The 72089-nt window shown below is 36.8% G+C and overlaps 5 protein-coding genes and 1 long non-coding RNA gene across 7 annotated transcripts; 4 read left to right on the top strand and 2 right to left on the bottom strand.

The window, feature by feature from the left end:
- Positions 1 to 13690: 13690 nt before the first annotated feature.
- On the top strand, positions 13691 to 14910 carry LOC142235608 (uncharacterized). The gene is made up of 2 exons (XM_075306870.1): positions 13691 to 13923; positions 14070 to 14910. Exons 1-2 carry the CDS (start codon positions 13691 to 13693, stop codon positions 14908 to 14910), a joined length of 1074 nt encoding a protein of 357 aa, XP_075162985.1.
- An 8937-nt stretch (positions 14911 to 23847) lies between these two features.
- Positions 23848 to 24204, bottom strand: LOC142236850 (uncharacterized). The gene is made up of 2 exons (XR_012722230.1): positions 24018 to 24204; positions 23848 to 23953 (listed from the first exon to the last, which is right to left on the bottom strand). It is a non-coding gene; the product is annotated as an uncharacterized LOC142236850 (long non-coding RNA).
- Positions 24205 to 26840: 2636 nt separating this feature from the next.
- LOC142235607 (uncharacterized) lies at positions 26841 to 27770 on the top strand. Its single transcript, XM_075306869.1, has one exon. It carries the CDS (start codon positions 26841 to 26843, stop codon positions 27768 to 27770), a length of 930 nt encoding a protein of 309 aa, XP_075162984.1.
- Positions 27771 to 27778: 8 nt separating this feature from the next.
- LOC142235606 (uncharacterized) lies at positions 27779 to 28672 on the top strand. The gene has a single exon (XM_075306868.1). It carries the CDS (start codon positions 27779 to 27781, stop codon positions 28670 to 28672), a length of 894 nt encoding a protein of 297 aa, XP_075162983.1.
- Positions 28673 to 29830: 1158 nt separating this feature from the next.
- On the top strand, positions 29831 to 30526 carry LOC142235605 (uncharacterized). The gene has a single exon (XM_075306867.1). It carries the CDS (start codon positions 29831 to 29833, stop codon positions 30524 to 30526), a length of 696 nt encoding a protein of 231 aa, XP_075162982.1.
- A 1361-nt stretch (positions 30527 to 31887) lies between these two features.
- On the bottom strand, positions 31888 to 69887 carry Spase22-23 (Signal peptidase complex subunit Spase22-23). 2 transcript variants are annotated; one of them, XR_012721475.1, is made up of 4 exons: positions 69636 to 69887; positions 69311 to 69577; positions 69098 to 69222; positions 31888 to 32127 (listed from the first exon to the last, which is right to left on the bottom strand). XR_012721475.1 is itself a non-coding variant. In XM_075304714.1 (3 exons), the coding sequence occupies exons 1-3, from the start codon at positions 69776 to 69778 to the stop codon at positions 31998 to 32000; spliced, it is 540 nt and encodes a 179-aa protein (XP_075160829.1). In that variant the 5' UTR covers positions 69779 to 69882; the 3' UTR covers positions 31888 to 31997. The 2 variants fall into 2 exon arrangements, 1 of the variants encoding a protein (XP_075160829.1); XM_075304714.1 differs by lacking the exon at positions 69098 to 69222 and having other exon boundaries at positions 69636 to 69882.
- Between the last annotated feature and the right edge of the window lie 2202 nt (positions 69888 to 72089).

Genomic DNA, 72089 nt, shown 5'->3' with positions numbered 1-72089 from the left:
AGAGAAATTAAGCATAAGCATTAGCGGAAAGCAAACAGTGGAACCAACACACTTCAGAAAGTGTGCTGCAATACCATCAGCATCAGACTTCCTAGAGTCTTTCAATTTCTCCAACGAAGATAAAATATCAAGCTCTGATACCTTAAAGAAATTAATATTACTCAAGGTATCAACATTATCAATACTACAATAGGAATTCAAACTACTAGTATGGAAAATTGACTTAAAAAAATCAGCAAAAAGATTAACCTGTTCATTGGACAGATTAGCTCTCCTATCTCCTAGAAACATAACCGATGGATAATCACTATTGGATTTCTTCGACTTGATGTAATGCCAAAAAGCCTTAGGATTAGAACCAATTCTGTTCGCATATTACCCCGACAATAAGGAAGAAAATAACACTTCTCAACATTCAACGGCAAATGATTCTCACTACACCAAACAGCAAGCCTATTCAAGTCATCCTGAAGCAGTAACGTGTCCTCTAAACATGATACATTCAAAAATATCTTAATATCATCTGCGTAGATCAAATACTTAGCAAAACGAAAACATTTACCTATGTCATTAATAAATAAAATAAAAAGTAAAGGCCCTAAAATACTACCTTGGGGAACACCCGAAGTAGCAACATATAAATAAGAGCTTACTCCATTGAATGATAAAGGGTGATTCTTTTGAGGTTAGGATTTTCATGCATTAGTATTTGACAGATCACGTGGGATTTCAGACATGGTGTCAAAGAGAAAGATGCTCAGTATGCTTTGACATTTCATCATGAATAGACTTACGATCTGCCACAACGTCGAATTTTCAGTGAATGGGCCCTAGAAAAGTTGGCAGAAAATCCGCTTTTTTATCGACAAATTTTGTTCAGCGATGAGGCTCATTTCTGGTTGAATGGCTACGTAAATAAGCAAAATTGCCGCATTTGGAGTGAAGAGCAACCAGAAGCCGTTCAAGAACTGCCCATGCATCCCGAAAAATGCACTGTTTGGTGTGGTTTGTACGCTGGTGGAATCATTGGACCGTATTTTTTCAAAGATGCTGTTGGACGCAACGTTACGGTGAATGGCGATCGCTATCGTTCGATGCTAACAAACTTTTTGTTGCCAAAAATGGAAGAACTGAACTTGGTTGACATGTGGTTTCAACAAGATGGCGCTACATGCCACACAGCTCGCGATTCTATGGCCATTTTGAGGGAAAACTTCGGAGAACAATTCATCTCAAGAAATGGACCGGTAAGTTGGCCACCAAGATCATGCGATTTGACGCCTTTAGACTATTTTTTGTGGGGCTACGTCAAGTCTAAAGTCTACAGAAATAAGCCAGCAACTATTCCAGCTTTGACAACAACATTTCCGAAGAAATTCGGGCTATTCCGGCCGAAATGCTCGAAAAAGTTGCCCAAAATTGGACTTTCCGAATGGACCACCTAAGACGCAGCCGCGGTCAACATTTAAATGAAATTATCTTCAAAAAGTAAATGTCATGGACCAATCTAACGTTTCAAATAAAGAACCGATGAGATTTTGCAAATTTTATGCGTTTTTTTTTTTAAAAAAGTTATCAAGCTCTTAACAAATCACCCTTTACATAACATCGCCTTCCATTCAAATATGACTTAAACCACCTTACAATCAATGGATGAAAACCAAACTTTGCTAATTTCAATAACAGAAGTTCATGGCATACTTTATCAAACGCCTTACAAAAGTCCAAGTATAATGCATCCACCTGGTAACCATCCTCAAAGTACGAAATACAAGTTCTCGTAAACGAAACTAGATTAGTTACAGTCGAGCGATTCGTCATGAAACCATGCTGAGCAACGCTAATGTACGGATTAATAAAATGGTATATATGATCGTGAATAACATATTCAAATAATTTTGAAATATTCGACAATTTAGAAATAGGTCTATAATTACAAACATTATTCCTATGTCCCGACTTATAAATAGGTGTAATAGAAGTTAACTTCCAACAATCCAAAAACAATCCACACTCCAAAGAGAAATTAAGCATAAGCATTAGCGGAAAGCAAACAGTGGAACCAACACACTTCAGAAAGTGTGCTGCAATACCATCAGCATCAGACTTCCTAGAGTCTTTCAATTTCTCCAACGAAGATAAAATATCAAGCTCTGATACCTTAAAGAAATTAATATTACTCAAGGTATCAACATTATCAATACTACAATAGGAATTCAAACTACTAGTATGGAAATTTGACTTAAAAAAATCAGCAAAAAGATTAACCTGTTCACTGGACAGATTAGCTCTCCTATCTCCTAGAAACATAACCGATGGATAATCACTATTGGATTTCTTCGACTTGATGTAATGCCAAAAAGCCTTAGGATTAGAACCAATTCTGTTCTCAAAATCCAAAATATACTGACGGTATAGAAATTTATTTAGAAAAGCGAACTCTCTTGAATAATATTCAAACATTCGTTTACTTTCGGCCGAATTAGAAGAAATGAACATCTTTCTATATTTATTTCTCAGATTTCTAAGCTTCTTTAATCCTGGTGTATACCACGGGTGTCTCGGCGAAATTGGCTTCATCTTAGGAATATTATTGCTACAAATTGTGTGCATTACATCCAGAAATATATTATAACATTCATGCAGTAATCTATCTTTAAACATAGCTATCCAATCAATATCAGCAATTAACTTATTGATTAAAATAAAATCACATCTATTGAAATCATAGTTAATCATATCATGGCATCGAACAGATTCGAAAACAAGGAAATCTAACTTTAATATTAATGGTACATGATGCATTCCCTTAGGACTAAATGGGTTGAGACATTCCTCAATAGAAAAATTTAAATTCTTAGAAATAAAGACTAAATCTAAGATTTTAAGAAGGGAGCCACCGTGGTGCAATGGTTAGCATGCCCGCCTTGCATACACAAGGTCGTGGGTTCGATTCCTGCTACGACCGAACACCAAAAAGTTTTTCAGCGGTGGATTATCCCACCTCAGTAATGCTGGTGACATTTCTGAGGGTTTCAAAGCTTCTCTAAGTGGTTTCACTCCAATGTGGAACGCCGTTCGGACTCGGCTATAAAAAGGAGGTCCCTTGTCATTGAGCTTAACATGGAATCGGGCAGCACTCAGTGATAAGAGAGAAGTTCACCACTGTGGTATCACAATGGACTGAATAGTCTAAGTGAGCCTGATACATCGGGCTGCCACATAACCTAACCTAACCTAAGATTTTAAGAAGACTATTATTATAACAATTAATTTGTTCCAAATCAAGATTATACATAGCATCTATAAAGTTAATCTCATGCTCAGCATTAACATTAGTAGCATAAAGAACTTTAGATTCATCCAGAACTGACCAGACTAATTTATTTAAATTAAAATCGCCCAGAATTACACAACCATCCATACCATTCTTTGGAACTATCTCATTAATATTACACAAATGCGAATCATACAAATTGCAATCACTGTTAGGCGGAATATATGACGCAAATATAAAGAAAGCGCCATTCAAACCATCAACGCGTACACATAATTGATCCAAAATAGTATCATTATTAGGAAGGTCTACTAGAACAGACTTAAACCTTTTAGAAATCGCAATTAAAACACCTCCCCCACGCGTAAAACCAGTTCTGGATGCATCACGATCCTTACGGAAAATACTATAGGGATTTAAATCAAAAAATTCACCATCACTGAAGTCAGAGTTGAGCCACGTGTCAACCAATACAAAAACGTTATAAGATGATTGCGATGAGAACATAATACAAGAATCAGCTTTCGTTCGCATTCCAGATACATTTTGAAAATAAATGCTAATTGAGTTAGAGTAAGTATTTACTTTGCTAGATTTATGTTTGGGACATTTTGAAAAAAATCAAATGGTCTAATTCGTACATTTGCTGGCCATAACGCAGGTTCTTTAATACTCTCATAATATTCCGGGGAAATACCAAGTTTAAAATTAATACTCCTCAATTCAGAAACATTTACGTCTTTTTTAACTAATTTGTAACAAGCAATATGAGAGACTTCAATCTTAAGATTCTTCTGCACATAATTAATAATATCTTGCTCAGTAGTCGATGACTTAAAAGATGACTTTGTGAAGCAACTTTTGTTATTGTGAAAAAAATGGAAAAAGGAATTTCGTGTTTTGATAAAATACTGTTTTCTGAAGGGAAAAAATACGGTGGAAGCAAAAACTTGGCTTGATAATGAGTTTCCGGACTCTGCCCCAGGGAAATCAACAATAATTGATTGGTATGCAAAATTCAAGCGTGGTGAAATGAGCACGGAAAATGAAGTTGATCGAGATAGCAGAGGCCTTAAAGATATCAAAGGAACGTGTTGGTCATATCATTTATCAATATTTGGATATGCGGAATCTCTGTGCAAAATGGGTGCCGCGCGAACTCACATTTGACCAAAAACAACAACGTGTTGATAATTCTGAGCGGTGTTTGCAGCTGTTAACTCGTAATACACCCGAGTTTTTCCGTCGATATGTGACAATGGATGAAACATGGCTCCACCACTACACTCCTGAGTCCAATCGACAGTCGACTGAGTGGACAGCGACCGGTGAACCGTCTCCGAAGCGTGGAAAGACTCAAAAGTCCGCTGGTAAAGTAATGGCCTCTGTTTTTTGGGATGCGCATGGAATAATTTTTATCGATTATCTTGAGAAGGGAAAAATCATCAGCAGTGACTATTATATGACGTTATTGGGGCGTTTGAAGGTCGAAATCGCGGCAAAACGGCCCCATATGAAGAAGAAAAAAGTGTTGTTCCACCAAGACAACGCACCGTCCCACAAGTCATTGAGAACGATGGCAAAAATTCATGAATTGGGCTTCGAATTGCTTCCCCACACACCGTATTCTCCAAATCTGGCCCCCAGCGACTTTTTCTTGTTCTCAGACCTCAAAAGGATGCTCGCAGGGAAAAAAATTGGCTGCAATGAAGAGGTGAGGCAAAACCGAAGGAGTACTACCAAAATGGTATCAAAAAATTGGAAGGTCGTTATAATCATTGTATCGCTCTTGAAGGGAACTATGTTGAATAATAAAAACGAATTTTGAAAAAAAAAATGTGTTTTTCTTTATTAGACCGGGGACTTATCAGCCAACTTGTTATTTTAATGTTAGAAAATAATATTAAGTTATTATTTCGGGATTATCCCGAATATGCCATTTCTAGGAATGATGGACACAATTCTCTCTGAAGAAGACACTGATGATCAGGAAGACTTGAGAAATAATGACAATGTTCAAATCCATTTTTATTAATTTATCAATATAATTTAATAGATCAATATGAACCCAAACAACCTTAAACTGCAGTTGGTTTGTAAGAAAACGAAGTTTCGTACACTCAAACGTCCTACGGCACAAAAAATGCTACATTTCAATGATAACCCTTCAGTAAATCGCCAAGATTAGCCATGCTTTGAACAATTTTGTAAAGTAAAGCCGCTATTTCAAACCATTCCCATAACCAAATTAAGAAATAATAGGTACAGTAGTTTTGCTTATAGTTGACACCCATAGTTGTACAATTTTTGTGGACAATATGTGAAATTCTTTTATATGCCACATTGGTACAACTGTTTTCACACATTTCCAGCAAATAGAAAAGGAAAAATAATTATAAGACGATTTATTGTTTTTTTAATATATTTAAATAAATGAGATATATTTTCAAGAAAGCAAAATTGTAATATATATCTGGTTAAACCCCAGACCTGACGCTTATTTCATGATATTGCCCACTGTTCAGGTTGGCACCCTGTTAGTTTTAAGGTACAATGAATTGTAAAATACACCCCTGAAATTTATAACGAAATATGAAAAAATTGAAATGACATATAATTGAACGAAAGGTGCTCACTTACTTACTCTCTCTCTCAAATACCCGAAGGTACGAATACCCCCGCCAATAAATTGAATTTTAATTTATTCTTTAAAAACCAACATTTAATTGCGTTTTTATTTGTTTTCCCCCTCACTGATAAATTATTTAATTCCCCACCTTTTCATTGGTCCTTCGAGCCGGAGTAAACCGCCCGAGATTCAAAATAAAATAATTTATCATTAAGCTTCTCTTTTTAGAGCCCGAAAATCCATTGGATATATTTGGTATTTTTACCCCCTAAACTATTGGCCATTACCTTTGTTTTCCCCTAAAATATCCATCACACCAAGGTAAGGGTGTTGATATTTATTAGTGGTGAAAATAAAGTAAACAAAAGTACAAGAATAACAATAAAATAAAAGAAATAATAAATACAAAGTCATTCTTTCGTTTGCCTGTGTGTTGTTGTTGTATTTTCATTTGTCCATAAGCTTTGGTTTCTAACAACCAAACGAAAACAACAGCTTGTATTATTACCCCCACTCCCGTCTATCTTATCCAGTAGTGTGGTTCAAAGATTATAGATTTGAGGAAGATGGGAGATTGGCTTGCGTCATACCAAATGTTGCATTTACCAGATTAGTTTAATACATGTTTGCAATCTTTTTGTTGTTTTTAGTTTTTATTGTTTAAATGAAAAATTTTATTTTCTTAATGAAACAATGTTAAGAAACAAAAAAAATTACAATTTCCCTTTTATGGAAATTTATTTCGTGCTCTTAATTTCTGTTTACTTGCATTTTAATGCTATGTCAATACTTGTCGTAAACGCGTTTGTTCGAGTATTAAACTAATGTGGTAAATGGTTTGATGTGCTCAGTAGCCAATCTTCCTCTTCTATAATCTTTGGTGTGGTTGACTGTTATACGTACATACGTGTGTGTGTTGCATTCAATTGTACTACATGTTGCATTGCTTGTTCGAGTGAGTTGTAACTGAACATTGCACAGTGGGCCCGATAGGAACAAAAGATGTTCATTAAATAATTATTTTTCATTGAAAATTAAATATTCAAATTAATTATTTTAATTGATTGATTATTGAAAAATATTGCAAGTAAAAGGCAATTGTGTCTGTTTCGTATAATAAATAATAGTAATAACGAACTAACCCCGTAGTTGCGCCCGTTTGAAATATTTTTGATTCTTGCACATTGTACACCCTCACAAAAAATCGCTTCTGTAACATATACTCCCAAACATATTTTGCTTCAAGCATATACATTTTTGGGTATTGCCCAAACATGTATATGTTTGATCTCTACCAATATATAATATGTTTGAAAGCATATTGGTCTAAACAATATATGTTTGGGTAGTCTAAGTTCCAAACATTTTGTATTTTTGCATCCAAATTCAATAATGTTGTCTTCCAAAAAACAATATTTATTTATTTATTTATTCAGTCTTTGGATAATTCACAATATAATCCTTACAGACTCGCTAATTTCTAATTTGTATATATACTTCTAAAATGTTCTACTTAAAAATGTACTAATTTCTAAAATAAAATACATCCAGAATTTGATCAAAATCTTTTAAAGGAACGGATAGATCAATATTACAATTTAAATTTATTGAATTAAATTCTCTCAAAGCTCTTGTAATAGGCTCATTGCAAGCATAATTATTCCTATGCATAGGTACATGAAAGTATTGGAAAAATCTTAAACTCCTAGCAGGAACATTGAAGCCAATTTCACGAAGCAAAAGCGGGCAATCAATATAACCATTAATTAACTTATACAAAAATAATAACGAATCTTTCTTTCTCCTATTGGCCAAAGTCTCCAAATGTATGAGCCTACATCTGGATTCATACTCAGGAAGAGGTTCAGTAAAACGAAGACTTATTAGTGCAAATTTTATGAATTTCTTTTGCAATCTCTCAACTCTATCAGAAATACCAACAGTATACGGGTTCCAGACCATTGACGCATATTCCAACTTTGATCTGACAAACGAAGTATATAAAATCTTGCAGGTATATGGACTGATGAAATCCTTACTATTCCTTTTAATAAATGCAAAAGTAGAATATGCCTTAGGCAAGATATAATCAATATGGGATTTGAAATTTAGCTTACTATCAAAATAAACACCTAGATCTAAGATCCTATCAATCACTTTCAAAGACTGATCATGAATGCAATAATTCGAAGAAACGCGCATATTACCCCGACAATAAGGAAGAAAATAACACTTCTCAACATTCAACGGCAAATGATTCTCACTACACCAAACAGCAAGCCTATTCAAGTCATCCTGAAGCAGTAACGTGTCCTCTAAACATGATACATTCAAAAATATCTTAATATCATCTGCGTAGATCAAATACTTAGCAAAACGAAAACATTTACCTATGTCATTAATAAATAAAATAAAAAGTAAAGGCCCTAAAATACTACCTTGGGGAACACCCGAAGTAGCAACATATAAATAAGAGCTTACTCCATTGAATGATACATAACATCGCCTTCCATTCAAATATGACTTAAACCACCTTACAATCAATGGATGAAAACCAAACTTTGCTAATTTCAATAACAGAAGTTCATGGCATACTTTATCAAACGCCTTACAAAAGTCCAAGTATAATGCATCCACCTGGTAACCATCCTCAAAGTACGAAATACAAGTTCTCGTAAACGAAACTAGATTAGTTACAGTCGAGCGATTCGTCATGAAACCATGCTGAGCAACGCTAATGTACGGATTAATAAAATGGTATATATGATCGTGAATAACATATTCAAATAATTTTGAAATATTCGACAATTTAGAAATAGGTCTATAATTACAAACATTATTCCTATGTCCCGACTTATAAATAGGTGTAATAGAAGTTAACTTCCAACAATCCAAAAACAATCCACACTCCAAAGAGAAATTAAGCATAAGCATTAGCGGAAAGCAAACAGTGGAACCAACACACTTCAGAAAGTGTGCTGCAATACCATCAGCATCAGACTTCCTAGAGTCTTTCAATTTCTCCAACGAAGATAAAATATCAAGCTCTGATACCTTAAAGAAATTAATATTACTCAAGGTATCAACATTATCAATACTACAATAGGAATTCAAACTACTAGTATGGAAATTTGACTTAAAAAAATCAGCAAAAAGATTAACCTGTTCACTGGACAGATTAGCTCTCCTATCTCCTAGAAACATAACCGATGGATAATCACTATTGGATTTCTTCGACTTGATGTAATGCCAAAAAGCCTTAGGATTAGAACCAATTCTGTTCTCAAAATCCAAAATATACTGACGGTATAGAAATTTATTTAGAAAAGCGAACTCTCTTGAATAATATTCAAACATTCGTTTACTTTCGGCCGAATTAGAAGAAATGAACATCTTTCTATATTTATTTCTCAGATTTCTAAGCTTCTTTAATCCTGGTGTATACCACGGGTGTCTCGGCGAAATTGGCTTCATCTTAGGAATATTATTGCTACAAATTGTGTGCATTACATCCAGAAATATATTATAACATTCATGCAGTAATCTATCTTTAAACATAGCTATCCAATCAATATCAGCAATTAACTTATTGATTAAAATAAAATCACATCTATTGAAATCATAGTTAATCATATCATGGCATCGAACAGATTCGAAAACAAGGAAATCTAACTTTAATATTAATGGTACATGATGCATTCCCTTAGGACTAAATGGGTTGAGACATTCCTCAATAGAAAAATTTAAATTCTTAGAAATAAAGACTAAATCTAAGATTTTAAGAAGGGAGCCACCGTGGTGCAATGGTTAGCATGCCCGCCTTGCATACACAAGGTCGTGGGTTCGATTCCTGCTACGACCGAACACCAAAAAGTTTTTCAGCGGTGGATTATCCCACCTCAGTAATGCTGGTGACATTTCTGAGGGTTTCAAAGCTTCTCTAAGTGGTTTCACTCCAATGTGGAACGCCGTTCGGACTCGGCTATAAAAAGGAGGTCCCTTGTCATTGAGCTTAACATGGAATCGGGCAGCACTCAGTGATAAGAGAGAAGTTCACCACTGTGGTATCACAATGGACTGAATAGTCTAAGTGAGCCTGATACATCGGGCTGCCACATAACCTAACCTAACCTAAGATTTTAAGAAGACTATTATTATAACAATTAATTTGTTCCAAATCAAGATTATACATAGCATCTATAAAGTTAATCTCATGCTCAGCATTAACATTAGTAGCATAAAGAACTTTAGATTCATCCAGAACTGACCAGACTAATTTATTTAAATTAAAATCGCCCAGAATTACACAACCATCCATATCATTCTTTGGAACTATCTCATTAATATTACACAAATGCGAATCATACAAATTGCAATCACTGTTAGGCGGAATATATGACGCAAATATAAAGAAAGCGCCATTCAAACCATCAACGCGTACACATAATTGATCCAAAATAGTATCATTATTAGGAAGGTCTACTAGAACAGACTTAAACCTTTTAGAAATCGCAATTAAAACACCTCCCCCACGCGTAAAACCAGTTCTGGATGCATCACGATGCTTACGGAAAATACTATAGAGATTTAAATCAAAAAATTCACCACCACTGAAGTCAGAGTTGAGCCACGTGTCAACCAATACAAAAACGTTATAAGATGATTGCGATGAGAACATAATACAAGAATCAGCTTTCGTTCGCATTCCAGATACATTTTGAAAATAAATGCTAATTGAGTTAGAGTAAGTATTTACTTTGCTAGATTTATGTTTGGGACATTTTGAAAAAAATCAAATGGTCTAATTCGTACATTTGCTGGCCATAACGCAGGTTCTTTAATACTCTCATAATATTCCGGGGAAATACCAAGTTTAAAATTAATACTCCTCAATTCAGAAACATTTACGTCTTTTTTAACTAATTTGTAACAAGCAATATGAGAGACTTCAATCTTAAGATTCTTCTGCACATAATTAATAATATCTTGCTCAGTAGTCGATGACTTAAAAGATGATAAATGGACCCATTTTTTACGTACGATAACTTGTAAATCGCTACTATCACGCTCACCAATTACAGCATTGTTAACACGCTTTTTATTACGATTTGTATTTGTCAACTTGATTATCTGTAGGATTTAATGTTGCTGATGAATATGTAGCTATGTTATCTACATCATCTCTTGATACTTGGATAGCAGTGGGTTTACCAACGCGAGAGGTGGAAGGCAAAGAGTTATTAGATAAATGAGTAGCATTCAAAACCAAACGATTCTCTTTAGCAGGCATCACAACAGCATCATCAACAGCAGCAGCAGCATCAACGAAAACTTCGTTCTCATTAACGTGAGAATTCTGTACACTAACAATTCCATCATTCAACTCAAGTGTATTCGAAGAGATATATGATTGCATTTGGACAACGGTCTCAGAAGCATCCACACACGACGATGTAGTCAAACCAGTATTTGGACAGACATGAGATGTATTACTTGCATTATTAGCGTTTTTATATACATTAGAACTTATGAGAGAGCCAATTATGCTCTTGAGCTCTCTAATCTCAGCCGAAAGTAAAGACACAGCACTAACAATATCAGAAGCAGCAACAATGCATCCATTACAATTAAAAACGACATTTTTTAGCTTTTCAGTTGCATCTAGTGCAGAACAATCTTCCACGTCAGAGCAAAAATAATGATATTTTAATTTACAAATATTACATGTAACGAATTTTTTAGATTGTACCGAATTAAAGCACTTAGCGCAGAGAGTTTTTGGCGGCGCCGTTCACATAATGCACGTCAATAGAGAACAACAGTCAGAGACAAACTGTGACCATATAATATGTTTGGAAGCATTTTGCACCCAAAAATATTATATGCTTAAAAAAAATTCTCCCAAAGAATATTGTGCTCAAAATTTTATTTATTTATTTATATATTTACAATCATAATAAATTATGAAAATAAACAGGTAATATAGGTGCTAACAATATAGGTTTTCGACCTGAATGCTCAAAATTTTGTTTCTGCCCAATTGTATATTCCGCGACATCTTTCTCACTTCCACGAGATTTTTTAGTTCTTAGCACCTTTTTCTGTAATACAAACATTGTAGAAGAAATTATTCAATTTTATGATTTTTTTTATTTTAATTTTACCTTTTGCGGGACCACACAGTTTGTAAGTATCAAAGAAGTAGCTGATGAATTGCCCAAGGAAAAATAAAATGTTAATTTTGTAATAACAAGCAACAACCACCAACTTAATTCAATATCGCTCCCTGTTAAATAGCGCTCCAAGCTACTAAACACATATATGTTTATAGGCTATTTCTAAATTAATATATGTTTGCATCCAAGCATATTATATTTACAAACATTTTATGTCCCAAACGTAATATGTTCTAACATATTAACATATATGTCGCAAACATGTTATGCTAGTTTATGAACATTATATGCTTGCACTCAAAAATATTGTGTTTAAAAATTTGTGTTCCAAACATATAATGTTTATAGCCAAACATATGAAAAACAGTCATTTTCATCCCTGTATCATATACTAATACGTAGTTTTGTTGCACAGTGGTGTTTGTAAGACCAAAATTGGAATATTGTTTAACCCTTGTGTATGTGATAACACCGGATGCGATACCAGCGTGATAAGGTCCCGTGGGACCTATAATAAAAAACGAATGGTAGAGAGGTTATCCCTACGATATTTTTCGATTATTTACTATGGGTGGAGTCTTCTATGACTCACAAATTGCATATATAGATATTTGTTAGTAAATATAAAATTTTTTTTTTTTTAATTTTTAATAGAATAAAGATAATGTATAAATTTTTGATTTGTATTCTAGAGGCCCTGATGTTTGTCAAAGGCGTGATACCTATAAGTATCCTTATACGTACCAAGCAACAATATATTGTTTTAGAAGTTGAATGTTCTGAACAAACTGGATTTTTAAAGGAAAAACAAAACGATTTTTTGTAGTGACGTTCGTTTTGTTCGCAGTATTATGTGCAGTGGTTGCTTCAAACTTGGTCAAAATTGAGGAACATTGTGCCAAATTCCAGGATCCTATGGGTCTGGAATATGTATAGAAATATAAAAACTTTGATCGACCATGATTTCTATGAAGTTCAAATAACTTTTTTTCCACTTGTAGTTTCGCTATAGTGGATATATCCTCGGAACATATAAAATTATGTACTATGAAGCAATGAAACCAATGGAAACTTCAAAAATGACAAGTTCTTCTAAATAACGGTATTTTCTGAAAGGATGCTATTGTTATTAATTGTTCCAAATACAAAAATCGCATTATCTTTATGCAACTTTTTAAACTGCGCTAAAACCACTGATGCAATTAGTGGTAGGTCCCAATGGACCTCATCACGCAGAAACGCACTAAACTTTTTAAAATACCTATAAAAACCGATTTAATGATTCAATCACATAAAAATGTACAGTTTTCAACTTAAAACACTTTTATACAAGAAGTCATAAACCATCACGCTGCAAATCATGCAAAAGATAAAGTTATGTAGGAATAAAAATCAAAAAAGTCCAGCGGGACCACATCACGCACAGAAGGGTTAATTTATGAAAAATATTCAAAAACATTAAATATTTGTTTATTGCCAATAAAAAATAAATTTCGTCACTTTTTTGAATCCCATTTACGTTTGTTGTTGGAATTGTGTTCTACAACCCCGTTTTTTATTCCGAATTAATTATTTTTACTCGAAATTTGAATTTTATTGAAATTAATAATGTCTGATATCAAGAATTTGATTAAAAGCGCAGACCGCTTAATTGATTTGGATATGTTCGTGACTTCTCTCAAAGAGGAGGATCATACCGTCCACAGCCTCAATATTCATAAGCAGGAAATTATTCGACTTTGGGAGAATTTCCGTGAGATTTATGAGGAATTGTGTGACACAATGGGTTCTAGTGACGATATTGCCAAAGTTAAGGCAAAATATATCGCAACATATAAGACGTATGTGCGTGGACTAGCCCTTATTGAGTCTTTAATTGAAAATGCGAAGAAGAAGTCTTCTAGTTCATACCTTCCAATTCACCTTCTCCCTTGTGATACTGAGATTTTTTCTTATTTCTTGATTATAAATCTTGGCCCACGTTCAGAGATATGTTCTCTGCCCTATATAAAGATAGTGAACACATCAGTAACATTCAGAAAATGTATTATCTGATGCAAAAGACGGAAGGTGAAGCCCGTGATATTACAAAGACATGTCCGATTACTAATGAGGGTTTTCAGATGGCTTGGCAAAATTTAGTCGACCGTTATGAGAACAATAGGGTTCTTGTAAACGCCCAACTCAAGATTTTATTCAATCTTGCACCCGTTTTAAAAGAATCTGGTCCCTCTATTAAGCAATTGCAGCGTACTATGAGCGACTGCATAACTAATTTGTCTCTTTTGGGCATTGATACGAAGAATTGGGACGTTATATTTGTTTTCATATGTTCCACCCGTCTTCCTGAAGTTACCCTAGGACATTGGGAGCAATCTCAAGGGTCGAGTTCTGACCTACCTAAATGGGAAACCATGGATAAGTTTTTGACTGTTCGGTATCAGACCCTTGAGTCAGTCTTTGACATTAAAGGCGCCCATAATATTTCGACATCTGGTCCGAGTTATGTTAAAAAACCTACTAGCCCAAAGCGAAAGTCAAGTACTAATAGTAATGGTAACAGAAGTTTTAAGAGCTTCGCTACGACTGTACCATCTAATCCTCAGCAGAAATGTCCTCTTTGTTCCGAATCGCATCCCCTTCGATTGTGCGAGGAATTTCTTCGAATGTCGGTTAACAATCGATTGGAAACCGTCAAACGACTCAAAAGTTGCACAAATTGTCTAGCATCGTCGCACACTTTTAGCAATTGTAAGAGCTCGAATATATGTTTCTTCTGCAAACAAAGACATCATTATCACTTGCATAGAAGGGAATCTTCAACATAAGTAAGTCGAGATTCGGGCTCACGACCTGGAATGATCCGCGATATGGGAAATCCAGCCCGATCAGCTTCTGACGATGTTCCTTCTACATCAGAGGCTGCCCGTTCGTTGCAAACTTTTGCAACTGCTATGGAAACATCACAGTTTTTTTTATTATTCTTTATTTCAAAAAATTTATCATACAATAAAATTTGGCCTCAGCGCCACGTTGGGCTTAAATGAGGCAAGCTGGCAAATTACAACATGTTTCTAAGAAATCGAAAAATCAAGACAAATATAGATTTATAATAAAAACAAATATTCAACAATTAACATTTGAGGCATCCATCAATTTTCTTGAAAATTATTCTTTAATCTTATTTTGAAATTCGATATACAATTTTCAAGCTTTAAATAACTCGGCAAGTGATTATATTCAAACGCTCCAATAAATTCAATTCGTTGCTTGGTTAACTCCAATCTGCACCTCACGACCCTGAGGTCAAATTGATTCCTGGTCTGAAAAGCCATTTGATTTCGATTAAACTGAATCGTGTGAAATCCTATCGAATGAAGTACTTTAAACATGTATAGCAATAGTTTATATTTATATAGCGTCTTTACCGGTAAAATAATGCCACTTGCTACGCTCGAATATAAAAGTTGTGTAGAAAACCTAATAGGCAAATTAAATACAGCCCTTACGGCTCGATTTTACATTATTTGCAAACTCTTAAGTGTTGTCGAATTCCTGTAACCATATACAAGTGTCAAATAATCAAGATGACTTTGAATAAGAGAACGATAAATACACATTTTTGTATTTGTGTCCAACACATACCTCATCTTGTTCAAGATCCCAATTACCGGTGCACGGTAATTGAAACGATGCAATCCAGATCTTCCAACAGCTGATTGGAAGGTTGGCCGTTTGGATGAAGTGGATGGACCAAGACGGCATGCAGTGTTTATATTGAACACTCAGTCTTTGCCACATCTGGCAAAGTCCCAGGGCCGTGTATGTTATGGCTTTCATTATATCCAAATGAAGGTGTATAAAAACGATCAGCTAAAGGATTCAGAAATGGACAAGCCCCTGTCTGAATCAGAAGTAAGCGGATCCTCTTGCGAAGTCGAGGGAGATACCAAAGTTGAAGACATGGATAGATACCGTATGCGTGAGGAGGCTTCTATTGCCTCAGAACTCACCAAAGTCGAACCTATGGTTATTGCGAGAGTCACCGATATCTCTGAAGAGGACATTCTTGATGACTCGATTGAAGCGGCTGATGTGACGGTTGTTGAAAATCTCGATGGTCCTACGGATCCTCCAGATAAATCTTCATCATTGTAAGGCTGCATGTGCTGCCTTAAAAGTTCTCCTGATGAAAGGGGACATAGACATAGTTCTTATTCAAGAACCATATGTTTATAGAAACAAAATATGTGAATTAAGTACTCCGGGGTTCAAACTATTGCAGTATACTGGTAATGATGTAATTCGAGCCTGTATAATTGCTAAAAACGAGCTTAACTTGTTTCTGCTTCCTTCAATGTGCAATGCAGACACTGTCGTTGCCAATTTAGAAATAGCCAAATGCAAATATTGGGTATCTTCGGTCTATATGGGACATGACAGGGAGATGCCTCCATGTGCCGTTAAGACCTTAGTTGAGGAGTCACTGAAAACAAAGACGAAACTCATTATGGGATGCGATGCGAATGCGCATCATAGTATTTGGGGAAGTAGTGATACTAATGCAAGGGGAGAGTCGCTAATAGAGTTTATTTTGCGTACTAATCTGGTAGTTTGCAACAAGGGAGATGCCCCAACCTTTGTCACTAAAAACAGGCAAGAGGTTTTGGACATCACCTTGGCCTCGCAAGAACTGAATGAAATGATATCTGAGTGGCAGGTTTTAAATGAACACAGCTTCTCAGATCATCGCTACATCAGTTTCAAATTTGATGTTCATATCACCAAGACCACATTTTCGCCAAATGTTAGGAAAGCTGACTGGAATAGGTATAGGGAATCGTTCAATATGATGATACCGGAAATAACAGAGACAAATATGAGAAATGTGCAAGATATCGAACACGCAGTGGAGCGGATTACTAAGGCCTTCAACATCTCACTGAAAGCTGCATGCCCTAGAGGAAAGCCAAGGGGGAAACATCGACCACCATGGTGGTCTACGGAATTAAGTAATATGAGGAAATCCTGCAAGAAACTCTTTAACAAGGCAAAGTCCACCAGAGCCCCTGAGGACTGGGACGCTTACAAGAGGAATCTGAGAGGATACAAGCGAGAACTGAGAAAGGCTCAGCATAACTCTTGGAATGACTATTGCAGCAGTATTGAGAATACGTCCGAGGCTTCCAGACTACGGAAAGTTCTAGCATCCACCAACTCCGCTCCAGGTTTCATTAAAACATCGGAGGGAAATTGGACAACGTCCAGTGAGGAGACGCTGGAGGTACTATTGGACACACATTTTCCTGGAAATCAGACGGTTGAACCATGTACTGGCGGTGCCACAGTTGCTCAGCGGTCGTTTCCTGTCGAGGAAATTGTATCGGAAACTAGAATAAGATGGGCGCTAAATAGCTTTGGACCATTCAAATCCCCCGGACCTGATGGAATTACTCCGGCGGAGTTACAAGCTGTAACTGACAAAATTATCCCCTGGTTGTCGGTGATATATAAAGGATGTATCAACTTATCATATATCCCAGGAAAGTGGAGGGAAACAAAAGTCGTCTTCATACCTAAAGCGGGAAAAGCCTCTCACTCGAGGGCGAAGGATTTCCGACCAATCAGCTTATCCTCATTCCTACTTAAGACTCTGGAGAGGATGATAGACATTTATCTTAGAACTAGCATCGATTCAAGTTTGTTCTCGAAACGACAGCATGCATACTCGAAGGGCAGGTCTACTGAGACCGCACTACATGAACTAGTCAGCTTTATTGAAAGCTCACTATCTGTCAAAGAATACACAATCGTGGCGTTTCTAGACATCGAAGGGGCGTTCAATAATGTCCATCCGAGCTCGATATTAAATGGACTGACAACTCTGAATGTTGATCCATGTATACTCAGGCTGTTAGACGAACTGCTAATGAAGAGACGTATTTCAGCCACACTGGGACAAGCAAACATACAAAAGTATGTGAACAGAGGCACTCCCCAAGGAGGAGTTCTATCACCTCTTCTTTGGAATGTTGCTATAAATAGCCTTCTGGTTACTCTAGAAAAAGAAAGGATAAAAGTGGTGGCATACGCAGATGATGTAGCTCTGGCAGTCAGGGGAAAATTCCCATCCACAATCAGAGATATTATTCAGAGGGCCCTCCGGATGACTGAAAAATGGGCGAAAGACAATGGTCTTGGGGTAAATCCCGCAAAGACAGAATTAGTCATGTACTGCAAAGATCGCAAAACTCCCACGGTTAGGCCTATTTCCTTAGGGGGTATTGAAATTCCCTTTGGTGATTGTGCAAAATACCTTGGCGTTATTTTGGACAGGAAGCTGAACTTTAAGCTTAATATTGAAGAAAGGGCGAGGAAGGCAACTGTAGCTTTGTACTCGTGCAAAAAGGCAATAGGAAAAAAGTGGGGACTAAAACCAAAAATTGTGCATTGGCTATACACGGCAGTGGTTAGACCTATAATGCTATATGGTGTTGTAGTCTGGTGGCCGGCACTTCAGAAACCGACTGGTTTAGATAAAGTTCAGCGTATGGCGTGTTTGTGTATTTCAGGCGCATTCAGCAAGACAGGAACAAATTCCCTTAATGTCATGCTGCATCTATTGCCTTTAGACATTTTGGCCAAACAGTCAGCTGCAACAACGGCTGTGCGGTTGCGCGAACTATCGCTGTGGTCGGAAAAAGGTTACGGTCACAGTTCTGTCCTCAAAATAATGCCAGATGTGCCTAACGTAGTGGATTACACTTTGGCGAGTCCACTTTTCGACAAGAAGTTTGAGACTCTAATCCCCAACAGTGAGGCGTGGTGCACACAGACCCCGGGGAATAAAGAATATATAGATTTCTACACTGATGGCTCCAAATTGGATGGACAAGTGGGGTTCGGAGTATATTCTAATGATCTGGAACTTCGAATAGCGAAAAGATTACCTAATCACTGTAGTGTTTTTCAGGCTGAAATATTAGCAATAAGAGAGGTGGCGAATTGGCTGAGAAGTAATGTTCCAAAAAATGTGGGCATTAATATATACTCAGACAGTCAACCTGCAATAAAATCCTTGGACTCTGTGTTCCTCAACTCGAAAACGGCCATCGACTGCCGCAAATCTCTCAATGAGATGGCTGAGCAGTACAATATTCACCTAATATGGGTGCCTGGCCATAGGAACATACCGGGGAACTGCGAAGCGGATGAGTTGGCAAGGCTAGGGACTACCTTACATATTCCAGGGGAACTAGAATTTGTTGGTATGCCCCTAGCTACCTGCAAGCTCATGCTACGTGAGAAGGCTGTTATGATGGCAAATGTTCGATGGGAGAATTGCAAGGGTTGTAACGACACCAAGCAAATATGGCCCCATTTCAACTTAAACCGCACACTAGATATGCTAATGTTCTCGAGACGTCAGATATCACTCCTGATATCTGCTATAACGGGTCGCTGCCTGATAGGCGATTTTGCAAAAACTATTGGCGCGAAGTATAATGACTATTGTATGAGCTGTCATGATGCGGAGGAAAAAGAATCTATTAAACACCTCTTGTGTGAGTGTCCTGCATTTTGTGTAAAGCGCAAGCAACTTTTAGGAGCATATAGCTTCAGATTACTGGCGGATCTGGAAAACGTTAACTTAAGCAGTCTGCTACTGTTTTTGGAACAATCTGGTTGGTTCAACAAAGAAAAATAATCAAGAAGGTTCAGCGGTTAAAACTAGAAGTGCCCATATGTAATAGGTACTTTTAGTTAATGTGGTATCACAATGGACTGAATAGTCTAAGTGAGCCTGAATCTTAATCGGGCTGCCACTTTAACCTAACCTAACCTAATCCTCCTTTTCAAATCAGAAATGTGAGAATCCCATGACAAATTACTTTGAAAGGTTATCCCTAGGTATTTAACCGTGTTGACTTCCTCAATCCTAACCCCATTGAACATCACACCAAATGGACTTCTTATCCGATTAGAGTGTGGCTTAAACAGAATTAGTTTTGTTTTACTACTATTTAAAACAAGTTTGTTCAATCGAGCATATTCACTGATTACACATGCATCACGTTCAATGGACAACTGCAATGTCCTTTCATCCCTATATGGATAAAATAACGACACATCGTCTGCATACATAAAAAGTCGACCAGATAAACGTAAATTCGACAAATCGTTCAAATAAAGCAAAAATAACAATGGTCCCAAACAGCTTCCCTGGGGTACACCACATTCAATTCTTGACATACTACTTTCCGCTTTTAACACCTGGACATACCGCATACGTTGGGACAAAAAGTTTTCCAGAAGTAGCAATTCATTACCGCATATACCATAATGTACCAGTTTTTCTAATAATATCCTGTGATCTACAAGATCAAATGCCTTAGAAAAATCCAAGAACCAACCATTCCACAATCCAATCCCATACATATAAAATTCACAACATTTACTACAGCCTCCTCCGTACCATATCCCTTCTTAAATCCATACTGTAATTTGTACATAAGATTGGTGGAATCTAAAAAGTTCATAAATTTCCCATATATAATTTTCTCTAAAATGTTATCAACAATCGGCAGAATAGATACTGGCCTATACTGCTCAACTGATAATGTATTGCTACTCTTTGGGATTGGTACAATCCTACTTATCTTCAAAACCTCAGGATAAATCGCCGTTTGAAATATTTTGTTTATGATGATTACTAATGGAGCAACAATGATGTCACTACATTCCTTCACAACACTCGCAGGAATCTTGTCATAGCCTGAAGAGGATGACCGTTTAAGCATATTTATAGCATCAAAAGCATCACTATTCGCGACAGAACCCAAACTAAATCCAAATCTCGTTTCACGCAAAGTGTTAAGAATATTCCAGTGATCATCTGGATTCACGATAATATTCCGTCTCATCTCACAAACTGAGTAGAAAAATACCTATTCAGTATATCTGCCTTCTCCTGATCACTGTTAATAACAATCCAATCAGTCGTAGACAATTTTATCTCCTTCGCAGCACAACGTCCTAAAGTTCTGTTTATGAAATTCCAACATTTCTTTGGATCTGATAATAACTTCTTCTGGATTGTCTCGAAGCAGTCCTAATAATTCTACTTATAAGTTTTAAAACAACGTTAAACTTTACCGATTTTTTCCTTTTCTTGAGTAATTTCTGCTTGTAAAGTATTAAATTCTGCAAGTTTTATTTATCCATGGTGTTAGTTCGAACTGCATATGTTTCATATACTTTGTCTCTTTCGTTGCACTCTGAACCGCCATACCCAAAATATTGACTAATTTATTTGCGCCTTCATTCGGATCTAGTAATTCAAAGTCTAGGCGTAACTCATCACTTAAAATTTCTCTGACTTTATTCATATCACAGTAACTTGTACATTTTTCAATGTAGCCCTTAGGTTTGAAATCACACTTTATTTTACAGGAAATGAGATTATGATCTGTCAAACCACATTCAACCGAGTCAACAATCACCTTATCCTGTACATTACTAAACACATGATCGATACTGGAACAACTAGAAGGTCGTGTTACAAGACCATGGCAACTGTGCTCATCAAAACACAAAAACCATGCTTCCAAATCTTTAAAACGTGGACTAGTAACTTGGTCGACGTTGGTATCACCTAACACCACAAAAGATTTTCCCATTAACATGCTAATCTCATTCTCTATTAAAGAGAGAAAATCTGCAATAGATCATTTTTGAGACCTATAATAAGTAAACAAATTTAGCGGTTTACCATTTATGATAGTCCTAGGTAAAGACACAGATATAAATTCAGTAAAATGCATGCTATTACAAGAGTTGATAGTAAATTCTAGATTCTCAGAAATATATAATGATACACCACCGTATGCATCATCTCTATAGCAATGAATACTTTTAAAACCAGAAATTGAATAAATATCTAGTAATTCAAACTTAAACCAAGTTTCCTGTACCGATATAATGTCAGGTAACCTGGACAAATTAGCGATTAATGATTTGAACTTATTGAACTTACGTATTGATGAAATGCTTCGAATGTTAATGGAAATTATATTTAAAAATTTAAAATTGATTTTAGAAACACTATTATTAAACAAAAATAAGTTTGAAAAGTAATTGTTATTATTCATAATGAATTAAATAAAAATAAATGTTCAAATTTACACAACAAAAATAAAAATTTAAATGAAAATATTTTAGTTGGGTGATACATAGTTAGCACCATTATCGCCATCATCTGATTCATTTTCATCGCCATCATCCTCATCAACAACAGCAACATTATCGTCATATGCATTAGCACCAAGATTTACTTCCGTTCTATTCCTTGAATATCGTTTGTTTCTTATAGCATCAAGAATGACTTTATCAACATCTTCAATAGAATTCAGTATTTGGGGCCTGGATATTTCATTTCTCTTATAGAAAACTTTACCATTCTTCGTATAAACAAAACGATAACCAATATTTTTTAATGTTTTGGCATAATTGAACAAGTGCAGTGTTTCTTTACTGAGCATATCGTTAATATATATTTTTCTGGTTTTTTCATTCATCTTTAACTTTGGTTTGATAGCCATAATTTTCTCTTTGGAATTTTTATTTGCAAATTTGACAATGGCGGTTTTAGTTTTGCTGTTATCATTATTATTATGCAAGAAAAATTCATCTTCTATATTTTCTTTCCCAAGCTCCACATTCATGTTTTTAGCTAGTTTTAAAACTGTATCTACAGCTGGTATATGTTTCTCAACGTTTAGACCACTAATTATGCAGTCATTTTTCACTCTAATATCATTTAGCTCTCGAACAGACCCAATAAACACAAACGTTTGAAAAATGCTAAATTTCAATAATTTTTCAAACATTTTTTCAAAGGATTAGGGTAATATTCAAGTTGAGAAATTGTTGAGAAAATCGCGTTCTCAACAAAAAACAGACATTACCCTCAACAGTGAAATTCAACACATTAGCAATAATATCTCAAGTGTTATCCTCAAACTGAAATGCATCGTTACTTAATAATTGGTCAAACAATTTTCGATGCGAGTCAAATTCAAAATTAACATCGTTGCAAATACTTTTCAACCTAAATTTGTATGAATGATATACCCACTTCAAATTGAAAGTCAAAGCCAAAATTCTATGAATTTTGTATAATTTATTCATTTTCATCAAAATAATATATATAATACACTACATAATACACTACAATACCAATTGATAAATAATAATCTTATTAAACATATCAACAAATAAGAACAAAAAAAAAAAAACAAACAACAAAACTTTAAATATCTTAAACATTATTAGTAAACACTTTTGCAATGATAATTCGATTTCCTTCCTTTTGGTGTCATAAAACAGCATTAAAATTTATTAACATGCGGGCAATTTGAAATTAGGAACGTACTGGACCGCGTGTTAGAATTGATTTCCAGCAGAAGGAATTCACAAAATATCCATTTTAAACTGATAATAGCATATGAATTAAACTGACGATGTGATGCACATTTTCATCCAGAAGTTGTTGATTTCAACAATTTGTTATTTTTAACAATTTTAATAGGTTGCACTTGTAATGTTTCTGGAAACTTTTTCTTGTCGATAAGCCACTCATTTTTCATTGGTCAGCTTCTTAATGTTTGCAAGAATGTAGCATCCAAAGATGTTAGTTTTCAGCAAAGAGATTTAAATTTAGTGACTTCTCTAAAGTGTTGATTTAATTTTTCATATTGACGTACCAATTATTATAAACTATTTGAAGCAGTTCCAGTTAATTGTCCACCATTTTTTCATCGGTCAGCTTTTTAATGTTTTCAAGAACGTAGAATCCATAATTTTAGTTTTCTGCAAACAGATATACATTTAGTGACTTCCTTAAAGTTTTATTTCATTTTTTATTTTCACTTACCTATTTTTATAAACTATTTGGTTATTTGTCTAAAATTTTCCATTTTTTTATTTCTTGCAATTAACCACGAACTTCGTTGCACAAATAAGTATTAAAAACCACATGGTTTTTTCGTTGCATTTTAGGGTAGTGTTTTGTCAAAGTTTTCTCATATTATCTTCAACACCTTTTCAAAGATTTCGTCAACATTTTGGCAAATTGGAAGTAATTCGCAAACAATTTGAAGATATATTGAAGATGAGCTATTTCAAGTCAAGTTGAATTTATGTTGAAAATTATATTTACCCTCAAACTGAAAAGTTGTTGCATTTGAAAAACGCTCATCCTGTGTTTATTGGGGATGATTTCAATTCTATTATGTCTTGTTTTAATATTGAGTTCTCTCTTTCCATCTCTTTTAATTTCTTTTTATTCTCAACAACACCTTTCAATATTTCATCATACTGCTTAGACATAAACATCATTGTGTTCTGCATTTCAGACAGCTGATCTAATTTTTCTAATTTTGTTTTGATTTGCCTCAATTCATTTTTCACATCGCTGCTTCCATCTTCACACAAGTGACAACTGAACAACTCTTTCTCATTTTTCAGCAAGTGTTCATACTCTCTTTTATCTAAGCGAGTGCACTGGACATGAAACACTTTCGAACACTTATCGCATTCTATGGAATTTTCCAATTCTTCATTTATTCCTAATTTGCATTGAATACAAATTATATTCTTTTTGTTTTGAACACTTCTGCGTCTAGTTTTCGACATTCTCCAACACTTTCCAAAAGAGATAAATCGATTCTAGCGAATGGAGGGTAATACTTTAATCAAATACTGTTAGAACCAACGAATATTTAATATTTATTTTCGATAGATCTTCCGAACTTAAAAATGCACGTCTAGTCAACAGGGTTGCCAGCTTCGAGTTCTTTTGGGAACTATTGTGGTAGAATTGTGTTGTCATGGCGTAAAGTACTCGGCTAGAGCATTGATCGATCCTGCCTCGCAAGCAACTTTCATTTCCCGAAAGTTGCAAAAGAAACTTGCTTTGCCAATATTCCCAGTTACTTCTGCGAATATTGTTGGCCTAAACGACACGATATCGGCGAAGTCTACTAATGTTTGTAGGATCTCACTGTGCTCCCCTATTGACCCAACTTTTGAGCTGTCGACAGATGCGTATGTTGTGGACAAATTCAAGGCCGTAGCCAGGATCTTAATTGGGTGGGGGGGGGGGGGGGGGGGGGGTGTTTCAACTTAAAAATAAAATATTCATATAATCTCATTGTAGAAAATTTTATTTATGCATAGGTATGTATACAATATTTTTACAATATTAAATTGAGCCGACGGGCTTTTTGGGCAGCAAATAAATCAATGACTTCTTCAGTCGGCACATTTATTCGGCGATGAACCGACATTAATGCCAATCCATTGAGTCTACTCTCGCTAGTCGAATTTCTAAGATACGTCTTTAATCTCTTCATTGTTGAAAATGAAAGTTCGGATGAGTACGTAGTAACTGCAGGGATGGAAAATGCAGTACTATAGTACTTTTTCAGTCAGTACCGTAGTACCCCCGCGAATGATTTAGTACCTTTTGTGTAGACATTTTTGAGTCGATATCAGATTTATGGTACAATATCTTTGACAAAATATTTTAATATTTTGAGAAAGTCTTTATCAACCTTATTTGCTAATAGTCTTTTACAAATATGGCAAAACAGACATGTTCATGTGGGAAGAAAATCTCGATTTTGTAAAAGATATAGTCAAAAACAGGATTTTATTGATCTTCAAGAATGTTTTAGCCGAAAAAAGAATGCGATTCTATATTATCGATTTTTTATTTCGGTAGAAAATGTTGTCAAAATTTTATTTCAATTGAAAATTTTGTAAACATTTTATTTCTATAGGAAATTTTTGCAAAATTTTATTTCTATAGAAAAAATTTTGCAACATTTTTTTCTACAGATTTTTTTTGCAAAATTTTATTTCTATAGAAAATTTTTGCAAAATTTTATTTATATAGGAAATTTTGTCAAAATTTTATTTATATAGAAAATTTTGTCAAAATTTTATTTTCTTTAAAATTTAGTCTCTTGACAATAATTTTCCAGTGAAATTTTTGTAAAAGGTACCTTTCCGCTCAAAAAATACCTTTTTTGTACTTTCTTAAAAATTGTATTTTCCATCCCTGAGTAACTGGCAAATTGACCAAAATTTTTAAAAGAATATGCACGTTTGGAAATATCTCTTTATTGTACTCTCCAAGTGCTTCCATCGCTGAATTAGGCAGGTTCTTTTCGCAGGTTTTGCGCCATTTCATTTACACATGTGTGTTTGGCTATTTCTTTGTTGTTGCTATGGCTAAACAAAGCGAGTCATGTTCACAAAAAGAACAACAAACACACATAAAAAGCAGAAAGACATTTTCCAAAAATTAAATTTGTGGTGCGAGAACAAAAACAATTTGTTTTTTCGGCCGTCGTTTGACGGACTTTTCAACTAGTATTCTATGATTTGTGCAAGTTTTATAGGTAAGCGTTTTTCAAAATAAAACCTCCAGCTTTTCTTCAACATCTTCGATAAGATTTTTCTATGCAGCTAAAAATATATATGTATTTATATAGAAATGTTCATTCATTTCGGGGGGGTTTGATCCCCCTCACCCCCCCCCCTTAATACGGCCTTGGACAAATTGACTGGTCGTTTGCCAATTTATTCATTGTCACAACTATTAGATGTAAACCTGCCGGAGATCACGATGTGTGATCTAAAATGTTCTCATATGGACCTTTTACTAGGTGGTGACATATATTCTCGGATAATGTATACTGATGTTCATAAGCACCCTAATGGTGATCTTATTGCCCAGAAATCAGTTTTCGGTTGGATCGTGACTGGCAAAGTCACCCAAACCAAGCCCCTACAGTCGGTAGTATCATTTTATAACCACATGGAGTTGAATGATCAACTTGCTAGGTTTTGGGAAATCGAAGATGTACCGAAAGTATGCACTATGTCAGAAGAGGATAGATGGTGTGAAGAATTATACCTTCGAACGACTTATCGTAATGATAATGGTCGATATGTTGTTTCACTGCCTTTTAAGCGTGAATACCCCAAAGATTTGAAACTTGGTTTGTCCCGAAATAATGCCATTTCTCAATTTAAGCGAAATGAGTCGCGGTTAATGAGAAATCCCGAGCTGAAGATTCAGTATAACAGGGTACTACAAGAGTACGTTGATTTGGGACAAATGGTCATGATTGATGAGAATAAGGTAAATTCTTCTGATACTGTGTATTATTTACCCCATCACGCTGTTTTCAAACCTGACAGCGCCACCACTAATTTACGTGTGGTATTTAATGCTTCCAGTCCCACTTCTAATGGCGTTAGTCTTAATAACGTATTGTATACTGGACCCGTTCTACAAGCAAATATAATTGTTTTGATTCTCCGATGGAGATTATTTAGATTTGTCTTCAATGCTGACATCGAGAAGATATATAGACAAATTCTGATTCACCCCGATCAAGCGTCATATCAGCGAATTGTTTTCCGTTTAGCCCCTGATGTGATTCGAGATTTCGAATTGAACACGGTCACATTTGGTGTGAATTGTGCCCTATATTTAGCTATTCGGACCCTACTTAAACTGACTGATGACGTTGAGGGTGAGTTCCCGACTGCTGCGGAGACAATACGTTCGCTGATGTATGCGATGACATTTTGGCAAGAGCTCACAGTTTAGATGATGCCATGAAGGGCCGTGATGAACTTATAGAAGTTCTAGGTTCTGCTTGGTTTAATCTACGAAAATGGACTTCTAATGTGCAAGGCCTTTTGTTAGATTTACCCCCCGAATATTTATTGGATAATGATTTTTTGTATATTTCCAATGAGAGTACCGCCAAGACTCTGGGTTTACGTTGGAACGCTGGAAAAGATGTTTTCTTTTTCAAGTTGGTTTCAGCCCCTACTAGATCTTCCGTCACCAAACGAGCTGTTTTGTCTGAGATTGCTAAATTGTTTGACCCAGCCGGTTGGCTGGCCCCTAAGATAATAGTTGCTAAGATTATAATGCAACAAATTTGGAAAGACAAAACAGATTGGGACGAATGTTTGAAACCCATGACTCTGAATAGATGGTTTGCGTTTTTGGACGACTATAGTGAAATCGAACGGATAGAGATCCCCCGATGGGTTGGTTTCAGCCCAGACCATGAAGTTCAGCTTCATGCATTTTGTGATGCTTCTGAGAAAGCATATGCGGCTTCACTATACGTCCGAATTAAAAACGCCCCTGGTGATTATGTCACGCATCTACTCGCAGCAAAAACTAAGGTAGCGCCAATCAAGGTTGAATCCTTGCCCCGTTTAGAGCTCTGCGGTGCAACTCTATTGGCTGATATGGTTGAGACTATACACTCCGAGCTGAGTCTCCCAGAAATTGAGACATTCTATTGGACTGATTCGACAATAGTTTTGTCGTGGCTTCAGAAGCCCCCGTGCCACTGGCCTACGTTTGTTGCTAATCGAGTAGCTAACATCTCTACTAAGATCGGTACTAATAATTGGCATCATGTTCTATCTCTTGATAATCCCGCTGATATAGCCTCGAGAGGTTCTTCAGCGCGCAACTCTATTGGCTGATATGGTTGAGACTATACGCTCCGAGCTGAGTCTCTCAGAAATTGAGACATTCTATTGGACTGATTCGACAATAGTTTTGTCGTGGCTTCAGAAGCCCCCGTGCTACTGACCTACGTTTGTTGCTAATCGAGTAGCTAACATCTCTACTAAGATCGGTACTAATAATTGGCATCATGTTCTATCTCTTGATAATCCCGCTGATATAGCCTCGAGAGGTTCTTCAGCACGCGATCTTCTAACGAATAACCTTTGGTGGAAAGGTCCAGCTTGGTATGTCGCCCTCGCTCCGAATGGCCAAAATGTACGTTTAGAATAATGCGAATCTTGAGACTAAACCGATTCGAGTCAATTTGAACCAATTATCCCCTCCTGAGGATATTTTGGCCTGTTTCTCTGATTTATCCAGGCCCTGAGAGTTTTGGCATATGTGTTCAGATTCTTTCATCGAATACACCCGAAGTTTGGATCGACACAGACGCATTCATCCTTCATTTTGGAACAGGGTGAAATCAACTTTGTGAAAGGTCGTTTTGTCGTCCTCTGCCAGCGTCGTCATTTCCCTGAATATGTGGCGCTGGAGGACAATGCGCAGTTGTCTCGAAAGAGCCTTCTGTTGAATTTGAATCCGTTTATAGATTCTGTTGGATTTATGCGGATGAATGGTAGACTTACGCGTTCCCCTACTCTCACCTATGACGAGAGATTCCCCAAAATTTTACCCTATGATGCCCGGTTTACCAGATTGTACCTGGAGTATATTCACAAGAATACGGTACATGGTGAAAATTCATTAATGTTGAGATTGATGAGATTAGAATTTTGGGTGCCCAGACTGAAGAATCTCGTCAGAACAATCAACCATAATTGCCGTGCATGCGTATTGTTTCGGAAGAAAACTGTCGACCAAATTATGGCCGCTCTTCTCGCTGAGAGAACTACATTGTCTCGCCCGTTTACATGCACTGGAGTCGACTTTGCAGGCCCCTTTGATATTAAGACCTACATTGGTAGAGGTTGCCGTATCACTAAAGGATATGTGCTTGTGTTTGCCTGCTTTGCGACTAGGGCAATTCATTTGGAAGCGACAAATGATATGTCGACTGATTGTTTTATTGCTGCATTTACTCGGTTTTTTCCCGAAGAGGTTGTCCTTCTAAGATGTTTTCTGAAAATGGGACATCTTTTGTAGGAGCTTCTAATGTTCTTGGCAGAGACCAAGCCCGATTTCTTTCTGAAGTGAAGCAAAATCTTATTGCGCTTTATGCCTTCCAATTATTAGAATGGGAATTTATTCCCCCTGGTGCGCCACATATGGGTGGTCTTTGGGAGGCAGGAGTTAAGAGTTTCAAGACACATCTTAAGAAGGTGTCTCACTCTCAGAAGTTCACTTTTGAGGAGTTCAGCACTATGTTAGCCAGAATCGAGGCATGCCTTAATTCAAGGCCCCTTAGTCCTATGAGCGATAATCCGAACGATTTGGCCCCTTTAACCCCGGGACACTTCCTTATATGTTCTGCCCTTCTCTCCCCACCGGAGCCCGACACGACGATTGAGTCGTTAAGTTATGTGAATAGATGGCAGAAACTTAAGATCCTTTCTCACTCTTTCGCCAAAAGGTGGAAAGAGGAATATCTCAAGTGGAAATTTCCGCAAAGAGATTTTGCAGTTGGTGACCTGGTAGTAATCAGGAAAGATAGTTTGCCTCCACCAGAGTGGAAAGTAGGTAGAATCGAAAAGATCTACTTAGGCCCCGACAACAAAGTGCGAGTTGTTGACATCAGGGTTGGAAATTGTACTATTACAAGGCCCGTTGTCAAACTCGTACTACTACCTGTTGATGGACAAAATGAATAACCATTTCTTTTCTTTGTGTGTGTGCTGTCCCATTTTTTATTTTCGTATTTCCAGACATGTCTGGCCCATCACGTCGTCTCACAAATGAACGCCCTGAGGCAGATAAAGGTGCGGTGTAAAATATGTTTGCAGCCTCACGTACTTCGTCTCTGTCCTCGTTTTCGTGCGATGCATTCGGCAAAACGTCGGAGAACAGTGATGAAGCTCGGCTCTTGCTTCAACTGCTTGGCGGAGTCCCATAAACGCTTGAATTGCAAGAGCCGTGAAAGATGTATGGAATGCTGTGGTGAGCACCAAAGGATGCTCCACCCGAGGTTTGTTGGGATGCGTGAAAATCCCCCCAGTGCCGTCGCTAGACGACCCCAGTATTCTAGGAAGGCCACGAAAAAAGCTAAACCTAGGAAGAAAACTCCATGACGAGACACCACCAAACGCGCTCGCTAGATGCTCGTAGCAACACCAATGCAGCCAATAGGATATCGCATCAACCTCGAGCCGCCGGCGAGGTCACAATCCGGTCAACACTTCCACTGTTAGCCCCAACACCGGCAGTGGACCTGCTACGATTGTGATTCACGTCCATTCTGGGTCCCATTGAAGTTGAATTTATTTATTTATGTTTTTGTATTTGTATGTCCATTGAATTGTATATTGAATTCTCGTTTTTTATTGTCCCCTAGCTCCTGCTTGCCCCTATGTTGCAGTCTTGCAAAGGGGGCGGGATGTTCAGGTTGGCACCCTGTTAGTTTTAAGGTACAATGAATTGTAAAATACACCCCTGAAATTTATAACGAAATATGAAAAAATTGAAATGACATATAATTGAACTAAAGGTGCTCACTTACTTACTCTCTCTCTCTCAAATACCCGAAGGTACGAATACCCACGCCAATAAATTGAATTTTAATTTATTCTTTAAAAACCAAAATTTAATTGCGTTTTTATTTGTTTTCCCCCTCACTGATAAATTATTTTAATTAATTCCCCGCCTTTTCACCAACATTTCATTTTATTGTGGACTATATCTTAAATAGTCTATATCGATTTCTTTTTATCAGCACAATTAAAAATGGAATCGGTCTATAAGTTAAATGGATTATTCAGCTAACTATATGTGTGAAATTTATGTCATAATGATGCTAGATAAATTATTTTTGGACTATATGTGAAAATCTCCTATATGTACGATGGATTATAAACGAAAACTACTGTATTGCATTAAAATAGCTATTTTACTTTGTGTAATTTTTTTGAATGTAATGAAAATTTAATTGAAATGAAAAATGAAAATTGGATTTGTAAATCGTCATTTTCACCCCGAAATTTACCTTGTATGATTTTATCGCACGTTAGAGGGTTAATTGAGAGATAATAGAATAGTATTTTATTTTCATATTATTTTTTTCGAAAAGAATGATACATAAATGTATTTTTTAAATATTTTTGGATTCCACTTGGGAAGTATTTGAGTCTAAACAAGCGAAGAAGCATATTCCGCAGGAAACTTGAATGTGTGAGAGTTCAATGATTTTATGGTGGGAAGGAGACCAGCGTTGGGTATTATATTCCATGATAAATAAAGAGTAATGTTACGATTGTTCCTGAAAATAAAACGAAATGGGAAAATAAAATCAGTAATGGGATTATATATGTCTCTTTAGTGAAGGCAAAAATTAAAGAATTAAGTTGCGGCACAAAATAAAATGTAGAAAACACATATTTGTTGGGGATTTCAAAGTAAAAAGTGAATTGTATTACATTATATCTTAGGACCCATACCTCTTTTTATATTCCTCATCTTCCGAATTGGCAGATGAATGAATATAAAACAATATATGGCGATTTGTAGTAATGCTGCCAACATTTTTTGAATTTTGCGGCACTTTTGAGAATCCCCACCACGTCGAAAAAAGTCGTATACGATATCCAAAACTCTTCGCAAAAGTGCCGTCACTATTGAGAAGTTACTACAAAAAAAGTATCGCATGAGTGCAACTATTAGGTGCCTTTTTAGATTTTTAAAAGGGGCGTGACACCGCCCTATTCCACCTTGGATGTAATTCATACTGTACGATCAACACATATACCAAATCTCATATTCATACCTCTGATAGTTCATGAGATATATCCGCCCCAAGTTTGAATGGGCGGTGCCACTTCCAACCATAAACAAGTATAGCCAAGGACTATTATCACGTCAACAGTAGTTATGATTGGGAGGTGCCACGGCCAATCATAACCAAGTATAGGACTATTACTAAATCAACAGTACAACATTGGGAAAGTTTAATGACAATCGGTCCATTACTATGGCACCGCCCACTTTTCCAAAAGACGTGTAGCATATGCCACTCAGTGATAACGTAGCGTTATAATAGTGAAAGAAATTTTAAAATCGGATAAGTAGTTTAATTAATCTCCATTTCTCCGATTTCAGCCCCTTCAAACTATTAGAAAAGTTGCATTTTAAGATAGTTGTAAAAGAATCATTGTTGTTAAGTAAAATAAGATTGTTTAGATGTTTATTAATTTGAATAAAATTTTATAAATTATTCCAGGTATAACATTTATAGGAATAAAAACACATTGAACAATAATGCCATAAAAATGGAATTATGTTAATTTATAAGTTGCAATTCTGCTATATTCGGCTGATGCTCCAGCGTCTATCAGTGATTTTTCTTGATGGACGCAGTGTTTCTGAAAAACTATCACTTTATTCAATTTGGTTAGTCGAAAATTGTTCACCAATATACTTTTTGCAATTTTTAGCGTAATAACTATGTTATTGTTATTTAAATAAATTACAAGTTTATTAAAACTCATCTATTCAATATGATAACTAGTAAGCGAATGCTTGTTTTATTATTTTTCAAGTACAATGTTCTGTTCTTCATTATGTTAGACCATACACACATACATTTAAAACATAGCGGTTCAAACTTGGTTTCTACTTTTAAAGGGTTATTACAATAGCTATTGTATTTATAGAATTGTTATAATTCACAATAATAGTTGTATATGTAACAGCTCTTCCCCCCATGATTTTCAAGGTTGAATATAATCATTGAATCTCTGGGGCTCCTTTCTTATCCTTGCGGACCTTATCAAAGCTTTGTTCGTTATGCGTATCTGGAACACAATTCGATATTAATGGAGGTGACGCTGGTTTTGATGGAGGGCCTTCTTTTGGGTTCGTCGTGCTGACGCTTGTTGTTGCTACAGGTACTGGTCTGACGTTAGTGTGTCCCGGTGCGATTAATCCGGTTGTGACTGATGAGTTGCAAGGTTCCGTTTCTATTGAATTACTTTTTAATATTGCTATGTTCGATGCTCCGTTTGTGGTGTTCCCACTATCTCTCGCCTCTATGCCAAGTCCAATTTTTCGCATCTGGTTGGCATGTCGCTTCCAAATCCTCCCATCGTCTAGTTTTATTTCATAATGCATATCACCAAATTTCTTCAAAATTGTCCCAAATCGCCCTTTTGCCGTTACAGGTAAATTATCCAAAGGTTGCAATTCAATTTCATTGACATCGCCACTCTCTTCATCCACTAAGAAACTGATGTCATCTCCATTGACCCTCTCTTCTGATGATAACCGGGACATTGCATCAGCGTTGCCAGAATTGTTTCACCAAAAACCGCTAGATTTGTCCAAAAAACTAGCCAAAAAATGTTAAAAAATAGCTAGAAAAAAAGCAAATTTTTTTATATCAAAAGTCACATTTTTGATTGAAATTTAACAAACTTAAAGGCTTTATTTCACTTAAAATGCACTTTTAAATGCATTTTAATTGTATTCATTTTATTTCCATTTCTGTGAGACTGTAAGAAAATCTATGTCATATTAGCTCTGTTTGCGTACTCGATACATTTTGCTTACTATCACAAATTTTTACTGGAAGTCCTTCATTTATATTTCCTAGTAAAAACTTTTTTCCCGGTAAACTTGCAATTATCAGCTGGTTAATCATCAAAATATCAATATATTTCGTTTTAACTGAATTAATGATAAATTCCTGAACGTGTACACGTCTCCTAATATTACCCAAGAGAATAACACATTCTAACTGTCTTGCAAGTTTATACTGAATAACTTTTATTCGAAAATTTCCCATACAAACCTATTGTCCAATTTTCGTAAATGTAAATCCATTCCATTAATAAATAGCAGATTTGTTTTGATCCTATCACTACGAATTTTTTATTGATGTTAAAAAAAATAATACCACATTCAAAACTTTATTTCCTTAATTATTTCTATGTTCGGTTCCAAAGATTTTGTACACTAATGATTTTGGTATTGATTCAGAGTCAAATTTGAATATATTCGTTTTTTTTTCAGCTTTTTCTTCATGAGCTATCACAGTGCTTTAAAAACGTGCTAACGACAACTTAAATTTCCAAATTCAGACTCGACTTTAAGTAGAAATTATTCTGGGTATACGTTTTTAAAATAAAATGTTGCAAAACCTCTTCTATTTTTGAACGCTATTTTGGTTTGTGGTCAAGATACAAAAACTCCACAAATTTAAAGACTACACACAGAGAAGGAATATGATCACCTCAAACATGTTTCAAGAGCAAAATGTTATTTTTGTATGGTGACCATGTAACATGTTTGTCACTAAAATGTTATTTTATCGTCAAATATAAACTGCTTGCCGAAATCAGATACATGATTTCCGAGAAAATAACATGGTTGCGAAAACCATGTTCGTATTTTAAAGACATGAAATCTTTGGCCTCATGACAATATTTTTTCAGTGTACAAAGCAATTCACATCTACTATTTTAATTTAGTAATATCATAATAACTTTAGAATACGTATTATAGGATAAAAAGGATAAACGAGTCAAATGCTATTATTCCTAATAATTTACTGACAGTTTATATAAGGAATTTGTATGGTAATAATAGATTTAACTTTTATGGTAGATTTACGATAACTTTTATGAATACGAGGGAAAAAACTTTACAACAAGGTGTATTTGCTGCAAAAATGCCCGCATAATGGCTGGAATAATTATTAAGGCTTCAATTGAGGTTTTATATATGAGGAAAACCTTATTCTGGCAGCAAGACTTAGATAAAAACGAAGTTTTATCCATATTTCAATAGGAACATGTCGAAAATAAAAAAGCCAAAAATAGCTAAAAGGGTCATGAAAAAAGCCAGAAAAAAGGCTAAAAGCTAAATGCATTTTTCCCCGCTAAACGTCTTCAAAAAAAGCCAAATCTAGCGGGGAAAAAAGCTAAATTGGCAACGTTGATCAGCATTTGCATTATCCTTAGACTTTTTAAATTTTATCTCAAATGACTCTAACAATATCGCGTAATTCTGCATTCTAGATGTAGAAAATTGAGGTAAACCCTTATGTAGAGAAAATATTTGTGCAATGGGCTTATTATCCGTCACAAGTGTGAACTTACATCCAAATAAATATTGGTAGAAACGTTTTACACCAAATATAATTGCCAGTGCTTCCTTATCAATTTGGCTGTATTTTTGTTAGTGTTTGTGAAGCAAACTGGATTGGCCTTTCATCTCCGTTCGGCAACATATGACTAAGGACAGCCCCAACACCAACTGGGCTGGCATCGACGGCCAAAATAAGGGGTCGCCTTGAGTCAAAATGAGTAAGCACCACATCTGATTGCACACTCTTTCCCCCAACCTGAGCACAAGATTGTGCTCAGGTTGCGAATAAATCACCCGTAGTAGTTGATCAAACCCGTTAATGCTCGCACTTCATCTTTGTTGTTAGGGGGTTTTAATATTTTGTATTGCATCTATTTTACTACGCATTTTATGTATTCCATCTTTATCACTTAAAAATCCACAGTACGTAATGGAATTTTTCATAAATTCGGATTTGTCAAGATTCACTCTCATGTTGTGAGCATCTAATCGCTTAAACACCTCTTCTAATCTGCGTAGATGCTCATCATCCGTTTCCGCGGTTATTTTGATGTCATCTAGGAATACTGTCACACCGGGAATATCCACTAAAATTTGCTCCATAAACCTTTGTCAAATCGCGGGCGCGCTTGCTATACCGAACATCAGTCTTGATACAGCCCCTTATGGGTATTTAAAGTTAACAACTTACGGTCTTCAGGGTGAACCTCTAATTGTAAATATGCGCGAGATAAATCAATTTTCGTAAATTTCTCCCCTCCAGCTATTGCCGCGAACAGTTCATCGGTTGTAGGCAGGGGATGTCCATCCACTAGTATGGCCGGATTGACGGTAATTTTATAATTTCCACACATTCTTACCGAGTTGTTCCTCTTCTTAACAACAACCACCGGTGTCGCCCATTCACTATAATCCACTTTTTCTTGAATACCCTCGTCCACTTGCTGCTGAATTTCTTTATCGACGGCATTCATTAAAGCAAACGGAACTCTTCGAGCTTCACAAAATTTCGGTTTGACGTTGTCTTTTATGTGTATTCTTGCTTGAACGGCACTGTTTTACCTATGGAGCTTCCAAATAATTGTGGATATCTGGCAATAACATTTCTTAATTGATCTTCCGTTTCAGATGTTTCTATTACAAGAACTTCTTCCCTGTCATTATGTAGTTGTTTATTGTATTATGTGTCCCAATTAAATGGTAAAGCTCGCATCCAATCTCTTCCCAACAGTGCCAAACGGCGTCCACGTACCAAAAACAACTTTAATTTGTGTTTCTTTCTAGCCGCTTTAACCTCAACCCACGTGTAACCGACAGAATCCACTTGTTGGTTACAGTAACTATACAGCCTTGTATTTGTGTTAAATAAGTTAACGTTCCCCAGGACTTTTTGTCCCTTTGCGTTACAGAAACTACATATGGATTCATTGTGCTTACATTGATACGCCAAGTGCAATGCATTCCCACATCTGTAGCATTTCTTCTGTCCGCGTTTATCCGCATCGTCTTTTTGCTTTTCTTTTTTACCTCTGCTTGTCCGCATGACATTTACGGTGTTATTTTTATTATTCATTTCCAATCCACCCCTTTCTGCTATTTCAGCAGCTTCAGCAATATTTACTGCTTTTTCTAGGGTCAGATTGTCCTGTTCCAGAAGACGACTTTGTACCACTTGATTATTTAATCCAAATATAAACTGGTTGCGTAATGCCTTGTCCAAATAACCTTCAAAAGAACATGCTGTCGCCATCCTTTTTAATGCTATCAGGTACTTCGCACACGATTCTCCCTCTTCTTGTTTCCGTAAGTGGAAACGATAGCACTCAAGGACTTCATTGGGTTTCGGTTGGAAGTGTTTTTCGAGCACCGTGATCACCTCGTTATACGACTATGTCTCTGGAGCCTCCGGTAACATTCGATCACAAAGTATGTTACACACTTTAGCCCCCATAAAATGGAGCAAATAACACAACTTTTTCGAATTATCACATTCCATAAGTTTTAATGTGGTTTCCAATCGTTGCACCCATCTTGTCCAATTCATCAATTTCGGGTCAAATGCATCCAAAGCACATTGTATTCCACCAGACTCCATATTTTTGGCTAAATCTCCATTATTTTTTCTCCTCGTCGCCACTATTAAAACCCATCTATTCAATATGATAACTAGTAAGCGAATGCTTGTTTTATCATTTTTCAAGTACAATGTTCTGTTCTTCATTAGACCATACACACATACATTTAAAACATAGCGGTTCAAACTTGGTTTCTACTTTTAAAGGGTTATTACAATAGCTATTGTATTTATAGAATTGTTATAATTCACAATAATAGTTGTATATGTAACAAGTTAGTTGCGCTTGGTGTTTCAAATAATATAAAATGGTTCTTGTAACAATACCTTTATGTACATTTCATACTGTTTTAAACGCTTTCCCCATCGCAGGCGATTGTTGTAGTGTCAAGGCCTGCCCAATAAACACAGGATGATTTCAACATAAATGCAACTTGACTTGAAACAGCTCATCCTCAATACTTCTTCAAATTGTCTGCGAATTACTTCCAATTTGCCAAAATGTTGACGAAATCTTTGAAAAGGTGTTGAATATGAGAAAACTTTGACAAAACACTACACTAAAATGCAACGAACAACCATGTGGTTTTCAATACTTATTTGTGCAACGAAGTTCGTGGTCAATTGGAAGAAATAAAAAAACTGGAAAATTTTAGACAAATAACTGAATTTACTCCAAATAGTTTATAATAATAGGTAAGTGAAAATAAAAAATGAAGTAAAACTTTATGGAAGTCACATATGTATGCTGAAAGTCCCCGGTCTGACACATAGATGGCGTCGCTAGTATTAAATGCAGATTACTTTTATATAGTACCAACCTTCAAATGATTCGTGTCAAAATTTGACGTCTGTAAGTCAATTAGTTTGTGAGATAGAGCGTCTTTTGTGAAGCAACTTGTGTTATTGCGAAAAAATGGAAAACAAGGAATTTCGTGTTTTGATAAAATACTGTTTTCTGAAGGGAAAAAATACGGTGGAAGCAAAAACTTGGCTTGATAATGAGTTTCCGGACTCTGCCCCAGGGAAATCAACAATAATTTATTGGTATGCAAAATTCAAGCGTAGTGAAATGAGCACGGAGGACAGTGAACGCAGTGGACGCCCGAAAGAGGTGGTTACTGACGAAAACATCAAAAAAATCCACAAAATGATTTTGAATGACCGTACAATGAAGTTGATCGAGATAGCAGAGACCTTAATGATATCAAAGGAATACAGAGCACTCAGCCGACTGTCGATTGGACTCAGGAGTGTAGTGATGGAGCCATGTTTCATCCATTGTCACATATCGACGGAAAAACTCGGGTGTATTACGAGTTAACAGCTGCAAACACCGCTCAGAATCACGTTGTTGTTTTTGGTCAAATGTGAGCTCGCGCGGCACCCATTTTGCACAGAGCTTCCGCATATCCAAATATTGATGAATGATATGACCAACACGTTCCTTTGATATCTTTAAGAACTCTGCTATCTCGATCAACTTTTACGGTCATTCAAAATAATTTGGTGAATTTTTTTGATGTTTTCGTCGGTAACCACCTCTTTCCGGCGTCCACTGCGTTCACCGTCCTCCGTGCTCATTTCACCACGCTTGAATTTTGCATACCGATCAATTATTGTTGATTTCCCTGGGGCAGAGTCCGGAAACTCATTATCAAGCCAAGTTTTTGCTTCCACCGTATTTTTCCCTTCAGAAAACAGTATTTTATCAAAACAGGAAATTCCTTTTTCCATTTTTTTCACAATAACACAAGTTGCTTCACAAAAGACGCTCTATCTCACAAACTAATTGACTTACAGACGAATTTCAACCTTAACTTCATAATTCTCGCCCATTTCTTTTGCATTTATGTTTTTTATTTTACTCCGCTCTTCATCATTATCACTTATTATTATGGCACCCCGACTCCCGCTTTCTAAACTTGTTATTTTTAGGTCAGCTGGATCAACCTTTTTGTTCAGTTCCTCTTTCGTCTTATGTGTTTTTTATTTTTCCCTTAGTTTGACTGTTACCGGCACTTGTTTCTTGAGATCTGGCAACGCTTTTTGGTTTGACATTTCCACTAACACTTGGCTTTACTCTCTCACTAGTTTCTTCTAACGCTTTTTTAACATCGTATACAGCTTTGTTATTATCATGCAAAACTTCCATAATCTCCTTTGTGTTAGTTTCACTATTTGCCACTGAACCATATATTTTTTTAAGTTCTCTCACATTGCTCTCCCACATTTCGTTTTTATTAGTTTTTGCAGTCTCTCATCATACCGACATTCAATAGATTCCAGTAACTGTTTGATTTCATCTTCGTTTTGTTTTAGTAACACTTCGAATTCATATTTATATTCCATTAACTTATTGGACACAATCATCACACATGAAACGCAAAAAATTGTTAGATTCAAGTATCTTCACGGAGTATTGGTCAAACTTTTATACAGACATCTGAGCAATGTATGCCGGATTCACTGCGTATACTGCCTTTACATGTATTGCATTGGGGGGTCAAAACACTTTGTAACTTTTATAGATGATAAATCGAGGCGGATTTTCGTCTATTTTATAAAGTCAAAGACGAACGTATTTGAGAAATTCAAAACATTGAAGGCAAATGTAGAACGGCAAACTGGTGGCAAGGTAAAGGTGATTCGTACAGATAACGGTACCGAATATGTGAATTCCACTTTTAATTCATATTTAGAAAAGGAAGGTATTTCCAGACAATTGACTGTTCCGCACACTCCTCAACAAAACGGTGTTGCGGAACGAGCCACTCGCACTCTCGTCGAGATGGCCAGGTACATGATGGTCTTTGCTAATTCTACACCAAATTTGTGGGCGGAGGCTTTAAACCCAGCGGGTTACATCCGAAATAGGTGCCCGACTAAACAACTTGTCGATAAAACTCCATATGAAGCTTGGGATGGTAGAAAGCCTAGCGTGCAACATTTTTAAACATTCGGCTCAGTTGCTGTTGCTCTAGAGAAATAGAAAAGAAAATCGAAATTTGATCCCAAGGGTAATCAGTTTATAATAGTTGGATATTCTACAACGGCGAAGGCATATAGACTCTATGATGTGATCAATAAAAGAATCGTTGAACACCGAGATGTGATTTTTGACGAATCTTCTACTGGAATTACAAATGACCATGAAGCAGAGGCCCGAACCCCGTCTAACGAAGTTTTAACTTTATTCTTTAAAGATTTTGAAGAAAATTGATTGAATGCTGGTTCCACAGAAACTCCAGATTAGTTCTGACAATGAAGTGTGTGACTTGGAGGGGTTCGAAGATGCCGCGGCAGAAGAAAATACCGAGGCCAGCATAGAAGTAGAACCACCAAACGCAAATAGGCAGGAAAGACCTAGACGAACAAAAAGTGGTCGCAACGATTGGGGAAGATATCCCACAGACGATTGATGAAATACTCTCCAGTAGCAGCAAGAAGCATTGACTAAAAGCAATGAACATGGAATACAGAGCTCTTTGCAATAATAATACTTGGACACTGGTGGACTTGCCAGCTGGTAAAAATATCATGCAAGTGGGTTTACACTCTGAATCGAGATGCAAATGGCAACATTGAAAGGTATAAGGCAAGACTAGTGGATGTAACCAACGCATGGGCGTAGATTTTAATGAGACATTTTCGCCGGTTGTTCGATATTCTACGGTTCGTTTCTTCTATCTATAGCGGTTAAAGAAAAAATGTACCTGCACCAGATTGATGTGAGTACTGCCAACTTTTATAGTAATCTTTCTGATTAAATTTATATGCAGCAGCCACCTAGTTTCGAGAATAAAGAATTTCCTGAAAAAGTACTGAGACTCCATAAAGCAATTTATGGATTGAAACAAAGTGGCCGCAAATTGAACATTAAACTGGATGAGACACTACGCTTAATGAAATTTAAACCATATGTCGACGATATCATAATCGGTCGACGACATCATAATCGGTTGTAAAGAAAAGTCAGTTGTTCTGAGCATAATAGATGATATAGCTGGAGTTTTTGAAGTGACAAATAAGAGTCAATTCAAATACTCTAATGTTACCTTACTCGGTGAAGGAGAAGTTGATACATGCATTAGTTATGCCCCACTTACTTTATTGTATTGAGGTTTATACCAGTACAACGGAGGAGAACTTGAGGAAGGTGAAAGTAGCAGTGAATAGAGTAGTACGTTATCTATATTCGCTTGGACGGTTCGATCATGTCTCGGACTGTGTTCGACGCTTCTTATGGTGTTCCTTCTCAGACTTTGTTGATTTAAGATCGATGTTGTTATTTTACAAGATTTTTAAGACACAAACTCCTCTTTTTCTTGTCAACTTGTTTGCTTTTGGACGCTCTCGTCGTAATCGATTGATTATTCCAACTGCCAGTCGATACATGAATGAATCATTTCATGTGAGAATTGGTAGACTGTATAATACTCTGCCGAATACATTGAAACATTTTGATATATCCTACAACACCTACTGAAAGAACCTTCTTCAATATTTTACATCAGCTTGATGATTAAAAATAAATATAATTAACTTAAAGATAATGCAAACATTGTTTAATGAGTAGTCTCCTGACTCGCGAATAAAACATATATTTTAATTTCAGTGGGATCCAAAAACATTATCAAATTTCATACATGCGACCATATAATAATGCAAACAAAAAGAAAAAACAAAACAAAAAAATATGTATACATAACGTTATTGATATAAGATTGCTGGTTCAATTTTTCATATAAGATTGTTGTTTTTTACTAATTGATGCTTTATATTTTCATATAATATTGTAATTGTACTCTAACGGAGTAGTACATTGTAATTCGTTAAATTGGCCCTTTAAAGGCTTTGAATTGCTTGAATAAATGGAAAAAAATACTTTCTAGGAATGGAAGCGGAACGTGAGTCAAAGTCAATACATTCGAGAAACATTAAAGGCATATGGCATGAGCTCATGTAAACCATTAAAGTTTCCACTGGAAGCAGGATATCAGGTTGATGAGAGCAGTGAGAAAGTGGATCCGAAGGAATACCAGTTCCTCGTAGGTACTCTGATGTAGAGGTGTGCGCGTGACCCGAAATACTCGTGACACGCGTGATTCACGCGTGAATAACGTGAATTGTGAACAAAATCCAAAGCAACTCTCGTGAATGTGCGTGAATGGGACTAAAATAAATATGTCGTGCGTGAGAAATAAAATGTCTACAAAATCACGCTCACGAAAAAAATCAAGATTTAATTCATACTCGTATGTTAACTGAAATTAATATAGCTCTCAAACTATAATCTATTTTTGAATTTTGTTACCTTTGCTCATTTCCGCTTGGAAAATGTCGTGAGTCTTGTGAATTTATCGTGAATCACGAGAAATGTCGTGAATCGTGCGTTAGCGTGAGTCTTTAAAAGTAGTTCGTTCGTGAGCGTGCGTGAGTACTGGCTTTCATTTCGTGAATGTGCGGAAGTGGGATTGGCTACCACACGATTCGTGCGTGAATAAACACTTTGCTTCGTGAATGTGAGTGAAATTTCAGTCACGCGCACACCTCTACTCTCATGTACCTTGCGATTTCCACACGACCCGATATTCTACACTCGGTATCAAAATTTGCTCAAAGGAACTCTGACCCTCGGCAGAAACACAGAATAAGGCTTTTGCACATCTTGAGGTACCTATCCACACCCATAGATTTCAAGGTAATTTTTGACGATGATGGACGTTGACGCTGACTGGGGTGGAAACTCCGCTGACAGGAAATATTACACGGGATATGTATTTTTCCATGGCAATTCTCCCATAACGTGGGACTCTAGGAAGCAGAAATCAGTCGCTTTGAGCAGCACAGAAGCCGAGTATATGGCGGTTTCTGAGGCTGCAAAGGAAGCTGTTTACTTGAAACGACTTTTGATAGAATTGCATCTCCCGAATGATGCAACGGTTATAATTTATGTCGACAACCAAGCAGCCCAAAAATTGGCTGAAATCCCAGTGTTTCACAAGAAGTCCAAACATATTAATATAAAATACCATCATATTCGTGATATTTAACCTAACCTAACCTAATATATGAATAACATCCGAATTGACCGCGGATGTGATGACGAAGAACTTGCATTCTGTTAAGCATTACAACTTCTTGGAAGTTTTGAACCTTAAACGAATTACTCCTAGTTGAGGAGGAGTGATAAATATAGTTGGCAACTCTGTGCTATCCAACAACTATGTTGTTACTTTTTTTTTTTTTTTGTTTTTCTTTATTTTCTCATTCTCTTTGTAAAACTCGACCTGTAAAGATCACTAAATTGAAGCTGAATTATTTCTTTGAATAAAAACTGTACAAATTATTAAAGTTGAGAGAATAGTTTTTATCAAAAGCCACAATACGAAAAAAGGGGGACAAAAACCGAAAATTGTGCATTGGCTATAAACAGCAGTAGTTAGACCTATAATGCTATATGGTGTTGTAGTCTGGTGGCCGGCACTTCAGCAGCCGACAAATTTAGACAAAGTTCAGCGTATGGCGTGCTTGTGTATATCAGGCGCATTCAGCAAAACAGGAACAAATTCCCTTAATGTCATACTGCATCTATTACCTTTGGACATTTGACCAAACAGTCAGCTGCAACAACGGCTATGCGGTTCGCTGTGGTCGGAAAAGGTACGGCCACAGTTCGGTCCTCAAAATAATGGCAGATGTGCCTAACGTAGTGGATTACACTTTGGCGAGACCACTTTTCCACAAAAAGTTTGAAACTCTAATTCCCAACAGCGAGGCGTGGTGCACACAGGCCCCGAGGACTAAACGATAAATAGATTTCTACACTGAAGGCTCCAAATTGAATGGGCAAGTGGGTATCGGAATATATTCTAAATATCTGAACTTCGAATAGATTACCTAATCACTGTAGTGCTTTTCAGTCTGAAATATTAGCAATAAGAGAGGTGGCGAATAGGCTGAGAAGTAATGTTCCAAAAATGTTGGCATTAATATATACTCAGACAGTCAACCTGCAATAACATCCTTGAACTCTGTGTTCCTTAACTCGAAAACGGCCATCAACTGCCGCAAATCTCTCAATGAGATGGCTGATCAGCACAATATGCACCTAGGTTAGGTTAGGTTAAAGTGGCAGCCCGATTAAGATTCAGGCTCACTTAGACTATTCAGTCCATTGTGATACCACATTAACTAAAAGTACCTATTACATATGGGCACTACTATTACATATATGCACCTAATATGGGTGCCTGGCCATAGGAACATTCCGAGGAACTGCGAAGCGGATGAGTTAGCACGGCTAGGGACTACCTTACATATTCCAGGATATCTAGAATCTGTTGGTATGCCTCTGGCTACCAGCAAGCTCTTAATGCGTGAGAAGGCTGTCATGATGGCAAATGTTTTTGTTTTTTTTTTTCGAACGGTCCCATCGCCCACTTTCCCGCCCCTTCAGAGCTCTATTACACTAAAACATTTAAAACAAATAAAAATATCAACTTAGGAGCTATCCTAACATAATTAAAACAATTGATCATTAATACGATAGATCACATTATTCAGTCGAGTCCGATAGATCTCTAGAATGCTAAGTCGTATTTCAATAAAACGATTGAGCTAGTTAAACTTAGCAAACAAATTTATTGTATTAAGTTCAATTTAAAACGACGATACAATATGATGTTGACCGAAGAAGTGACTCTAAAAAACTGATGATGAGAATAAGGATACAACAAGTAAAAGAGATAATTACAGCGTTGTATAACAAAGTAGTAGTTATAAAGGTAAAATCTAATGCAACTATAGTACATGAAAATCAATTTGAAATAAAATAAATGAAATTATTAATATGTTCATCAACATCCCTGGTCACCTTGAAGCACTGTTTCAGCAAAGAGTCAATCGCACAATCTTGGAAATTGGACGTGTCATCTCACCATGGGCAGTCTTCAGTTTAACAACTCGGATTAGACCATCTTTACCAGGGAATGTGGCAACAACTCGCCCTTTGATCCATGTGGCTGGAGGTATGTTGTCTTCCTTTACCAGAACGATATTATCAATTTCAACGTTAGATTGCTCGGTTGTCCACTTTGGACGTTGTTGGAATGAAGTAATATACTCTTGGCTCCATCGCTTCCAAAAGCCTTGGTACATTGATTGGATGTATTGCTAGTAGTCAAGCCGATTGATGTTGATACTAGTCAAATCTACATCTGGCGTCATTGTAGTTGGTCTCCCAATCAGAAAATGTGATGGAGATAGATATTCAGTCTGTGTATCAGAGCAAAATCCCAGAGGGCGGGAATTGACTACGGCCTCGATTTGTGCAAGTAGCGTTCGCATTTGTTCACAGGTTAAAACAGTGTCGCCAATGACACGCTTCAAGTGCAGTTTTACGGATCGCACTGCAGATTCCCAGATACCGCCCCAATGGGGTGAGTATGGCGGTATGAAATTCCATTTGATGCCTTCTTTCGCAAGTGATTGTAGAACAACAGAATTATGTTCATCAGAGAATAAATGCCGGAACATTTCGTTCAATTTTTGTATGGCCCCGATGAAGGTTTTGCCATTATCGCTGTAGATGTTGGAGCATTTTCCACGAAGTGAAACTGATCTGAGCAATACTAAGGCAAACAATTCGTGCAGAAATAATTTCTTCAAATGTCAAATAATCTGATTTTGGCTTGTTTTTAGACCTCAGAATTTTAATAAATCGGAGTATATATGCAACTATGCGAATTAGTTTGCTCCATGAAGATATTTTCTTGTAATGGATGGGGCAACAGACTTAGTGCTTGTCATCAAGGCGACAGAACAATTTTTAATTTCGCTTTGAAATTCTGGATCGTGGTGAGAAAAATTCAAAGACAGATCTTGTTGCTCAAACATACGTGGATCATATAACCAGATAGGCCCCTTCCACCATAACTCTAAATCAAGAAGCTGCACAGCCAGCAAACCCCGTGAAGCGCAATCAGCTGGGTTTTCCCGTGAACCAATATGTCTCCAAATATTTCGAGGTAACGTATTCAAAATCTCTGAAGTGCGATTAGCAACAAATGTTTTCAATCGAATTGGTTCCATTAACAACCACGATAAATCGATGGATAAGTCGCACCATGCAGAGTATTTTATTCTTCTAGGTGACAAAGTTTCCGAAATAGTTTTCATCAGGAGGAGCAGCGCTCCGCACAATTCCAATCGTGGCAGCGATATCTGCTTCAGAGGCACAACACGGGGTTTCGAAGCAATGATTTTGACCGTAATGTGTCCGTCTTCATTTATGGATCGGCAATAAACGACAGCTGAATATGCCCTTATTGATTCATCGCAAAATCTCATAAGATGAATTTCATCAGTGTTCGGGACATACCTTTCCAATTGCAGATCATTAAGCGTACATAGGTCATCTCTATATTTCAACCACATTCGAGCGATGACCTCAGGCAATGGATCGTCCCAACCAACATTTATTAGCCACAACTGCTGGAAAATAATCTTGGATTTCACGATGACAGGTGATACAAGTCCAAGAGGATCAAAAATTGACGAAACATCAGATAAAATCCTTCTCTTTGTTGCTGATAGGGATTCACTCTTCTTCACCCTATAGCTTATTACGTCATCGCACGGGTTCCAATGGATGCCTAAAACTTTTGATGAAATTCCAACATCACGATCCAAAAAATTCAATTCATCTTGATGATTTGTAAAATTGCTAGAATTTGACACCCATTTACTTAATTCTAGGCCCGCCAAACAATTCCATAAGCTCATTTCGCTTCCTCTCAAGTTCAAGTTCTGTTGATGCACCCGTTACAACGTCGACATAAAAATCGTCCAATAAAATCTGGGACGCAATTGGATGAGATTTTTGGTAATCCTTAGCTAGCGGCTCAAGGACACGAACTGACAGAAATGGCGCTGGAGACGTTCCGTATGTAACCGTACAAAGTTGGAAATGTTTAATAGGTTGGTCAGGTTCTTCTCGCCACAATATTCGTTGGTAATTTCTATGGTGTTCTGCTATCCAAATTTGTCGAAACATTTGTGTTATATCTGCCGAAAAAACATATTCGAAAAGTCGGAAGCGTAGACAAACAGCAAATAAATTTCTTTGTATAGGCGCTCCAATGTATATTTTACTGTTGAGAGAAACTCCCCGAGCATCCTCAAATGAACCATCAAATACAACCCGTAATTTCTTTCCAATGATGGGGTGATGAGACAAATAGAAAAGTCTGTCATCCTGCACATCTATTTCAGATTGATCAATTTCACGCATATGACCCAAGCTGTAGCACTCTCTCATAAATTCAATATACTGTTGTTTCAAAATAGGATTTTTGGAAAGATGTTTCGATGTACCATGAAAACGAAGTAATGCTTGGTCACAGGTATTTGCAAAGGTAGGATTTTCTTCCACAAATGGAAGCTCCACAATATATTTGCCATCGCAATGGCGTTGATGAGTATTTTGAAAATGAGTTTCAACAATGACAGATTTTTGATCAGGTTTTATTTCAAAATTGGAATCTTCTATTTTCCAAAAGGGTCGTAAAGATCTGTCAATGTTCAATGTCGTAAGCATAGATGATGTGTATTTGGTATCCACATTCAATAAAGCAGTTGTTACGACCCAACCAAAAATAGATGAAACGGCAAGAACATTTCCTTGGTTATCACGAATCTTGTTCATAGTGAAAACAACCCAAACATAGCCAGAACCAAGCAGAACCCAGCAAAAAAGCGTCGCCAAAAAAGTAATGAAAATGTTCTGTTTGGATCCGGAAGTGGTGTAAAATTGACGCAGAAGCGATGAATTTAACATGGGCTTGTCATAGGACAGAAGTCCTCCATTTCAACAGCCGGTGCACTGAATTTGTATCACTTCGTTAGGTGTGATCCGAATTCAAAATTTTGGATGTAAATTAAAAAATTCTGTGATATTTTGTCAAATAAATAATTTTTTATAATTTTTAGTGGATTGTAACGCTTGTTTGAAACGTTTGACCTCAAATATTTTTAAAAATTCACATTATTTTTAGATTTGATTTAGCATTTTTTTTCGACAAAATTTAAATGATTTGTACCATTTTACGAATCCTTACTCTGTTTTTAACCTATTTGAAACAAAAACGTTAAAATTACCCATTACAAGTATGAAAAAACCAAGTTATACAAAATTGAATTAAAAGAACTTCCTGGGTAGTTTAAATAAAGAACATCATTGAGAGTGCATCTTTTGTAATTGCTTTTAAAGTTGTGCCTTTGGAAGAACATTCAAAATTTTTTGCTGGGAATATCTATACCCGAAGGCGTGTTAAATATAGCGTCTGCTAGGACGACATTTTCAAACTTCTCAAGAATCGATGGATCCAATAAGGTTCTCGGTAACAATGATGTTATTTAACCCAACACATTAACTTGAGCGTCTATAGATCTATTTGTAACTATTGACTTAATATGTATAAACCCGTGTCCGTTTGTAGACTCGGCTGAAGATATTCCCGATAGAGCGATATTCGAATGCTGGCGAGATACTCCCAGCCGTTTTATGAAACTCTCAGTTATATAAGACAACTCCGATGCGGTGTCAAGAAGTATACGACAAGGCAGAAAATTACCATTACGTGCTCTAACATTTACTATAGCTGTAGGTAAAACATTGCAGTGGTTCGAATTGTTTGCGTTCGAAGTATACGATTCAGCAATAGTATTTAAAGAAACAGGATTGGAATTAACCAAATCATTAGCTGTCGAATCCAAAGGTGAGGTACTTGTTGATTCAGAAGATAAAGGTGGTAAAAAATAAACCAAAGAATGATGTTTGTGACCACAATCTCTACAACGATGAGACGATTTGCATCCACTTGCACTATGACCTCTTCCAAGACAGTTGAAACATAGGCGCTTCTCTTTTACAAATGATCTGCGTTGAGCACTAGATTGCGATAAAAATTGTGAACATTTATAAAGCGCATGCTCGCTAGAATTGCATTTGATACAAAGTTTAGAATTATCGATGGAAACCATTGACGTTGTATGTTGTTTAGCAGCTGACTTGCTGATAGCTTTTCTACCTAACCCAAGCTCTTCGCAACGCTGATCCAAAACTTTTAAGAATTCTACAATCGACGGTTTTTTTGAATCTCGGCTGTGTTCGGCCCATTTTTTGCGACAATCGGAATCTAATTTGCTGTTCAATATGTATATCAACCAGGGGTCAAGTTCAGAATTTTCAATTGCCTCAAGTCCTCTAACAACCTCGTTAGCAATGCCAGATATTTTCCGTAAACCAACAGCGGCGTTATCGACTTTATAGTCTCGATATAGGAATTTACAATATGACGTGGCCTATGGTAGCGTTCCTTTAGTCTGTCCCAAGCTGACTGATATGAAGTTTCGGAAATCTGTATGTGCCTTATAGCTTTAGCGGCATCATTCCTCAACAAGGAATTTAAATAGTAATACTTCTGTATATTCGACAAATCAGGTCTTGAATCGGCCGCACTAACAAACAAATCCTTAAAAACAGGCCAAGCGTCATAATTTCCGGTTCGATTTTATTTCTTGGTAAGTCACTGCGTTGCTCTTGATATTGAGGAGTTGGACTCGATTTTTCCGTTTGAGTATCTACGACTCGTAGTGGTGTTCTAAACTCTCCCAGTTTACTCTTGATCATAACATATTTATCCTCAAGTAGACTAAATTCTTGTTCTGGATCCACAAAACCCTCAACATTGGCAAATGACATTAATCTTGTTACTCCTTCCTCATATTTCGTCAAAACGTAATTTAATCTACAAATACGAGTAATACGAAGAGCCAAGTCTTCTGGAGGATTCTGAGTAAATATCTCAGCTCGAAGAATAGAATTCTTGAGAATCGAACAAGATTTAGTAATTGCCAACATTTGACAACATCTGACAAGACAAAGATGTACTCACAGTAACAACAGCAAAATATCATATAATGTAGTGCAATGGTATGGTGTGGTAACAGCAAAACGATGGACAAAGCAACATAAAAAAGAGTTTCCAGGTTTCTAGTCTCTTCCAGTTCTTGTACGCGCACAACAATAATAAAAGTACGATTTGTTTCCAGTGAAACAAGATAGAATGGCACAACGGCTCAACAACACCGACCACGCACACAACAGCCAACCAATCCCACGGCGGCGGGTTCTGTGTACCGGATTGACCCGATGGACCCTATCCATTGGCCAGCGGCTGCCACATCAGTGTACGTGTTGTTTCGTCCGTCTTTTTGTGTTGGAGAAGGTGCATCCCGGGGAGCCTTCTCCGTTTGCTGTTGGTCCGAGCCGGGATAGAGGAGAACCCCGGACCATGGTATTGTTCAGTCTGCCGAAACCTGATCCACCACCGTTCGGTTTCGGTCAGGTGTAAACCAGTGCTTGGAGTGGGTGCATTACCGGAACTGCTCCGGCTTAACATCGTTGCGGAAGTATAGTCATACTGACTACGTGGCAGGATGCTGTGCCAGCGATAGCAGCAATGGGTCGTCTGACTATGCGACGACAACCCCCCCCCCTCCAGCAAAAGAAAGCCAACTGGGAAGGCTTCAGAGAATACACCAATCGCCGCTTCAGTGAGCTCCCGTCCCCCTCTCATTTTCATGTTGCCCAGAGGGCATTCCGGGACATCATCAACGCAGCAGCCGCTAGCTTCATACCCGCTGGTCGAATTGCCCAAGTGAGGCCCAACTTCACAGCCGAAGCGGCGGGGCTCGCAGACGAGCGTGATGAACGCCGTCGTGCTAACCCTGCTGATCCTAGACTCAGAGAGCTAAATCTAGATATTAGTAAGATAGTCGACGAGCACAAGAGGAACACTTGGTTAGTTAGAGCACCTGAAGAAATGTAACTGCACAGGAACTGGTAAATTGTGGTCAACAGTGAGAGCCCTCTCGAACCCCGCTACAAGGGATGATGAGATTTCAGTCACCTTTGGCGACGTGACTGTGCCTGATCGGAAGAGATGCGCCAAATACTTCAACCGACAGTTTGTCGAGCATCCCGAGAGTGATAGAGCGAAAAGGAGAGCCACTCGTCGCATACGTGGTCTCCGAGCCGACGACACACCACAATTTACCGCAGCCGAAGTTACCAATGTCATCAACAGCGCGAACTGGTAAATTGTGGTCAACAGTGAGAGCCCTCTCGAACCCCGCTACAAGGGATGATGAGATTTCAGTCACCTTTGGCGACGTGACTGTGCCTGATCCGAAGAGATGCGCCAAATACTTCAACCGACAGTTTGTCGAGCATCCCGAGAGTGATAGAGCGAAAAGGAGAGCCACTCGTCGCATACGTGGTCTCCGAGCCGACGACACACCACAATTTACCGCAGCCGAAGTTACCAATGTCATCAACAGCGCGAAACCATCTAAGGCGCTGGGCCCCGACGGAATTTCAATGCTAATGCTGAAGCATCTGGGAATACTGGGAGTTGAGTACCTGAACAGACTCCTCAATTTGTCCTTGGAATCACTCATTATACCCGATGTCTGGAGTAAAGGTGAATCGTACAGACCGATATCCCTTCTCCCGCCAGTAGCCAAGACAATTGAGGCACTACTCCTCCCCAGCCTTGTGGAGAATTTTCCAGCTACCCACCATCAACATGGATTCCGTAAGGTACACAGTACGACGACAGCCTTACATGCCATTTCGACACATATCAATAGGGGACTTAATCAGCCCAAGCCGTGTCATAGGACGGTCCTCGTGGCGCTTGACCTATCGAAAGCGTTCGATACGGTCAACCATGCCCCATTATTTGAGGACATCGAGAATACGTCCCTACCGGCAGGAACAAAGCGTTAGGTTCTGAATTATATGTGTGGACGCCAGTCGTACGTGGAATTCAGGGACAAGAAGTCAAAACCCCGTAGAGTTAAACAGGGAGTTCCCCAGGGCGGGGTGATATCTCCGGCACTGTTTAACCTCTACCTGTCCTCGATTCCACGGACGATCGATTAAATATCTACCTCGCTGATCTTACCAGTTATTTCACTGCAAGAAATTTGAGGATATCTCCCACCAAATCCTCAGCCACACTTTTCACTGCATGGACGGCGGAAGTACACAGGCAGTTGAATGTCAGAGTCGATGGCGAAACAATTCTGACAATAAATTACCCCAAGATTCTCGGGGTCACATTCGACAGCCTTTATAGTCGTCCGCCCATGCCACTGCAATTTGTGATAAGCTCCGCGGTAGAAACAAGGTCATCAAGTCGCTTGCCGGCAGCACTTGGGGTTTTTTTTATTTAAGCACAAATACTGTATTACATGCCTATTATAATACTACAACTAGTCTATTTTACAGTTGTGACTAACTAGTAGTTTATGTATGTTTCAGGACTTGTTGGTAAATCATCAATTTGTTATCCAACGATAAAATTGAGTTTCTGCCTACTAGCCAATGTAGGTTTCTATATTTTATTTCCATCTCTTGTCGTTTCTTTTCAACGTGTTCTTTCCAATTTAGTTTGCAATCTAGCAACATTCCCAAATATTTGGCTGAGTTTGAGTGTGGAATTTGTTTGTTGTTTATGTATAAGGGTTTGTAATTAGTTCTTATATGAGCAAAATCAACATGGGTGGATTTTTTCACTGTACACCATTAAGGTATTTTTGTAGGCGTTTTGTCGATTCTGTTGTTGATTTACCTGATGGCATTAAGACTGTGTCGGCAGCAAAAGTACCAATAAAACAGTCTGTATCTAGTGGAACGTCGTGTGTATATAGTAGGTATAGTATGGGTCCCAGTATACTTCCTTGGGGTACACCTGACTTAATAGGATGTAAATCCGAGTACTCATTTTCATATCGCACTCGAAAAAATCTATCATTTAGATATGATGACAAAATGTCGCAAAAGTTTTTCGGAAGAAGACTTTTGAGTTTTTGTAAGAGACCGTCGTGACATATCTAGAAATACTGCTGAGCATACTTTTTGGTTTCGAACGCTTCTTCTATAACTTAGGTTACTCTATGGATTTGCTCCACTGTTGAGTGTTTCTTTCGAAACCCAAATTGATGGCTTGGTATTAAATTGAGGTGGTGAACAAGAGGTTCTAGTCTAGCAAAGAACAGCTTTTCAAAAAGTTTTCCAATCTGTGGCAGTAGTGAAATTGGTCGGTATGACTTTAAATCTTGAGCATTCTTACCCGGTTTATGTATCATTATTATTTCTGAAACTTTCTAATAACTATATATTTGAATTTTAGTACCGCATTAAATATAGATGTTAGTCTAGCAAATCCATGATATGGTAGTTGCTTTAGAACATCGGCTTTTATTAAGTCGAATCCTGACGACTTTCGAGTGTTTAAATATTTTATTTGGTTAACCACTTCCTTTATTGTTATTTTTTCTAGTGGAAAGTTGTTAATATGTGTATTTTCCTCATATGATGCGTTATTTGTATGAGCATATGTCGTTGTTGGGTTTGTATGAGAACCATTACTTGAAAATATTTTACATAAATGACTCGCGAACCATTGCTTTTTCAGAATTGCTCTTTGCCCATTCACCATTTGGCGTTAGGATTGGTGATTTGTGAGTTATCGGCCTGTTACACATACATGTCGCTTTCCAAATTGAATAATCCGTCTGTTTGTCATATGTTAAGGTCTGTAACGACATTTTCAACTTTTGTTCATTAAATTTACAGATTTTTCTGCTTGTTTTTGTGTGATGTTATTCAGTAATCTTCTATCCTGAGGCGATCGAGACAACTGTCATCTTTTTCTAAGCTTCCGTTTCTTTTTAATGAGTTCTACAATTTCAGAAGGATACGAATTTGACATATGTATAGCTGGCAGTGGTGGAGTACTTTTCCAAGCTGTCTCCTGAACTAGTCTCAGTCTGTATATTTGTTTACAAGGCTTGGACAATTTGGATTTGGTAATGCTTTCCCTTGTAGGTTTAGATAAATGGGCGAATGGTCCGAATTTAGTTCATATCCGTCAAATGCCATGATTGTGTTGGTAGCTACTTTTGTATTATGAAAAAGTCTATTAGATCTGGTGTTTTTGCTGGGTCAGATGGCCAATAGGTCGGTTTGGCTGTCGATACGGCACGATAATTTGTGATATTCATCGCTTTCAAAAGTTCTTTACCTTTTGGTGATGTTAGGCGAGAACCCCATTGGATATGTTTTGCGTTGAAATCCCCACCCATAACAAATCGGTATTTATGGGATTCCAGTAGCTGGCGGTACGATTCATATTCTATATTGTGCCGTGGAGGCTGTAAAGTGACGTTATTGAAATAGGCGACTTATTTTGTATAATTGTAACGGTAGTTGCTTGAAACTGTTCAGAACTTATTTGATTTTCCAACCAGTGTTCAATGTTCTTTTTGATTATGACTGCACTCCCACCTCCCGAATTATTGCTTGGATGAATAGTGTGGAATAACTCATATTTTTCAAATTTAATAAACGACTCTTTTGTGAAATGTGTTTCACTTATCAAGCAAATATCTATATTCTTTTCTTCTAGTAGATATTCTAGTTCGTTTTTGTGTCGAAGAAGCCCATTGGCATTCCACTGCATTATAAAGATCGTATTACACATTTAGGGTACCAAAGAAGTTTTCCTCTAGCATACACAGTCGTGCTTCTAAAACTTTGTTGAATGATTCGATTGCATCCAATTTCGAGAGAATCTTCATTAGAGGGTTCTCAAATGTTATATTGTTTGAAACTGCTTGGGATGCTGAATTGGTTCTTATCACTTCTGAATACGGGACCCTTTTCGTATTATTTATGGAGGGATTTTGTGTTTCCCTTTGTAAAATTGGCGATGAAGTTGGTCGTCGCGTTGCAGTATCTTGCGCTGAAGAAGTAGTTTGTTTATATTTTAGCTGAGATTCTTTTTGTTTCTTATCTCGTATCTTCTGAAGTTCACGGGCTACTATACATCCGCGATAGCTAGCGGAATGCTGTTCACCGCAGTTACAACACTTGGGTAATGTATTTAGTGGCTTGTCGCAATTTTTTGTTTCGTGCTTGCCAGCACATTTAGCGCATTTGGCCTGTTTAGAACAGTAATTTTTAGTGTGATTAAAACCTTGACAGTTTTTCCATTGTGGTAATTGTTTTGGAAGTCTTAAGGCTTCAATCTTTTTTCCGCACTTGGGGTGCGGACAAAGAAACCTTGTTAACTACATATAAGACAATTGGCCGGTCAGTGGTAAACTATGCAGCGCCAGTGTGGACACCTCAAACGAGCGATATGCAGTGGAATAACATACAGACCTGTCAGAACGCTGCCCTTAGAACCGCAACAGGATGTCTCCGCAGTACACCCTTGGATCACCTTTATGCGGACACCAAGATCATCCCAGTGCGTCGACACAACTACATGTTGTCAAAGCAGTACCTCTTGGGTTGCCATCGAAGTTGTCATCCGAATCACCATCTTGTGGATGATCTTCACCTTCTAGATCCCGAGATCCAGCGTTACAAAAGAGAGCCTCTAGATCAGGCAGCATACCAGACAGGTCTGAACAAGATTCATGAGGATACTGTAGCTGAAGCGGTGAGAAGCTACAAGGTTAATCCTGTTCTCGGAGTCCGTCCACCGCCCATAGCACCGGAGGAGAGAGACCTCCCACGGCAGACAAGGGTAGTTTTGGCCCAACTAAGATCAGGCAAGTGCAGCCGCCTCAATTCATACTTATCAGTGTAGAGTACACGTGTACTTGCTACATGAGTACATCTATTTGAGCGAGTCGCAAAACAATTGGTACACATTGTTGCTACTCTGATGTCTTCACTATCAACAAACACATATTCCTCTTTCTCTCTTATTGAAGTGTACTCAGAGTGATAACGTCGAGTATGTTGCGAGAACAAAACTTCATAGAGTACTCCATGTACCACATGCAGTTTCAGAAATACAAAAAAAAGTTACTCTCCATAATATATGTTTTCGGTTTGTTATAAAGAACGGCAAACGTTAAGGAAAGTGTGACATACATAAATATATGAAATATGTGGCATATGTGGCATATATACATATTTATGATTAATAATAATGGAAAGTTTTGCTTCGCACATAACTGAGAAATACTTGTGGTACCACGTGAAGTGAAGAGAATCCATGTTGTACTTTTTCTCAAGTACTTACGTTTTTATTGTTCCTTTTTTCGGAACACATATTGTTTCGGATAAGTACTTGGTGGTATTTGACAAGCAAGTGTTCTTTCACTTCACTACTTGCGCTCTGAGAGAAAGACAGTGTAAGTACTATATTCGACAGCGAATTGCATACATGTAGTGAAAAGTTATTCGATGCAGACCTCTAATTGATAGCAGCGTAGCTGACGTGTGTCCCATCTGTAATCAAGGGCCACATGACATTCGTCACCGTTTTGCTTGCCCAGCTAAGCCTACCCGTCTCACTACCAGATCACTCTGGACACACCCCATTTTTGTCACAGAGTTCCTTGATCTGGCTACCAGCTGAACGACACAAGCATAGAACAAAATGGATGAAACTACATTAAAAACTGTTACAACAACAACAACGGCCAACACAAAGTGCATACAACAACAAACCGTGATTTTTCAACTGTGTGTATGTATGTATTCTCGATGAATACCAAAAAATAAATTTCTCGAAGCTTCTGCACACAAGCAATCCAAAAAAGTACCGTTACGTTCCAACCAACGTACGAATGTCAAAATTGCAAATGTATTTCACAATTAACACTATGTATGTTTGCAATACATATCGACACGAAATTGTTGATTTTTATTTTCACTTTTTATATTAAATGGACTGTATTAAAGTTAATCGAATCCGAACATTCAATTTATGTAAAGCGATTACATATGTACGCGACAGCACATTTTCACAATAATTCGACGAAAAAGGCAACTAAAATATCCGGCTCGAAGGACCATTTGATCATTAATACGAAAGATCACATTATTTAGTCGAGTCCGATAGATCTCTAGAATGCTAAGCCGTATTTCAATAAAACGATAGAGCTAGTTAAACTTAGCAAACAAATTTATTGTATTAAGTTCAATTTAACACGACCATACAATATGATGTTGACCGAACAAGTGACTCTAAAAAACTGATGATGAGAATAAGGATACAACAAGTAAAAGAGATAATTACAGCGTTGTATAACAAAGTAGTAGTTATAAAGGGTAGCACAATATAGGTCAAGAAAGGTAAAATCTAATGCAACCATAGTACATGAAAATCAATTTGAAATAAAATAAATGAAATTATTAATCCGTTCATCAACAACAATTTTTTATGAATATCTATAGTATTTGACCAAAAATCTGAACATTTATCGAATTGAGGCATAACAGCAAACAAAATGTTTGCTTATCGTATTTATTAGCTCGTAAGTATATTACAGTGCAAAAATATACCAAAAACTACTTTTGGTTCTTAAATATGCTTTGAGGAAAAATTTATAACCTAAAAATTTTATAAATTGTTGTTCATTAGGCCCTGAAGAACAAAAATATAACAGCAGACATCGACTGCTATTTTTAGCAGACTTTTTTGTATGAGTGTAGGGACAGCGTACACACCATGATCCGGACAATGGCGGGGTGGAGGCAGAGGGATTTAACCAGCTACAGAGAAGGACTCATCAGCAGGATATATTACAACACAACGCCAAATATTAGGTTATTCAATAAAACAAATGTATTAGTTATCCAAATATGCTAAAATTTTGGACTTCACAATATCAATACTTAAGTTAGTGTCAACTAGATGATAGATTGAATTAAAATTAATGCACATCCTACGAATAGGCTCCACAGAAGCATAATTCGAACGTTGAAAATCAATGAAAAGAACCTGATAATTCCTAGAAGCCCTAAAAGGAACATTTATCCTAATCCTATATATCAATTCAGAGCGTGGAATATCCCCACAAACTAGCATATACATCATCATGGAGCTCAACATCGTTCGTCGGCTCCTAACAGTAGGCAAATGAATCAGCCTCAATCTAGAAGTGTAACAATGCCAAGATCAACAAAAGAATCAACCTCCTCACATAACGTGCCCTGTATACTATACCGAACATCAATAGACCTAGACCTGAAGAAACGCATAATCTTGCATTTCTTCAAGTTCAAATCCATTAGATTTACCCTACACCAATCACCAAAGCTATCCAAATCATCCTATAGTAAATGCATCCGACCAGAATTATCGAACGAGGCGAATAACTTAACATCATCAGTATACATCAAAATCCTAGAGTTAACTACGGACCGAGGTAAATCGTTTATAAATAACAAAAATAAGACAGGCCCCAAATGACTACCCTGAGGCACACCTGATGAGACATCAAAGCTCCTCGAATAGGCATCACCAAAAGACACAATCTGTGTACGGCACTCAAGATACGACGAAATCCAAGCCAAAAGTGTACTGGCCAATCCAATCCTATCCAGCTTATACAACAACAGCTTATGATTCACCCGGTCAAAAGCTTTGCTAAAATCCGTATAAATAACATGTGTATGATTCCCTACAACAACAGTTTGTTATTAATCAGTATTAATAACATGAGAAGTAAATTCCACCAAGTTCGTAGTAGTCGATAGGCCCTTACGAAAACCATGCTGGCAAGGATCCAGTATCGGAGAAATGCTATGCGACAAAACATCCGTCACCATCTTCTCAAAAACCTTGGGAATAGCACTGAATCTTGCTATCCCCCTATAATTACTCACATCAAAGAAGCTCCCTGACTTATGAAGTGGCACGACAGAACTCCTCCATCTTAAAGGGAAATAACCGAATTTCAATGAACTATTAAATAACATCGACAATGGAGCAGAGAGACATTCGGAGCAAAACTTCAAAATTATCCCAGGAACCCCATGCAAATACCCAGACACAGACAGACTATCAAATAATGGAATTGCCACTCGATCAAGCGTCATAATAAAATAGGGATATGAACCATCAGCATCATAAGTTCCATTCCTATAAACAGATTCAAAATAGCCCGCGAAACAGCCCGCAATGGACTGGTCCCCATAAAAGTCAACACCCTCCCTTTGGATCTTCGATGGACTAGTCGAAGACTTACGTTTCATCCTAATAAAATCATAATCATGAGACCTCGGGTTACAATGAATGTCATTCCTAACATTATCAATGTAACGGACATAACACGCCCTTGATTCCATATTATAAATAGACCTAGCGACAAAGTACCGAGCATAATCAAAATCAGATCCCTTTCTCTTATAACGTGTAAAACATATATTCCTATCATTCCTGAGTCTCGTCAACTCAGGAGAATACCTTGGCTTATTCCTAGGGAAATTTACCCTTCGCCTAGGTTAGGTTAGGTTAACCTAACCCTTCGCCTAGGAACAGTCCGAGACACAAAACCATCCAAAAACCTGTACAAATTTTCAACACCAACATCGAGATCGGACAACCGATCACACCTACAAACAGAGCCCCAGTCAACACCCGAAAGAAGCGAATTCAACACATCGAAATTCGTTGTCTTCAAATATAGTGAAAATACCTCATCCCGAGCAGCAACCATTTGAGACCCATGAGCAACATCCAAGAGGGAAAGAGAGAAAGAAAGGTGATACCTATCCTCGGGATAAGAAACAGGATCAGATCTGGACAAAATAGAATATTCCTCCGGAATATATGAGCATGTGACGAATAACCTAAATCCCAGAACATCTACCCTTACCGCAAGGAATTCAATATCATCAACATCGTCCAGAAGAATTCACTCAGTGGGGAAGGTGCCAAGGACACCAATTAGTACTCCACCACCAATCCTACCCATACGATCCTTCCTGAACACCAAGTAACGATCACAAAAAATCTCAGAACCATATACCGATGGCCTAAGCCAAGTCTCAGTCATAACCAAAACCGCAAACTCAAAATCAAAACTATCAATATACAGCCTCGATAATTTCGTATTCAGCCCTCTGACATTCTGATAAACAATATAAAAAGAGCCACTCAGTTTTTTGGAGATTGAGGATGCCTGCTAAGTTAGGTTAGGTTATGTGGCAGCCCGATGTATCAGGCTCACTTAGACTATTCAGTCCATTGTGATACCACATTGGTGAAATTCTATCTTATCACTGAGTGCTGCCCGATTCCATGTTAAGCTCAATGACAAGGGACCTCCTTTTTATAGCCGAGTCCGAACGGCATTCCACATAGCAGTGAAACCACTTAGAGAAGTTTTGAAACCCTCAGAAATGTCACCAGCATTACTGAGGTGGGATAATCCACCGCTGAAAAACTTTTTGGTGTTCGGTCGAAGCAGGAATCGAACCCACGACCTTGTGTATGCAAGGCGGACATGCTAACCATTGCACCACTGCTGCTGCCCGCTAGGTAATCTAGCTAAGTTATCCGGCTAAGTTAAACAACCAACATTGAACTATTTCAACAAACTAATCACTTATCTGAATAATTTAAAATACGCCAGCACAAATTAAACTTTTTTCCATGCAAAAAACACAAAAAACTTTTCAAAATTTTAATAGCGCTAAGAAAGCACAACTAAAGCACAACAGTGTTGCCAAATTATCATGATGTTCGATGGGAGAATTGCAAGGTTTGAAACGACACCAAGCAAATATGGCCCCATTTAAACTTAAACAGCACGCTAGATATGCTAGTGTTCTCGAGACGTCAGATATCACTCCTGATATCTGCTATAACGGGTCGCTGCCTGATAGGCGATTTTGAAAAAACTATTGGCGCGTAGTATAATGACTATTGTATGAGCTGTCATGATGCGGAGGAAAAGGAATCAATTAAACACTTCTTGTGTGAGTGTCCTGCATGTTGTGTAAGCCGTAGGCGAATATTAGGGGCATATAACTTTATATTACAGGCGGACGTGGAAAACGTTAACATAAGCAGTCTGCTAATGTTTTTGGAACAATCTGATTAGTTCAACCGAAGAAAATAATAGAGAAGGTTCAGCGGTTAAAACTAGAAGTACCCATATGTAATAGGTACTTTTAGTTAATGTGGTATCACAATGGACTTAATAGTCTATGTGAGCCTGAAACTTAATCGGGCTGCCACTTTAACCTAACCCAGGAAGCCTCACACAAAGATTTTAAAAACTACAGAGAACAGTTTTCTCGCAAACGTAGTCGGGAGGATTGCAATCGTGACATATTAAATAGGTTCTTACTTAGTTCAGATCCAATCCTATATGTTAAAAAAAATTGCACCAACTTCCAAAATCAGTAGTAGATCTACTAGTTTCGCCTTCAGTTTTGACGAACTGGTGCCACAAATAATGACACAGATGACGACGATGCATCAGAGAATTTAGCTACGTATATGATATAATAACCCCCTTTCGTCAACGTAATTATATTAAAAATAAATTGATTATTATATTAAAATTGTATTACTTTTTTTCCAAAAAAAAAAAATCCGAGTGAGCCAGAGTACACACAAAAATTTTCACGAAAATTTTTCCAATTAAAATTTTAATTGAGTTTTAAAAAATATTCAATTAAAAATTTAATTGATTCAACAAATTTTTTAATCGAAACAAAAATCAATCACAAAAATAATAGTATCAATTAATTTTTTAATTGGATCAATCAACTTTTTAATTGACCTTCAATTAATTTTTTAATTGATACTATCATTTCTGTGATTGAAGACATTTCAATTAAAAATTAATTGGATCAATTAATTTCGTGATTGAATCAGAAAATTTTTTTTTGTGTGTAGGGGGCCTATTCCACCTTAAGCTGGGTACTTTTTTCAGTTTTCAAGCTGAAAACCAGCTTGTTTTCACGGTTAATTTTTTAAATTAATGAAATTATAAATATAAAATGGTTCACAATCAATTCCTCAGATCTATTCCATTCATTTTTCACAAGACTTTATAAAAATATAATCGTCTTCATATAGATTTGTGTACTTTTAATTTAGTGTTTTGGTGAAAAATACCAGTGTTTGGTGAAATAAGAGGTCCAAAAATATTGATATAAGATACCATCACATTCGCGATTTGGTACAGAATAAGGAAATTAAGTTGGAATACTGCCCAACATCCGAAATGACCGCGGATGTTATGACGAAGATGTTATGATGAATATATTTGGCAACTCTGTGCTATCCAACAAGTATGCTGTTCTCCTTTTTTTTTCTTTATTTTCTCATTCTCCTTGTAAAACTCGAATTGTAAAGATCACTACTTGAAGCTGAATTATTTCTTTGAATAAAAACTTTACAAATTACTAAAGTTGAGAGAATAGTTTTTATCAAAAGCCACGGTAGCTTTGTACTCGTGCAAAAAGGCAATAGGAAAAAAGTGGGAAAACAAACGAAAATTGTGCATTGGCTATAAACGGCAGTAGTTAGACCTATAATGCTATATATCCCAGCAAAAACTCTCATTACCCGGTAATCTTGTAGGTAAGCCTGTTTAAAAATTAATAACCACTTATTAATTGTCGTCGCTCCGGATTACATTTACATACGCATGTCCTAGGAGGAAAGTACTTCTCCCCAGGCATACCTTTGATCATGAAATAATTAGTGCTTTTAAAGCATATAATCACCTAATATGTAATCACTTATTCGTAGATATACCAAAGTTTGCAAATTAACCACTTATTGTCTCAGGCAACCAAATCTCGAAAATATTGACTTCTCTAGCCGATTACAATGGATCAAAATATGGCGAGTAATGATGTAATATAAACATTACTAGAATAGAAACGAATATTGTAGAAATAAACAAGTATATACGGCCGTAAGTTCGGCCAAGCCGAATCTTATGTACCTTCCACCATGGATTACGTAGAAACTTCTACGAAAGACTGTCATCCACAATCGAATTACTTGGGTTGTGGTATCTTAAAACTTCTTAACATCGTTTTCTAAATTGTGAATTAGTCCATACGTGGTAGAGAGCCAGAATTGAAATATGGGGGTCGCTTATATGGGGGCTATATACAATTATGAACTTGATATGGACCAATTTTTTGTGATTGGGGATTGATTTATCTGAGGGCTATATATAACTATAGACCGATACGGACCTAGTTAGGCATGGTTGTTAACGGCCATATACTAGTAGCACAATGTACCAAATTTCATCTGACTCGGATGAAATTTGCTACTCCATGAGGCTCCAAAACCAAATCTCGGGATCGGGGCTATATATGATTATGGACTGATATGGACCACTTTTGGCATGGCTGTTAAATATCATATACTACCACCACGTACCAAATTTCAACCAGATCGGATGAATTTTGTTTCTCCAAAAGGCACCGGAGGTCAAATCTGGGGATCGGTTTATATGGGGACTATATCTAATTATGGACTGATATGAACCAATTCCTGCATGGTTGTTGGATAACATATACTAACATCACGTATCATCCTATGGTGGAGGGTATAACAAAAATTTAACAAATCATCTAAATAAGATTACAGGCAAATTATTTTCACAGTTAAAATATAAGGGAGTTAGATTCACAATTTGTTCGAAATCTACTAAAAGTGGATTTTATATATCCTTTTTTTATAAGGCAAATGACAGTTGAAGTCGATTTTGAAACTGTGATGTGAATGAGGTATAGTAAAGCATTTATTTAAAATGGTAATATCATTAATTTAAAACACAAGTATTATGAAATATTCGTGAAGAATATTCCTTAAAGGTGAGTATTAAGTTCGAGTTTAGCCGCTAATTTTCACTAAAGTGAAAACTAAATCAGTAAAAAAAGTTATAAAATTATACATATTTGTTGCAGATTTCATTATAACTTGATGGGGGAATATCCAAAAGCAAATTTTCATTTTTCATTGTATTCCTTAAAATGGATTATTAAAGAAAAGTAATCGTGAAAAAATGACGATTTTAGCGGCTAAACTCGAACTTAATACCCACCTTAACGGAAAAATCTTCAGAATTACCGTTACATAACATATTCTTTTTGAGTTTTTTTTAAGTAAATGCTCAATTATGTGAATAATTATACCTAATGGCACCGTCATTTATTCTATTTTATTAAGTCATTAACGGCCAAATGCATTACATTTTGAGAATATCAATTCAAAAATTACCGAGAAGTATTTATTATTGCCATTACAAGTTAGTCATTATAACTCACCGCAATGTTATGCAATGTGTAATGACAGCTTTACTTCTGGTAATGTAACTTGTAATGAGATGTGGTTACCTAGTTTTTGCTGGGATGGTGTTGTAGTGTGGTGACCGGCACTTCAGCAGCCGACAAATTTAGACAAAGTTCCATTCATTATTTCACATTCCATTCATTATTTCACAAGACTTTATAAAAATATAATCGTCTTCATATTGATTTTTGTGCTTTTAATTTAGTGTTTTGGTGAAAAATACGAACATAGTACTCACCTTTAGATGTAATTCATACTGTACGATCAACATATATAACAAATTTCATCTTCATACTTCTGATAGTCCATGAGATATATCCGTTCCATGTTTCAGGTTATATGGACGGTTCCACGCCCACTCATAATAAAGTATAGCCATGGACTATTACTATGGCCGCTAGAGCTATTTTTAATAGTGGGGAGTGGCACCGCCAACTTTAAAAAAAAATGTGTAAACTATGTCACTCAGTGATAACGTGTTGGGCGTTGCGATAAAAAAATAAACAAAAATCTCAGAAACAATTAGAATTGCGTCTGAACACAACGAAATTGATGATTTGCACATGTGGAGACTACATTAGATTCTGGATATTTACAAAACTTGCATAATTAAATTGTAGAAGAATCCTAAATTCAAGGAAATCGTATGAAAATTTCGCGTTTTATGTTTTGGGTCAGATTTTAGATATTTTAAACCATTTTAATCCTATATTCGAATGTGCGCCAGAAATAAAATAGGGAAATTATGATATATGGGAGCTTTATCAGAATATGTACCACATTTAACACATCAAATCACGGGTTTAAAGCAACATTATTTCGAATACGATGAAAGATTTGAATTCTATTGTATTCTCACAAGAAGTAAAATTGGGAGATCGGTCTTCATGGGGAAACCAAATACATTTCTCTTGTTGGCTTAAAATAATCTAAGTTCAAGTCATATTTTTGTAACAATAAATTCAACTAATCAACTTTTGATGTTTGTTTGATGTTATTGGGATTTTTGAATATTTGAAATTCCTTTCTCTCATTTTCATATTTTTTGCAGTAGAAAATAAGGTGTTCAGCATTTTCGATTGTGCCACATAAGGAGCAAATGTTTGTGTCCACGAGTTTGATTTTGTATAGAAAGTACCTGGTATACGTGTAGCCCGAGAGAAGTCTATTTATGATTTTGATATGTTCTGGTGCCAGAGTTGAGTTTTTGTACCTTGGTTTCGACGGCGGTTCCGAATAGAAGATACTAAGAAATGTGCATTTGTTTATTATTTCCGTCTTGTAGTTTTCAACCCATTCATTCCACAGAAGATTTTTTATTTTATTTTGTGCATCCTTAATAGAGTGTTTAGAATCTATTAAACAGCCAGAATCAGCAGCATGTCTTGCGAAATGGTCAGCCAATTCATTTGGTGGAATACCCACATGAGATGGTGTCCATATTAAAGTAAGTATTGAGATCATAGAATTCCTTAGGATGTCGTTTATAAGATAATTGTGGAATTTTATTGCCTAAGAGTAGACAGGCGTTTTTGCTATTAGTGAAGATCGCAGATTTACAAATGCCATATTCAATAATTATGTCTATAGCTTTTTCTCTTTGGTTGAAATACTGCACACTGAACAACCCGTAGAGTTTTCCATCGGAGAAGCATCGGTGTCCAGAATAGCGTAGCCTTCTAACATGAGATCATTTACTTTTTGTCGATATATCGCTAGGAAGCACTCTTTGTTTATGGTGTTTCTGTTTGAGGGAAAAGCATTAAGTTCAATCTGTACTTTACTAGGCAGATGAACTTTTGTGTTTACTACCGCATTAATAAATATTTCTCTGAATTTGGTGTACACTAATCCTAGACTTGTTTTATTTGTGGCGTTTGATGTAATACTACAATAAAGCTCTTTGTTGTGTATTTTCAACTTTAATATCTCTTTTGACGCAAGATATTGAGATCTTTGTTGTGGAGGTAGGACTCCTGCCAAAGCATAAACAATATGATTTGGTGTGATTTTGGTTAAAGAGATATCCTTTTTAAGTACAATAGGAGGGTTTCAAAGCTTCTCTAAGTGGTTTCACTGCAATTTGGAACGCCGTTCGGACTCGGCTATAAAAAGGAGGTCCCTTGTCATTGAGCTTAACATGGAATCGGGCAGCACTCAGTGATAAGAGAGAAGTTCACCAATGTGGTATCACAATGAACTGAATAGTCTAAGTGAGCCTGATACATCGGGCTGCCACCTAACCTGGTTATGCATCCAAAAACGGGACGCAAGCGTAGCGTGGCGTGTCAGCTGTTTGTTTTTGATATACGACAGCCCATACAAACGATTACCCAACGTTTCCACAACATAGACGTGTCGTAAGATTCAGAAAAAAAACAAAAATTTACGTGTCGTTATAGTGTCAACTGATCAAAAAACAAGCGTCGTCGATTGAAAGAGAGAGAAAAATTTTAATAACGTGAAAATTCATATCGATAAAAAAATATTATTGTGTTGTTTTCGTTAAAATTGACTATGAGAACCTAATATTATTCATAAAATTAATTTTAAGTGTAAAAAATTAACCTTTTTCTACACGTTCTTGGTACGTTATTTAAATTAGGATAATCGCCAAAAAAATCATACGTTGCCGTTATGTTACGGCTACGCTACAGTTTTATACCCTCCACCATAGGATGGGGGTATATTAACTTTGTCATTCCGTTTGTAACACATCGAAATAATGTATATATATTCTGGGTCGTGGTGAAATTCTGAGTCGATCTGAGCATGTCCGTCCGTCCGTCTGTTGAAATCACGCTAACTTCCGAACGAAACAAGCTATCGACTTGAAACTTGGCACAAGTAGTTGTTATTGATGTAGGTCGGATGGTGTTGCAAATGGGCCATATCGGTCCACTTTTACGTATAGCCCCCATATAAACCGATCCCCAGATTTGGCTTGCGGAGCCTCTAAGAGAAGCAAACTTCATCCGATCCGGCAGAAATTTGGTATATGGTGTCAGCATGTGATCTCTAACAACCATGCAAAAATTGGTCCACATCGCTCCATAATTATATATAGCCCCCATATAAACCGATTCCCAGGTTTGGCTTGCGGAGCCTCAAAAAGCCAAAAATAATCTACCAAAATTTTATTGCCATAGAAAATTTTGTCAAGATTTTATTTCTATAGAAGATGTTGTCAACATTTTATTCTTTAGAAAATTTTGTTAAAAAATTATTTCTATAGAAATTTTTTTTCAGAATTTTATTTCTGTAGAAAATTTTTTCAAAATGTTATTTTTTTAGAAAATTTATGAAGCTCCTCTTAGTTAGAGAGGAATATTTTTCAAAATCATCCAAGCAAATTTCATCCGATCCGGCAGAAATTTAGTACTTGATGTTGGTATATGGTCTCTAACAACCATGCAAAGATTGGTCCACATCGGTTCATAATTATATATAACCCCCATAAAAACCGATCCCCAGATTTGGCTTGCGGAGACTCTAAGAGCCAAAAATATTCTACCAAAATTTTATTGCCATAGAAAAATTTGTCAAGATTTTATTTCTATAGAAGATTTTGTCAACATTTTATTTCTTTAGAAAATTTTGTTAAAAAATTATTTCTATAGAAATTTTTTTTTTTTCAGAATTTTATTTCTGTAGAAAATTTTTTCAAAATATTTCTTTAGAAAATTTATGAAGCTCCTCTTAGTTGGAGAGGAATATTTTTCAAAATCATCCAAAACATCAAGCATTTTACCAATCAGTAAAAAGTCTGTCATTTTTGGTAGTATCGTGTTCATAATTGTATATTGCCTCAAAATTTCAAGAAAATTGGATCAAAACTACGATTTTTTTACCTCATTCTCATGACACTTTCAATATACACTGTAACCTTTAACTGTAATTTTCCACTTTTAGTAGATTTCGTGAATCGGCTATCAAGTATCAACAAAAATCAGGGGTTGGAAATATGTAGCTGTATCTACAAATGGACCGATGTGAACCAGTTTTAGTACTATTATAATTATATTTCAAAAAGGTATTATATGGCAGGAATGGAAAATATTTACCTTAAACCGTTTCCGTCATCCCAGAAATAATACTTGGTATTCAAGTTTTTGAAATCTAGAACCGCATTGTCTCCACGACGGATAATTTTATCCCATAAAACAACTTGATTTAGTACATTATCCGGTGTTTTATATTCAGCAGTAAGGAACAAAAATAGTTGTTTTACATTCCAATTGAATAGACTTGTTAGATTAGCCTCGACATCAAATGTTATAAATCCCAGGTCATGTTTTTCTCTTGAAGCTCCATAGTCAGGCACATTTTTCCTGTTTTAAGAACATATTAAAAATTGTACGGATTCTCTTTAGTATATGCAATACTTACACCAAAACTTTTGCAGTACTTATATTTGAACTGACTCTGTAATCTAGGAATACTGTGGATATAAAACAACAGAATGTAAGACATGCCAACACCGACAGTGTATAAGCTACTGTGGCATTTCCGCGAGTAAGGACCGTGTGCATCTTATATTTCCTAAATTCAAATTTTACAAGACACGTAGGAATTTATAAATGATTGAAGGTTCTATACATGAACACGTAGAAACAGAAAAGGGTTACCAATCAAAAATTAGAAATATTTTAGTAGTAGTGTTACCGATGTGACAATTAAGTCGCATTTAGCACCTGCGTGAAGATAGCAACGTCGCTAACTTTCGATAACAGGGTGACACAGATACGACAAAAACTGAATTAATATAAGACGGACAGACAGAATATTTAATGAAATTTATGTATTTCCGTGCATAAAAACAACGACTTATACACAGAATATGGTAGAGAACTTTTTACCTGCGTGAAGATAGCGACGTCGCTAACTTTCGATAACAGGGTTATCGAAAAAATAACAGGGTGACACAGAGACGACAAGAACTGAAATAATATGAGACGGACAGACAGAATATTTAATGAACTTTATGTATTTCCGTGCTTCAAAACAACGATTTATACACAGAATATGGTAGAGAACACCTTTACCTACAATTTGGTGTGCCACATGTGCCTGTTCAATGTTATTTAGCTTGGTTATTATTGGGTACTGGTGGTCAGGACACTATTTCCCATGTGGAGTCCAGGAATGGGCTTCGTACACAAAAGTGACAACGGAACTTGGTAGAGGACATCAATACCTACAATTTGGTATACTACATGTATCTGGGAAACGCCGAATGTAGAACAAAATTTTCCAGAAACTGTTGGACGCACTGGTGGTCAGGACAGTATTTCCAGCGCTGAGGCCAGGAATGGACTTCGTACACAAAAGTGACAACGGAACTTGGTAGAGGACATCAATACCTACAATTTGGTATACTACATGTATCTGGGAAACGCCGAGTGTAGAACAAAATTTTCCAGAAACTGTTGGACGCACTGGTGGTCAGGACAGTATTTCCAGCGCTGAGGCCAGGAATGGACTTCGTACACAAAAGTGACAACGGGATTTGGTAGAGGACATCAATACCTACAATTTGGTATACTACATGTATCTGGGAAACGCCGAGTGTAGAACAAATTTTTCCAGAAACTGTTGGACGCACTGGTGGTCAGGACAGTATTTCCAGCGCTGAGGCCAGGAATAAACTTCGTACAAAAAAGTGACAACGGATATTGATAGAGGGCATCAATACCTACAATTTGGTATACAACATGTATCTGGGAAACGCCGAGTGTAGAACAAAAATTTCCAGAAACTGTTGGACGCACTGGTGGTCAGGACAGTATTTCCAGCGCTGAGGCCAGGAATTGACTTCGTACACAAAAGTGACAACGGATATTGATAGAGGGCATCACTACCTACAATTTGGTATACAACATGTATCTGGGAAACGCCGAGTGTAGAACAAAAATTTTCCAGAAACTGTTGGACGCACTGCCCTGCCAACATTTTTTGAATTTGGGGGCGCTTCTGAGAATCCCCAGTACGTCGAAAACAATCATATACGATATCAAAAACTCGTCGGAAAAGCGCCGTCACTATTGAGAAGTTGTACCACGCCAAGTTACTACAAAAAGGTTTCGCATGAGTGCAATTATTAGGTGCCTTTATAGATCAAATTAGAACGACGCCAATAAGAGACCCTCCAAACAATCAGAAAAAGCACATTTTAAGATAGTGGTAAAAGAATCATTGTGGTCGAGTAAAACACGTTTGTTTAGATATTTATTAATTTGATTAATCATTTACAAATTCTTAAAAATATAACATTTATACCACTATCACATCACATTTAACATAATTTTTTGCATTAATGATGATGTAGAGTTACAAGTAGCGAGTTATGCGCTTTACAACTATCAGTTATTCCGGTTAGAATGTCGGTGTTTGTAAAGAATCTTACAGTGTGTCGGATCGATACGACTTGTCGGCGATGACTAAATAATCGGTAAATGTGTTATCGATCCCATAAACATGCAGCAGTATCGATTATGCATTCGGACTTAACTTATAATGTGCACAATATGAGGGATATGTTCGACACGAGCACTGTCGTCCGGAATAACTGATAGTCTGTAAAGCGCATTACATGTTGCAGCGTCTATCAGCCAGTGTTTTTATTCGATGGAGGCAGCGTGTCTGTAAAATATTTGAAAAACAATCACTTTATTCCATTTGGAAAATCAAAAATTGTTCACCAATATACCTTTCACAATTTTAAGCGTAAAATCTATGTTTTCAGAACTTTATTTTCGTTTTTATTTAAATAAAATATAACAAGCTGGTTGCGCTTGGCGTTTCACAAAAAATAAAATGGCTTTTGTAAAAGTAGTGATGGCA

The sequence above is a fragment of the Haematobia irritans genome, chromosome 4 (assembly GCF_050003625.1).
Source record: "Haematobia irritans isolate KBUSLIRL chromosome 4, ASM5000362v1, whole genome shotgun sequence".
Lineage (NCBI taxonomy): Eukaryota > Metazoa > Arthropoda > Insecta > Diptera > Muscidae > Haematobia > Haematobia irritans.
Note: the sequence above shows the minus strand (reverse complement) of the source record. Positions and strands in the feature narration are given on the sequence as shown.

What these genes read in the sequence shown, in the direction of transcription:
- Spase22-23 (XM_075304714.1), bottom strand. Translation starts at nt 69,778, where the DNA reads ATGCACACGGTCCTTACTCGCGGAAATGCCACAGTAGCTTATACACTG. An exon ending in AGTACTGCAAAAGTTTTGGT is followed by an intron (nt 69,578 to 69,635) that starts GTAAGTATTGCA and finishes TTCTTAAAACAG; the next exon opens with GAAAAATGTGCCTGACTATG. An exon ending in GATGACGGAAACGGTTTAAG is followed by an intron (nt 32,128 to 69,310) that starts GTAAATATTTTC and finishes TTTTATTTTCAG; the next exon opens with GAACAATCGTAACATTACTC.
- LOC142235605 (XM_075306867.1), top strand. Translation starts at nt 29,831, where the DNA reads ATGTTTTCTGAAAATGGGACATCTTTTGTAGGAGCTTCTAATGTTCTT.
- LOC142235606 (XM_075306868.1), top strand. Translation starts at nt 27,779, where the DNA reads ATGAAGGGCCGTGATGAACTTATAGAAGTTCTAGGTTCTGCTTGGTTT.
- LOC142235607 (XM_075306869.1), top strand. Translation starts at nt 26,841, where the DNA reads ATGTATACTGATGTTCATAAGCACCCTAATGGTGATCTTATTGCCCAG.
- LOC142235608 (XM_075306870.1), top strand. Translation starts at nt 13,691, where the DNA reads ATGTCTGATATCAAGAATTTGATTAAAAGCGCAGACCGCTTAATTGAT. An exon ending in TATATCGCAACATATAAGAC is followed by an intron (nt 13,924 to 14,069) that starts GTATGTGCGTGG and finishes GCCCACGTTCAG; the next exon opens with AGATATGTTCTCTGCCCTAT.